The 72,089-nt window shown below is 32.2% G+C and overlaps 2 protein-coding genes across 2 annotated transcripts; one reads left to right on the plus strand and one right to left on the minus strand.

Annotated features, from left to right (window-relative positions):
• Nucleotides 1–757: 757 nt before the first annotated feature.
• Nucleotides 758–37,750, plus strand: Clk (circadian locomoter output cycles kaput protein Clock). Its single transcript, XM_065503678.1, has 7 exons — nucleotides 758–949; nucleotides 29,357–29,687; nucleotides 29,784–30,003; nucleotides 30,100–30,435; nucleotides 30,499–31,133; nucleotides 34,810–35,256; nucleotides 35,339–37,750. Exons 1-7 carry the CDS (start codon nucleotides 912–914, stop codon nucleotides 36,482–36,484), a joined length of 3,153 nt encoding a protein of 1,050 aa, XP_065359750.1. The 5' UTR covers nucleotides 758–911; the 3' UTR covers nucleotides 36,485–37,750.
• A 7,810-nt stretch (nucleotides 37,751–45,560) lies between these two features.
• On the minus strand, nucleotides 45,561–58,849 carry Hn (phenylalanine-4-hydroxylase). Its single transcript, XM_065503108.1, has 6 exons — nucleotides 58,658–58,849; nucleotides 51,124–51,557; nucleotides 50,821–51,053; nucleotides 46,245–46,507; nucleotides 45,947–46,176; nucleotides 45,561–45,868 (listed from the first exon to the last, which is right to left on the minus strand). Exons 1-6 carry the CDS (start codon nucleotides 58,688–58,690, stop codon nucleotides 45,706–45,708), a joined length of 1,356 nt encoding a protein of 451 aa, XP_065359180.1. The 5' UTR covers nucleotides 58,691–58,849; the 3' UTR covers nucleotides 45,561–45,705.
• Nucleotides 58,850–72,089: the final 13,240 nt, after the last annotated feature.

The raw sequence follows: 72,089 nt of genomic DNA on the forward strand, positions 1-72,089 counted from the left end.
TGGTACCAATTTCCCTGCTTTTTGAGGAAGCATGCTGCACGAAAACGTTTTGAAATTGCTGCTTGATTAGCTCCCAATGATTTTGCAAGCTCTTGTGGAGTTTTATAAAAATCTTAATGGAGTAACGCCTCTAATTCTTGCTCTTTAAACATTTTTGCCTGGTCGCGTCAAAATCTTCACTTCTGAACCTAGGGTGCATCGAAAATCGGAAAAGTGCTAAATAAGAGCCACCCTAATGCAACACTTTTTAGCAAAAAAAGAAAACACACACACTGACAGGATATTTGGTTGTATTTGTGTGCTTGCAGCAGTATTAGTAGTGGTGACTAACTGATTCATATTGAAATTATTGAATCCTTTATTAGAATCTTTGTTACACTTGTTGCATACAGACGCGTTCGATAAAAACCTAAATAATATTTGAAAGAAACAAAAATGTATTAAGAAATAATAATTGAAATAAAATTATAATTACAATAAAAGTTAAAAATAAATTACAATACAATACAATACAATACAATACAATACAATACAACAGATATAAATAATTATTTAATATTGTTCTAAAAATATCATACAAGTGTTTAATTTTGTTTTAGATATTTATCTAAATCATTGATTATTGCCTTCAAAAGTAACTAAAAATAAAATCATGATATTTGGCAATTGTGATTTGCAAAGATTTTTCAAAGTCAACATTACCTAATAAGGAAAAAATTATTAAAAAAATAAAATAAAAAAAATTACATGAAAATAATTTAAAAAAATTTAAAAAAAAGTGAAATTAAATTAAAAAATAAAATAAAATAAAATTATTTACCAAAACAAAAGGCCTAACTAAACAGCTGTTAATTGGATATCTGCTGCTTAACTGCAAATTGGATTTTAGCAATTTAAATATTTTTGAGAAAATGGAGGATGAAAATGACGATAGAGATGATACCAAAAGGTGAGTTATTAATTTAATTCAATTTCAAATAACTAAATAAATATGTTAAGCAATTTCCAACTAAAAATATTACACAATTATTATAACATCAGCTATCGTATACATACGTACACCATTTCCAATGGAATTTAAAATTTTGCAAGACTTTTAACTAATCGTATTACAGATTATCAATAATGTTAGCTTTATAATCAATAAAGTTAATTACTAGCAGTATGAACCGATTTAAAATCTATCAATTCTTAACATATATTTCTTGCATACAAATTCTTATTTACATAATCTTTTGGAAAATAAATAAATACTAAATTACCAAGTGGATTTTAAATTTAAAGTTTAAGAAGATACTATAAGATGTATTAAATTAAATTCGGAAGTGATGATGAACAAATTCCTTAATTGTTTGGGAAACATTAACCCACAAATTAACACTTTTAACTTAATACCTTTTAGCAGACTCCGTATTTTTATTGTGAGTGGTAAAATTTTTTTTGTGGTGCATTCTATTAGTGCCAAGTAAATCATTGTGGAGTCATGGTTGAAAAACTGGCGAATAAAGGTAAATGAGCTGAAAAGTAAACATGTTACGTTCGCTCTAAGGAGAGGAAATTGCCCACCTGTCACACTCAACAACGTTAATATACCGCAGTCTGATTATGTCACCTACCTTGGTATTCATCTAGATAGACGGCTTACTTGGCGCCGACACATAAAAACCAAGAGACTTCACATGAAGTTAAAAGCCTCTAGCTTTCATTGGTTAATCAGTGACCAATCAAAATTAAGCCTTGAATATAAAGTCATCCTGTATAAGACCGTTTTAAAACCAATTTGGACATATCGAATTCAATTATGGGTAATGGCTAGCAACACCAGTATTGATCTTATACAGAGGGCCCAATCTAAAATTCTTGGGACCATGACGGGCGCACCATGGTGACAACATCCACAGAGACTTAGAAGTGACATTGGTAAAGGAAGAGTTTAAGAAAGTCCATGAGAAATATATTGTAAAGCTGCGAAACCATCCCAATTCGCATGCAAGACAACTTGTGCAGATCCAAACCCGATCCAGGCTCCGTAGAGCAGATCTACCACCCCGCTAAGATGAGTGCCAGTTAACCTGAAGGCGCTCTTGTTGAAGAGAAAATAGTTTTAATTATAAGATTTAAATACTTATTGTAAGGTCGATAACAGACAGATTCATTTAATAAATAAATCGTTAAAAAAAAGTAAAGCATATTATCCATAAATTTGCCTATAGTAAAATCAGATTTCAAATATATTCAGCAGTTTTTACTCTATAGAAAATGTTGCTCATAATCAGTGGTTTCAGCAGAAATATTATTGGGAATTTCAAATATAAAATGATAAAAACTGTTTAAAGAGTTTAACATAATATATATAAGATATACATATTTGTTCTGAAATAACTATTCGTTATCATACACTCGTTCTACAGTGTATTCTGCTTACGTTATAGGCCAATGAAAAAATATTTCAGAAAATTCTTCATATCCAACCAGTAGTGTTTTAGGTCTTGTAGATCATTTATTTTTTTCGCATTTATTGAGATCTACAAATTTATGAAAAAATTGCCTAGTATTACAGTCAAGCGCTGTCACTTGACTTCTTTCTGCACTAAACACGGATCTTTCGGCTTTGCTTTACCATAGTAGAGTGCAGTATTTCATTTAATTAAACGATACATTTACCTTTATAAGTTAATAATCGACCAATAACTCCATTCTTGATTTTTTGTTGCTTGGATGGTTTTTGAAATAAACGATTGAATTATTTTGGGACAATTATTAATGTTCAATTAATTTTTTGAGGGGAACTAGGGACAAATGTTGCCCAATTTTTGGACATACTTCACAGTATAATTTCAAAGTACTCAGAACTAATTTGTGCAAAACGTTATAAGGATTGCCGCATCATTAAAATACTGTTCAAACAGTATTCTGTTCGGACATTTATATGGGGCTACTTGAAATCATGGACAGATATTGCCCATTTTCAATACCAAACAAACCTTATCTACAGAGAGTAGTTATGGACAATTTCAGTCATCTAGCTCCTATCATTTGGACCCTATCGCGTTTTCAACAGACAGACGGACGTACGAACAGACAAAATCAGTACAGCCCCCATCATTTATGATGGTGGTACAAAATCCTTTTAAAATCTCACAGAATCAAAGTGATTAAACGAAGCCTAATAAATACAAATACTTTAAATATTGTTTGTATAAAATTTCCTCAAAATCGGACACCGGAATCGGGGTCAAGTGTTTACGTAAAAATTATGCATTACCTAAGATAATAATGCATTTTCATTGTAGAACAAAATTTTAAAATATTGATTTTGAGCCATCAAGAGCATTTTCACTTGATGACTTGTTAATTGCAAAATTTAATCATTTGTCATTTAGACTCTAAACTTTAGAGAACCAACATGTGATTGTTGGAAAACTAATGCAAAAACAGTCACTGTTTAGTGCGTATTTTGAGCTGGAGTTATCAATGGGCTATACTTATCCAAAAATGAGGCTGACCAAGCCGTAGGTGTTCAATTATTGCATGGAACATTTCCTGGTAAATTCAGAATTATGGAATTCAGGAAGTTATTTACAAAATTTTAACTTTGTGGAGGACCTGCAAGGAACCGAAGAAAAACTTTGGATATCATTTGTCAGATTTGCTATTAATAACTTCTATGCTTTGAAGGGTATCTCTCATTTATTTTGACTTAGTTATTAACCATTATAGTCAAAAATGTCGCCATATGCGGGAAGTTTTTCTTTACTTCTTTAATTTGATATACAGTTCACTCGCGATAATATGAACATCCCAAAATATGAACACTTTTTAATTCCATAGGGTACTCTTAAATATGAACTTAGTGAACTAGCTGTTCATATTTCAAAGCTTTTTAAAATATGAACAGCTTATTTTTTTAACGTTTTTTAACGTATTTTATCAATCTACACAGAGTTGTAATCTAAATCAACAGGATAGTGGCTAAATTGTAATTCAACTGCTTAATAATTTTTGGACTTCCCTAGCTGTAAACAAAATTAGATGCCATTCGCAAATATGAACAATCTTGCAAAACTGAACTGGCCTGGTTTTAATTAGTTCATATTATCGCGGGTGCACTGTAAATGCAGCTGAGCACACCAATTGTTCACTGAAGCCTATGGTGAATGTGTTTCATCGGTTTCAATGTGCGAGAGATGGTTTGTGCGGTTCAGAAGTGGTAGCTTTGACACGGAAGTCAAAAATCACCCAGGACAGCCATAAAAAATTTAAAGACCAAGAATTGTAGGAATTACTCTATGAAGATTGTTGTTCAACGCAACAAGAGCTTGCAAAATCATTGGGAGCTACTCAATAAGCAATTTCAAAATGTTTGCAAGCGGCAAGATTCAATCAAAAGCTGGTAAATTGGGTACTATAAGAATTGAAGCTGAGATACCCTGCAAGAGCGATCGATGCCGAATGCTCTCTCTGGAAAACGCTTCTCTTCAGAACTGAGTATCAGAAATTGGCTTGATTCGTTCTTATCCTCAAAAGATGAGCAGTTCATTGCTGTTGAAATGTTCATATCCCAAGTGGAAATTGTGTTATAACAACAGTGCAACAAGTGATATTTTTTTATGAAAAAGTTATCTGAGTATGACACTATGACATTTTAGCACTTTTTTCTGCAACTCAGTAGCTTTCAGACTAACATGTCTTAATTGCTTTGAAAGCTTTTCGCTATGACGGACTAAAGTTTAAGCTTATACTGAAATATAGATAATTGTAGAAGAGATGTTAGTGAATGGATAAGAACCAACTCGTATTAAATTTAAAAAAATAAGTTTTTCCTTTAAGTTTTATTAGATAATCCATGTAGTCACAACCTAGGTTGTATGGTTGTTTCCATGTATTGTTGTATAAGACAAAACAGGTTTGCCTTACAACAATATAACAATACAACGTAGATTTTGAATTTTTAAGTTTTTTTAAGAATTATTAAGTGTTTTACTAAGGTTTGTTTGGTATTGAAAATGGACAATAGCATTTCATATAGCCCCCATACATATAGCCCCCATACAAATGCCCCCAGGAATGCTGTTTGAGTCGTCATAAATATGTTGGTTATGCGGCAATCCTGATAAAATATTGCACAAATTAGTTCTGAGTACTTTGAAATTATACTATAAAGTATGCCGAATATAAGGAAACATCGGTGCCTAGTCCCCATACAAGGAACTCCTCAGAAAATGACTTGAACACTCATAATTGTCTTATAATTATTAATATACTGATGAAAATGGTCATAAACAAGTTTCATATGAATCAATATCTTTCTACAATTTTCAGTGAGGATCTGGATTTTATTGTCAATAAATAAATTATATATAATGATATTATCATAAATTTCGACATAAGTAGTTTAAAGTTTTAAGAAATTAATCACGCTATCATATTGTTACGAAATTGTACTTGAATTCAAATATAACGATTTTAAGGGCTGATTTAAAAGTATTATAATGCTTTCAAATAACAGTGCTGTAATAGCAAACTGTATCATATCTGTGGGATGCGACCGTTAAAGAACATTGTAGAAAGTACACCACAGATGGCGTATGTATTAGTAAGATCTAGAATATTCGAATTTTGACAGTTAAAGAACAATCTAGAGTGCAGATGGCAGTGTTATAAATAGTGGCAGAGGTTGCAGTCGTGAGTGAGTTTATCAGAGACGCTTTTAGAATAAACATCAACTGAGTGTGCTGTGTTTTTCAAGTGAATTTGTGTACATTATAAAGTGTGTCTGTATTTCTGAGAATTTATAAACGTGTATAAAAAACATTGAGTGACTATTTAATTCTGTTGTTGTACAGTTTTAAATAAATAAAGAGTTGTTACAATTTTTAAACTACTAAACGGCTTTTATTTGCAATCAAAAGTATCCGGTTTATTTAAAGGAAATAAAACAACGTTTTGAAAAGGTTAAAACTTAACAATATTATGTAGAATTCGGACCATAACTGATTCCAAAAATACATATTTATGGATGATATATATTGGCTATATGACTTAAAGATGAGGGACTGTATATTTTTTTTTTAGCAAAAATCTTATCATTTGAAGAATGTCTTAAATTTAACAGTCAATGTGTATTTATTGTTAGATAAAGTCTTCGACAAATTACCAGGCATGTGGTGGTTAAATGTGAATGTTGGCATTGCATTACGTTTTTACGAGTGTTAATTCATTGACACTATAATTAATATTGATATTGATTTATTCTATGATATAATAAATTTTGCGTTAAAAACAATATGTACTTAAGTATTTGGTTTACTTTACGATTATAAAGAAATTTCGATAAATATATCAATTACAAATTAGTTTTGTGTAACCTGAGGATGTGCATTATAGATGTAAGAAGATTGAATGGATTTTTGATAATTTTGTTCCCAAAGATAGTCATAATATTGATAAAAATAAATGTAGGCTTTTAATTATATTTTTTCAATAAGATAAATGTAGTTTAATGTTAATGAAATTATTAACTGCAAATATATTTTATATATTAAAAATATAACATACATACATACAATATATATAGATATTACCGGATATGAATGCAAGTAGAGCTTACATTTATAATTAAAAGTTTCTAAAAATTTATGAAACAAAGTTTTAAAATTAGTACCAAGAATTAAAATATTTTGCAAATAAATCTGCAATCTGATCCGATATATATAAATAAAAAAATCATATGAGAAAAGCAATAATCGATTTGAAAATTCAGAAGATTTTGAATATTCTTATTTTTTTGGAGCATAAAAAAAATTATAAGTTTCTAACCTTGGATCTTCTGGTCCTGGCCATATTCAGTTAACACATATATTTTGTAGTCCATTGGCCATTTTAATTTCTATTCCTTTAAATATTCGTATCTTATGAAGCTGATGTTAGATTTGATTGATTTAAGATCCATTTGAATGCTAATTATTTCCTCTTTAGACTACATAATTTAAAAAAAAATATTTGTTTTTCTAAAAATTAATTCATGATGCAATTTTTAGATGAACTGTTCTCCCCATAAAATTTAATTTTTATTCAAATAATCTTAAAAAGTGTTAAATTGTTGAAGCTCCAAATTAAAATTTCTTGAGATGGGAAGTCAAAAAAATCCGACTCAGCTTCATAAGATATGATTATTTGATGAGACATAATACATCATTTTTTTTTTAATTTTTTACCAAATTTATAAAGTTATTTCGCAATTTTGAAGATATTTCGATCAAAGATGACACATCGCCTGAAGGACGAGCATATAGAAGCTGTTGACATATTGGGTGTATAACTTAAAAATGCATATCTTTTGAACGCGGTTTTTATTTATAAGAACTAATATGTCACTTTGATGGGTACATATCTGTCATTTATTCTCACTTAGTTATTGAACATTAGAGTGTAAACAACATAGTCTTTTTTGGCTTTGAAAATGTCGAATTTTGTACAAAGAATGCTGGAAGTTTTGCTTTACTTATTTAATTTGAAAAAAAGTTCAGCTGAAGCACACCGCACATTGGTATGAGAAAAAAAGAGGGAAATAAATCTGTAACTTCTAAACCGTTCGTCCGATTTAAATGAAATTTCACATGCGCAAAGGGGAAGTGTTTTCGAGTTTAAGCCAGAGGTCCGCAAAGTAGGACACCTCGGTTATGGTCAATTTTAAAAATGATCCAATTTCTTCGTTTGTGTTCCGATTTCAAAAAAATTACATATATACAATCTTCTCATCGAGCACTACATAACCCCGCCCCTGGTATGGATATTATAGCAAAAAAAAAACGAAAATATCCCATTTTTGGAATTTTTCAATACTTTTTTGGGAATTGCGGGATTCCTGATTACAAATTTCAAAATTTGTTTTTATTTTTCTATTTTCAATAAAATATTCATAAATACAAATTTTATTTTAATTTTAAAAATTTTTATCTATACAAAAACTCAATAAAAAGCATTTTTTGTCATATTTTTCACAAAAGTATTCCATGCATTTTTTAATTGTCAAAAGTTATATACATTATTGAAAAGTAGACAAAATCCTCTATCCGTTGATGTATAACATGTCTACATTATGTTTTTTACGAGGCAAATTAATTAGGGAAAACTTAACAACTCGCAGAGAATATACCTAACATAGAAATTCATAAAAGAGCATGTTGCCTACATAATAACATTTTTATGAATGTAAATAACAGTGCTAGGTAAATATATCAACGGATAGAGGATTTTGTCTACTTTTCAATAATATATATAACTTTTGACAATTAAAAAATGCATGGAATACTTTTCTGAAAAATATGACAAAAAATGCTTTTTATTGAGTTTTTGCATAGATACATATTTTTCACTAAGGGTTTAGAAGTTACAGATTTATTTCGCTCTTTTTTTTCTCATACCACTGTGCACCGATTGCACACCAAAGTTTATGGTGAATGTTTTCCATCGCTTTCAACGTGCAAGAGATGGTTTGAGCTGTTCAGAAGTGGTGATTTTGACACGGAAGACAAATATCGCCCAGACCAGCCAAAAAAATGGATACATTACGATAACCCGAAGCGTTAAAGATCGTACGTGAAGCTTGGAAAACTAGTAGAATTGACACCAAAGCCAAATATCCATTGTGCATAGGTAATTTTCTGTACCTGGTGGGACTAAAAGGGTCATATCTATTATTAGCTGCTGAACTCTGACTATTGGCAGAAAAACGCTTAAAATATGCGGTCAGACATGAATCCGTAATATTCATGACAACGCCCGGCCACATGGTAATTATTGCCTCACCCGCTTTTTAGTCCAGACCGTGCACAGTCCGACTACTATTTGTTTCGATCGATTGAAAACACTCCCTCTGTGATACACTTCACTTTGGAATAGAGTATCCTATATTGGCTGGATACATTCAGTTCTTTTGGTTCGAAAACCATATGTTGCCAGAAAGATGGGAAAAAATCTTGCTAACAATGTCCAATAATTTGAATAAATTTGTATTGTAAAAGCTAAAAAATTTAATAAATCTCATTCTAATTCAGAGCTTGATGAACTTTCATATTTAATTTTTTGCTTGGGCCAGCACTCAGGGGATGACCCCTACTCATGCTGTGAATTGTGTTGGATTTTTTATTATCTACTAAAAAAAAACATAAAAATAAAAGTAAATTTTTTCTGAAATTTGGGCGCCTCGAAAAAGATTTTTTTTGCCACGAAAATGTTTACAAGAAAATTTCAGGGTCAACAAAGCTAAAAAAGTTGTAGATAAAGCTATTATCTCCAAATGTTGTTATAATATCTTTAAACGTTAAAATTGTACATTAATTCAAATTTTATATTTTCGATCATGGAAAATCCCTATATTATAATTTTTAATTTCCGAAAAAATCATAAAATTATTTCATTTCACTTAACTGTCCTAAAAAAATAAATAAACCTTAATATCTCTTGAACTAAAAGAGATAACTTAAATATGTATGCATGATCTTCTAAATGGCTATTTATGTTCCAAATTTCAGCTTATTCGGATCATATTTGGATTTTTAGCGATTTTTTTAAAAAATGTAGCTAATTAAGCGAAAATATAATGTTTTCCAACTTTGATATCTTTGGTGACCCTAAATTCTAATTCTTAAATACCCTTTTTAAAAGGATTTTTTTTGATTTTCTTGAAAAAAGGGTAAAATTGAATTGATAGAGGGTTAAGATCTTCCACAAAATTTATCCTTATAAAATTAGACAATATAACTCTGATAATAAGGATTCTCCCAGACATTAAGTTACAACATCATCAAAATATTAAAACTTTGACCCAATCATGAAAAAACATGTAAGAGTACTATATTTGGCCGTGCCGAATCTTAAATACCCTCCACCTAAATATGATGGTATAACAACTGAAATAATATAGCAATTGTTAGAAAGACTAGTTTAGGTAGAAGAAATTTAATTTGAAATGTACAAAAAATTGTATCTAATTCAGCAACTTATAATTGAAATTCCTATTAAAACGTATGAAAATTAACAATTAGTTAATACGTTTGGATCAACAATTTTCCCTTTTAACCTCAAGTGAAGAAACAGAGTATAAAAAAGGGTATACAAATATATTAAGACAAATTTCAAAATATTTGGTTGTGGGACTTATTATGATGCGATGTGGCCAATTATGGACCAATATTCACAAAATTGCGTATTATGATTTTTGAATACAAATTACTGATTTGTGTACTATTTTGGTTTAATATATGGATGTTATAACTAGAGATGCTAATCGGGACTGATTTTTAAAAATCCCGGGGTTCGGGATTTGGTAAAGAATTCCGAAATCCCGACCCGGGGTTTCCGGATTTTCGGGAAATCTAAAATCCCGACAATTATAAGAAAGAAACGTACATAATTATGTCTTTACAATTGAAAGTAAATTTTTTATTTAGCAATTAATTTTTATTAGACACTAAAAAGCATAAAATACTCGCATAAGTACATTATATAAGAAGAAATAACAATAAAATATGTACATTAGGTCGGGTCGATTTGTATGGACGAACAAAACTTAAAAAATCGTATAGCAGAAACGCAATCTACGCAAAATTCTAAGAAATTATCCCCATGAAACCACATGTCTAAAATCAAATACTATCTTCCGCATTTCGTCTTTTATCCAATAAAAAAACTATTAAAAAATATATACTGAAATATCATTGGATAAAAGACGAAATGCGATAGGATTTGATTTGATTTTAGACCTATGGTTTCTTCTTAGAATTTTCCGTAGAATGCGTTTCTGCTATACGATTTTTCGTAAACTGGTGAAAAACCGTACTTTAGTATAAAAAAGTGTTTATTTTAAATAGCTTCTTAAGAATACTATTGCATCTATGGTTTCATCTGCCATTCTGGAACGAATTTTGTTTTCGACATACGCTGCTGCCGAAAAACATCTTTCACATTCCATCTTTCACAATGGTAAACCCGTTTGCAAATTGTTGGCATCACTGTTTTTATAAATGTCATAGCAAAAGGAAAAGGAATTTTTAAAACAAGAACTCATAAGAGCTTTACCGGTGAAACAATTAAGAAGTTATAATTTATAGTATTGCGTATTTAATAAGTAAATTTGAATTAATTAAATAAATAAATATACATATTTGAATTGATTTCTTATGTTGTTTCATTAAAACACAACATAATTGTGGCGACGAGGATTCCAATTGTAATTTTTCCCCGCGTTCTATTAAATAGTTTCACCGTCTCTTTTCAATTGAAATAAAAATCTGCGACAAATATTCAAGATGACGGACAAATGCCTTGAAACATTAACAAAGCTTTTGCAAAATCACGATACAATACTTCAACAGCTTTTGCAGAAAAACGAGGATAGAAACATAACCTCAAATACGGCATTTGATCTCTCAACGCAAATCACAGAATTTTGTTACGATGCAGATTCGGGAGTTTATTTTGAATCATGGTACAATAGATATGAGCAGCTTTTTAAAGAAGATGGCAAAAATCTTGATGACCCTACGAAAGTGAGACTTCTCCTGCGTAAAATTCATACGTCAAATTATGAAAAGTACTCCAACATAATTCTGCCAAAAATGACAAATGATTTTAGTTTTGAAGAAACTGTTAAAAAACTAACTGACCTATTTGGGCCAAAAAAATCATTGTTTCATCGCCGTTACGATTGTCTTCAGCTGGAGAAAAGCGACGCAGAAGATTTTACTACTTATGGAAGCAAAGTAAACAAACTTTGTGAAGGTTTTGAATTGTCTAAAATATCAACGGATGAGTTCAAAAGCTTAATTTTTATCCTTGGATTGAGGTCATCACGCGATAAAGAAATTCGCACACGTCTTTTGTCAAAACTAAACGACGGCACACTCAACGGAATTGACAAACTTATAGCCGAGTGTCAAATGCTCATAAATCTTAAGTCAGATGCTAATTTAGTTGAGAAAGCCAGCACATCAAAGGCCGCTGTAAATTCTGTAAAACAGTCTCGTGTCAAAAATCATCCAATAAGCTCACATCAAGAACAAGCTGGAAGTGGTAAATCTCCTAGCAAATCATCAAGCACTCCACGTACACCATGTTGGGCATGTGGCGGAATGCATTATATGAAAAATTGTCAATACAAAAATCACAAGTGTAGGCAATGCGCACGAGTTGGACACAAGGAAGGTTATTGTGGCTGTTTCCCCAACAAGCAGCCAAATAAGATAAGTACTTTTTCTAAATTCAATCGTGATAAAGCTTCTGTCAATGAAATTTTTGTTAATAGCGTAGGTGATATGCAAACAAAGCGCAAATTCATTACATTACGCTTAAATGGTGTTGATGTAACTCTGCAGATCGACTGCGGCTCAGATATTACAATCATATCGAAATCGATTTGGGAGCATATTGGCAAGCCTAATTTAACAAAGCCCACATCCACAGCACATAACGCTGACAGGCGTCGTCTTAACATATACGGACAATTTATGTGTGATATTTGTTTTCAAAATGTCGTTAAAACCGGAATATGTTATGTCGCTGATGACATAAATCTTCTCGGAATAGATTTCATGGAAAAATTTAATCTGTGGGACGTTCCTCTTCGAGAAGTTTGCAATCACATAACAGAAGATCACATATCAAAAAACTCAGTAGTTTCACAGTTCCAGAAACTATTTGATGGAAGTTTAGGACTTTGTACCAAAACAAAAGTTAAGCTTCATCTCAAGCAAAATGTTAAACCCGTTTTCAGGCCAAAACGACCAGTCGCTTATGCAGTTTTGCCCCTAGTAGACGAAGAGTTGCAGAGACTGCAAAGTTTAGGAATTATTTCCCCCGTTGAATATTCTGACTGGGCGGCACCTATTGTCGTTATAAAAAAGAAGGAGGGCAACGTCAGAATCTGTGCAGATTACTCAACAGGTTTAAATGATGCACTCCAACCAAACCAATTCCCACTCCCACTGCCTGAAGACATATTTGCAAAAATCGGAAATGGTAAAATTTTCAGTCATATAGACCTTTCCGACGCATTTTTACAAGTCGGAGTTGAAGAAGATTCATGTAAGATGCTCACTATCAACACGCATCGTGGTCTTTTTACCTTCAACAGACTACCACCTGGTATAAAATCAGCTCCGGGAGCATTTCAACAAATAATGTCATCCATGGTCGATGATCTTGACGGAGTTGCTGCATACATGGACGACATAATTGTGTCAGGCACTAACGAAGCATGTCACAATGCAAATTTAACTCGTGTTCTAGAAAGAATAACAGATTTTGGGTTTACACTTAAAATAGAAAAATGTAAATTTGGCATGCAGTCTGTACGATATCTTGGACAAGTCATAGACAAGGACGGACTTCGTCCTGATCCTGGCAAAGTTGAAGCCATAACCAACATGCCACCACCATCTAATCTGTCAACTCTACAATCATATCTGGGTGCTATAAATTATTATGGCAAATATGTCGGAAAAATGCACGAGCTGCGCCGACCTCTAGATGCACTTCTCCATAAAAACGCTGTATGGAACTGGACATCCGAGTGCCAGCGATCGTTTGACAAATTCAAGGAAATTTTGAAGTCTGATCTTCTCCTCACACATTTTGACCCAGGGTTGGAAATAGTTGTTGCCGCAGACGCATCATATACAGGCGTTGGTGCATGTATATACCATAGGTATGATGACAAGTCTATTAAAGCTATTAGTCATGCATCGAGATCGTTGACGAAAGCCGAGCAGGGCTATAGTCAAATAGAAAAAGAAGCGCTTGCTTTAGTATTCGCTGTTACCAAGTTTCACAGATACATTTTTGGTCGTAGATTCACCCTTCAAACCGACCACAAGCCCTTGTTGTCTATATTTGGCTCGAAGAAAGGTATCCCAATATATACAGCAAATCGATTGCAAAGGTGGGCGCTCACGCTTAAAACGTATGATTTCAATATTGAATATATATCAACAACAAACTTTGGCTATGCAGATGTTCTTTCTCGTCTGATTAATGAGTACGTTAAACCAGATGAAGAATATGTAATTGCTTCAATACAAGTAGAGAATGATATAGATCGTGTTCAAGACGACATACTTCAAAAGCTGCCAGTAACTCACACAATGGTTCAAAGAGCTACACAACAATCACATCTGTTGCAAAAAGTTATACAAAACGTTCAGAACGGCTGGCCCGCAGCTGCTAAAATCGATGATTCTGACGTCCGCAACTTTTATAAACACAAAGATGCTCTTTACGTTTCCAACGACTGCCTAATGTATGGAGAACGCATTGTCATACCACGCAAGTACAGAACCCGTATCTTGCAACAGCTCCATAAAGGGCATCAAGGAATGCAAAGAATGAAAACAATTGCAAGAGCCTATGTTTTTTGGCCAGGTATGGATGTGCAAATTGAGGATTTGGTAAAAAACTGCAATAAATGTGCCGAGGTCGCGAAATCTCCCACTAAGACGCTTCTTCAGTCGTGGAAAACACCGAATGGTCCATGGGAACGCATACACATAGACTACGCTGGTCCAATGGAAGGTACATATTTCCTTGTAGTTATAGACGCTTATTCAAAATGGCCAGAAATTCTTGCAACAACCTCAACAACAACTAACAAAACCATTCAATTGTTAGAACCCGTGTTCGCTAGATTTGGTATTCCACAAACCTTAGTTTCGGATAACGGTACCCAATTCGTTTCAGCACAATTCGAGATGTTTTGTCAACAAAATGGTATCGAACACATTCGGACAGCACCGTACCACCCGCAGTCAAATGGGCAGGCTGAAAGGTTTGTCGATACGTTGAAAAGATCTCTTCAGAAAAATCAAGGGGAAGGAGGCTTACAGGACGCTCTTCAAGTGTTCCTATCTACCTACCGTAGTACACCAAATCCCAACGCACCTATGCAAAAATCTCCAGCAGAGATTATGCTAGGATGGAAAATAAAGACGCCACTAGACTTGCTTAAGCCAAAAGTTCAACACAGCAACGAGTATGACGAACGCCAACAAATCCAAAATAAACAATTCAACGAGTACCATAAAGCAAAGCATCGTCAATTTCTAGTCGGAGACACCGTTGATGTAAAGGTTTATCACAACAACAAGTTTAGATGGTCAACAGGTTCAGTTAAAGAACAAATAGGAAAAGTAATGTACAATGTTCAACTACAAAATTCAAATAGGACTATCAGACGTCATGCAAATCAAATGCGATTGCGTTCAAAGCAATTGCCTCTTGAAGAAGCTGATATGGAATTACCATTGGATATCATTTGCCACGAACCGAAACAACAACCACCTAGGCAACTGACGATACCCTTGCCAGTTCATAATGACCAAGACAGTGAAGGAAATACGCCAATTCGCAGATCCGCTAGAGAGCGAAGACAACCCCAGCGGTTCAGGGACTTTCATTTTTAACGAGGAAGGTGTTGGCATCACTGTTTTTATAAATGTCATAGCAAAAGGAAAAGGAATTTTTAAAACAAGAACTCATAAGAGCTTTACCGGTGAAACAATTAAGAAGTTATAATTTATAGTATTGCGTATTTAATAAGTAAATTTGAATTAATTAAATAAATAAATATACATATTTGAATTGATTTCTTATGTTGTTTCATTAAAACACAACACAAATACTTATAACAAATCTGCAAGTATTTGCCTCTTGTTCCTTCAGAAATAAAATGATCTATTTCTTTTGCAAGTTGAAAATCTACATTATAATTTGGTTTCGTAATTGTTATTTGGGGTTTTTACATTTATTAATAATATCTTTTAGTCTTTTAGTAATCGAAATATTTTCATTTTGTTCGAGCTCCTCATCTGAGATAAAATAAATTTAATTTGAAGAGGATTTAAATTGAGTTTTGTTAGATAACTTACAAAAAAAGTTGAAGAATTAATTTTCTAGAGCCCCACTCAAGGAAAACCAAAAATACCGTTTTCCTAGCAGGAGTTGAGCTTAACAACTTTGCTGAACATCGCTTTACGATATTCGGGCATGTAGAATGTCAAAATTAATGAAAAAGTCATACAAAAATGACTATTTATTTGTGAAAAACGGGATTTGGAAAATCCCGAAAGCCCCGGGATTTAAAATTAAAAAATCCCGGGCTTCGGGATTTAGAAAATCCCAAAAACCGTATTTTTGTAGAGGGCTATTTTTGTAGAATTTCATATATACAACGCTATTAACAAGAGTGGACATTATATGGGAGCTATGCCGAATTATGGACCAATATTTAAAAAATCTTGTAGTACGTTTCATGGATACAAATTACTGATCGGTGTAAGATTTTTGTTCAGTATAGATTTGTTTGGATATTTCTGCAGGTTAATGTGTTTTCCTGAAGTGGTTCTTATATGGAGGCTATGACCAATTATGGGCCTATCATCAAAAAATTTCGTACATCGCTTTTTGTATATGTTGAATAAATTTGTTTGGAATTTCAACCTGATAACTATATTTGTAAGAAATTTATGAGGATTTTAGTGAATATCGGTTAAATATGGACCGATATTCACAAAATCCAGAAGTATGATTACTGGATACAAATTACTAATCTGTGCGTAATTTCATTTTGATATCGATATGTTTTAAATATTTTTTAAGGTTAATATCTTTTTCGGAAATGGGCCTTAATGGGGACCTATGACCAATTATCGGTCAATCTGCATAAAATTTGTTACAGTAATATCTATGTATATGAGAATTATTTTTGTCGAATTTTAGCATGCTAAAGGTATTTATAAGATATGGGAGCTATGGTCAAATATGGACCGATATTCACAAAAACCTGTAGTATGATTTCTAAATATAAATTACGGGTCTGTGTGAAATTTTGTTTTGATATTCATATTTTTTAGATATTTATGTAGGTTATTGTGTTTTTCGGAAGTGGTCCATATATGGGAGCTATAGCCAATTATCGGCCGATCTTCATAGAATTAGGTACAGCGATTTTGGTATATATGGGGATTATTTGTTTCCAATTTCAACTTGATAGCGACATTTATAAGACATTTATGCTTATTTAAGAGATTTTCGGAAGTGTACTTTATATGAAGGCTATGGTCAAATATGGGCCGATCCACGAAAAATTTTGTAATATAAATTTTTTTTACCACAAGACTTATTTTTCCTGAATTTTCTATGGATATTGCTATTCTGTAGGCATTTATAGACCATAGAACCATATTTCGAGTAGAAATTTGTATGGGGGCTAGGAGAAATCATGGACCGATTCTTATAATTTTCACCAGAGTTTCTCCTTTTATCATAAAAGTAACGAGTGCAAAATTTTATGATATTAACTGCAATATATTTACAAAAATGACCAAAAATATGTGAAAACAAGTAAGAAAGTATGGTCGGTCAAGCCCGACCATATAATACCCTACACTAAGTAAAAGAGCAAAAAAAATTTTCTTTTAAAATTTAAATAATTTATATTTTTTAGTGATTTTCGGAAGTGGGCCTTATATGGGGGCTATGACCAATTATGGACCGATCACCATGAAATTAGGTCGTGTGATTTATGTCTATATTAAAGTTAACTATGTTGAATTTTGTGTGTTTACCAACATTTTTAAGCGATTTATGCACGTTAAAGTGATTTTCGGATGCGGGTCTATATGGGAGCTATGACTAATTATGGACCGATCGTAACAAAATTTGGTGACATGAATTTTGTGTATATAAAACTTATTTGGAGCGGAATTTGTGGAGATACATATATAAATTAAACATTTATGACCGATAAAGTCCAATTTCGGGAGGACATTTGTATGGGGGCTAGGTGAAATAATGGACCGATTTCAGCCAGTTTCAATAGGATTGGTGCTTGAGCCGAAAAAATAATATATATCAAATTTCATCGAAATATCTTCAAAATTGCGACCTGTACTCTGCGCACAAGGTTTACATGGACAGCCAGCCAGCCAACCAGACGGACGGACGGGCGGACATCGCTTAATCGACTCAGAAAGTGATTCTAAGTCGATCGGTATACTTTAAGGTGGGTGTTAGACTAATATTTTTGGGCGTTACAAACATCTGCACAAACGCATAATACCCTCCCCACTATGGTGGTGTAGGGTATCATTATCAATTTTTTTTGAGGTTGTCCCACATTTTAATTCATAACTTTGGTTCCACTGTACCGATTTCGCTGATTTTCAATACCAAACTGCTTAGGACAATAATAAAGATTTTTCTTGTAACTCTACTAAGTTTGTTTGCGTATTTTGGACGTGGGCGTGTTTTACACATACGGACAGACAGACGGGCATGGCTCAATCGACTTAGAATTTCTTAAGGATCAATAATATATATACTTTGTTGTGTCTCAGATGAATATTCCTCAATGTTACACACGGAATGACAAACTTATATATACCCTCATTCACCACTTATGGTGGTGGAGGGTATAAAAAAACTAAGACCAGTTGGACTACAAGTTTATTCTACATGATCTACTCAACATTCCCTTTCAGAATTATAGGGTCGCTATTCTGTTACAATCAAAAAGTCTCAATTTGTTGGACAGCGTTATTTATAAAATTAAAACTTTGACCCAGGATGAAATTGAAGTTATCATTAAAAAGCAGTTACTGAAATAAACAAAATTAGTGTTACCGTTACCTATTAACTGTTTAGCACCGGTAGCCAATATAGGTTTACATTAATTTTTGGTTTTATTTTCTGTTCTAACATGAACTAACTAATATTTAGGGTATATAAAATACCACATTACCGATTACAGCACACTTACTTGCTAACTTTAAAGACAAGTGTCAGTTCTATGCTCCTGGAGTTTGACAGTTGTATTTCACTCCAAATCAAAACAGAGTTTTATTATGCTTGATGAAGTTCTTATTCGAGTAGGAAAGAAAACAAATAAATAAATAAATATTTATTATGTTTGTTTCCCATATGCAAGCCAGTCAGTCATTCATTCATTCTTTCTATTTATATGTTTTATTTTTTTAACAAAGAATATTTTTACGATGAAAAATGGTCACATCAAAATCAAATAATCTGTCAAATGCATTCGCATATAGTACATTTAATTGTTTATTGTTGCGAATAACTTGTTTTTTTTTTCTTTCTTAAATTTTATATTTATATAATTTTAATCGATAGTCGTAGTGGTATTTGATAATGTTTTCAATACAAATGAGTAATGTAACGAGTAATGTGATGCATTGAAAAGAAAATTGATGTTGTAAAATGGGGCGCACACACGAAAGCTCTGTTGAAATGTTAAATAATATTGTTTCAACTTTCATAACTTTTTGCTTCAAATTTCTACTGGGTCTTGTATTAAGCGATTCGTATCTTTAAATCTAAATAAAACAAAGTGTGGGTGAGATAACATCTTTTATGTTTATTTTTTTAATTCTTGTTGTGTAATATTATATTTATATTATGAGAAATATTTTCATCTTTTAAATGAATATCTCCTTAATATTTCAAACCTACATACATATGTTTCTAGTCTATGCAAACAATGAAACATATCATCGTAATCATGAATATCATAAACATACGTTTAAATTTAGTTTTTAAAATAGAAGGGTTGTTTTTATTTAGAAATTCATGCTTTTGTATTATTTGTTTCTATTCTTATTATCCACATAACAAATTGTAACAGTGATGTAAGGGTTCAGGTGTAAAATATACCAAATATATTTTACATATGTACATGTATTGAAATTTTGATAAAATGAATCACTACTAATATTTGAATAAATAAATAAAACATAACTGCAATTACACAAAAGTATTACGAAATCATTGAGTACTGTGTGAGCTGCCAACTTTAATATAGATTGTGGGGTTTAAGAATTAGCTAAAGCGCTTTGAAAAGCATTTTTTGCTTTCTATGGTTATTACATGAGCTTTAGCTTCTCAAGAATAAGCTTTATTTCAATTGTGTAGCTGCGAGTCCAACTGAAATATAACGGCATCTGTCCAATGCACAGTGGTTTAAAAACTTTTTTTTTTGGAAATAATTTGGTATCTTGGGATCTATTGGAGATATTGTTACGAAATTTCACATGGTTTGAGCTGAGGTGTTTCCGAGTTGATTTGTGTTTGTTCAGCTTCCTAGCGCTAATCGGGGCAAGTATGTGGCCACTCAAATTTGGTCACCTCGGGTCTCAATTTTTTTAAAAAAATCGCCAAAAATCCATTTATGATCCGAATGAGCTGAAATTTTGAATATAAATAGCAGGGACCGTAACGGTTATAAGGTATATCAAAAAAGTTATTTTATAACCGTTATTTTGTGACTTTAAAAATAAAAATCCATCTAAAACTATTATTTTTCAACGTAAAAATAAAAGTTCCGATGAAACTGTTAAAAAAGAGTTTTAAATATCCGTCATAAATAAAAGTCTTTTGATGACTTTTATTTTTTCCGTCAGAAAAGAACTCATTTGAGGACTTTTATTTTTTCCTTAAAAAAAACTCTTTTGAGGACTTTTATTTTTTCCGTCAGAAAATAAAACTTGAAATTGCTTGTCGTTGGTCAGATCATTGCTATTTGTAATCACCTTGCATTGCAATTTAATAAATAATAAAGAGATACGAAAAAACAAAAACAATTTAATAATAGGAATCAATCAATAACAAATTAAAAACACACATGTTTTTATTTTAATGACGATTTATTAAATTGCAATGCAAGGTGCTTACAAATAGTAATGATCTGACCAACGACAAGCAATTTACATAAAATGAGTTTTATTTTCTGACGGAAAAAATAAAAGTCCTCAAATGAGTTTTTTTTCTGACGGAAAAAATAAAAGTCCTCAAAGGAGTTTTTTTTCTGACGGGAAAAATAAAACTCCTCAAAAGACTTCTATTTATGGCGGATATTTAAAACTCTTTTTTTAACAGTTTCATGGGAACTTTTATTTTTACGCTGAAAAATAACTGTTAACTTTGGAGTTGGGATCATTTTTTTAATATCACCATAGATTCTGAAAGATCACGTCAATACGAATCTATTGGTATATAAGAGTATATGTCTCCGTTGACTCTAACATAGTGATTTTTTGATTTCAAATTTTCTGGAAATTTACGGTCTCTGAAAATACGCTTACGCTTAAATTACGCTTAAAAGGTTTGTGGAACTTCTGAGGAGTAAATAAAGGCTTTTAATATAAGTATTTGATATTGTTGAAAACATTATGACCTGAGGATTGATATTTTAGTAAAACTAAATAATTTTATAAAATTTTGGGACTTATTTAACTTAAAAACTAAAAAAAAATTTATATGGTGATTTTCCACGAATAAAAATATAAAATTTTAAGTAATGTAAACATTTAACAATTAAAGATATTATAACAAAATTTGGAACCAATATAGACTAAACTATTTTCTAGACTATTTTCAAATACTGAAATTCCTAAAACGGGGAAAATGTGTTCTAAAAACTGAGTTTTTTCAGAAAAGTGCATACTGTGATGTTATTTAATATGTGATAGTAAAAACACTTAGTAAGTATTGAAGAAACATATACCCCATATATACAAATATGAAGCTTTTTCGTGGATCGGTGCTTTGCCTTTTTAGACTTTTTTACTCAAACCGAAATTTTTCTTTTAAAATTGGTCAAGTTTGGATAGGACTGGTGGGTGGCGTGAGCCAAATTTTTCTTTACACGCTTTTGAATTAAGTTATCTTTCCGGATAATATAAAAATTCTATATAGTCCCGAAGAAATTTTTTTTCTACAAAAGAAAAAATATATGGGCTTTTTTGGGAAAAAACGTAAAAAATACGACCCTTTTTACAAGTTCCAACTTTGGATGCGTATAACTTTTTATAGGGAAAAGATAACTGTTAGCAAGTTATTTTTATTTTATTTAAAATTTTATAGCATAAAAAGATCGAGCAAAATTAAAAAAAATAAATCAATAAACCTGAATATCTCTTCAACTAATAGAAATAACCTACACTTGTAAGCGTAATTTTTGTAGATCATCTCAAGGACCATTTACATTCAAAATCTCATCTCATTCGGTTCCCACTCGTAGTTTTAATCGGTCGAAATTCAATAATGACTATAATTTTATTAAAATATTTAAGATAATTCGTTTTGATAGTATTCCTTTTCAAATCAGAAATATTAGGCACCTTTACAATTTCTCAAAGAACTAAAAATGCCAATTTGTTTAGGTAGTGATAACCGAATTTATTGCAAGTCGAATTATTTAGTATCTTCGGACCTTTTTTATATTTGATATATTCGTATGATATGCCAACTAACAATCGCACTCATACATCAACATTTGCTGATGATACTGCTATTCCAAGCATTCATGAAAACCCTCAAGAAGCGTCTCGTTACTTACAAACCCACATATTTGAATTAGAAAAATGGTTAAAACAATGGAAAATTAAAGTCAACGAGCGTAGAGAATCATGCCCCCTATTCATATCAATAACCAAAAAATAATTCAACAATCGGAAGTGAAATACCTCGGAATACATCTCGATCGTCGGCTTGTATGGAAAAGTCATATATGTAGATGTAAAGTTGAGTCAAATGAAATTGAAATCAATTCAAATTAATTGGCTTATTGGCAGAAACTCTACGATTAGTTTAGATTGTAAACTTCTAATTTATAACATGATCATAAAACCGATATGGTGTTATGGCATACAGTTATGGGGCACGGCCTCAGCGTCAAATGTAGAAAAGATCCAAAGACGCCAAAACAAGTTTCTGAGAATGATCACAGTTGCCCCCTTGGTATATAAAAAATGCGAATATACACAAAGATCTAAACGTGCCCCTGAGATCACGAAGAATGCAGAAAAATATATAAAAAAGCTTGAAATTCACCCAAACCCATTGGGCCGCAACATATTAGTTAACCGTGGCCACACTCGATTAAGAATGAGGGACACAACAGACCTAATCTAGAAGGAAGAATGCCAATTTAACCAAAACAACCATGAATACAAAATTTTTCGTCCGGCACACTGTGGAAATCAACAATTTAGTGGCGCAAAAAAAAAAAAAAAACTTTCGCATATGTGATTTATTGTTATGTAGTTTCAATCTATAGTTGTTGCTGTACTTAAAAATATTTAAGATTTATTAATAACTTCAGTGGTTTGGTATTGACAACTATTTAAATGTAAAAAAATTTTCAGAAATTATTTTTATGAAGAATTGTTTTCAAATTAAGCAGGATAGTACAAGGTTTTCTTTAAGTTGTATTTTTACTTTTTTTTATGTAGATGGAATATGTGGCTTGGTAAATCAGAAAAATAAAAATAAATTTTCCGCTATTTGTGATAACCAATGGCCATATTCTTATAGATTTTTTTTATTTTTTTACTTTTTGAATTTTCGGAAGGTTGCCAGTTACTAATTCTGTGAGATGCAGTCCTAATTTTTTTTACCAATATCAAGGCTATATTATAGACTACATATGGTGAAAAATTTAGCTGCGAAAAAGTGCGAGGTGAATTTATATAATTTCGTCGTTGGGACGTTGTAAAATCTCGTACTAAATTTGTTCCTTATTTTTTTTTTAAGATTGTATATAAGAAGTGTTATTGGTAATTATATTATATAAAAATGAAATTTATGTAATTCAAACTACTTACAAGTTGCAAAAAGCAAATGCCCATATACCAAATTTGACATAAAATTGTGAGTCCTTTTAAATATGGTAGTGCTTTATTTAGATTGAAAATAAAACATTTGCAAAGCGTTTTATGTCTATATTAATATATTTGTTTTAACGCTGTGTTATATCCACATTGTCCAGAACTTCATCTGCAAGTTATAAAAAAAGGGAACCGTTTTCGAATGATGTTAGGCAACTTTTGTTGGATCCATTACGTCCTAGTGATTCATCAGACTCTGAAGACGACTAATTTAAATAAATTTTAAAAATCTCATAATAAAAATTCACAAAATTTCAACAAGTGTTAGTTAGCTTAATTACACTTTATTTCATTGTTTAATTATAACTAATAAAATTATTTCATAACTAATTATTGTTATTCGTTTTTAAAAATAAAACTAAAAAAAATTTAATTTTATATGAATATTTCGACCTATGCCGGCAATAGGGTAAATGTCCAAAATCTATAGATTTAAATAGTTACTTTCTATAAATAAAATTACTTAAAAAATTTAAATTTTTTGAAAGATATATTAAAATAATTTCTTACAATTGAAAAAAGTATAGAATTTCTTCCGAGGTATTGTAGTTTAGCAGCCTCTCCCGCTCATTCTACTGAAGTAGCAGTACCCATTTTGCATTACTTTATTAGCTTACCTCCTTGCCTGCAATATTTCCATATAAATGAAATTAATATGACCAAGCGTTTAGAAGATACGAATTTAATTCCACTAAATTAGGGTGTTCTCCCACTGTACGGCACTTGCTGGATTTATTAAATCATAATATTAATAGGCAAGTTGATTTCTTTAGACCCCTTTTACGCTCACATTATACATTCAATTTAGGCAAGAAATATATCATTTTAAAGGGTTTTGAAATCGGTTCAGTTTTTTAGGAGTTATAAGCGTTTATGTTACTAACACATATGCGAAAACGTGTACATATGAACCTTAAGCTAAAAAGTAAACAAAGCAAGGCGTGTTTGTCCAATTTGTTGTTGTAAATAAATAAGAGAAACAATTAAACAGTATTGATTTCGCTCTGTTTTATGTGACTGTTGTTATAGAAAACAAAGAAGAAGATTTTAGTAATTTAAAGTCACAAAAATATATGTATTTTGAAGGTGTTTTTATACCCTACACCACCATAGTGGGGAGGGTATTATGCGTTTGTGCAGATGTTTGTAACGCCCAAAAATATTAGTCTAACACCCACCTTAAAGTATACCGATCGACTTAGAATCACTTTCTGAGTCGATTAAGCGATGTCCGTCCGTCCGTATGGTCGGCTGGCTGGCTGGCTGGAAGATATTTCGATCAAATTTGGTACATATTATTTTTTCGGCCCAAGGCTGAAATCGGTCCATTATTTCACATAGCCCCCATACAAATGTCCTCCCGAAATTGGACTTTATCGGTCATAAATGTTTAATTTATATATGTATCTCCACAAATTCCGCTCCAAATAAGTTTTATATACACAAAATTCATGTCACCAAATTTTGTTACGATCGGTCCATAATTAGTCATAGCTCCCATATAGACCCGCTTCCGAAAATCACTTTAACGTGCATAAATCGCTTAAAAATGTTGGTAAACACACAAAATTCAACATAGTTAACTTTAATATAGACATAAATCACACGACCTAATTTCATGGTGATCGGTCCATAATTGGTCATAGCCCCCATATAACCCCACTTCCGAAAATCACTCAAAAATATAAATTATTGAAATTTTAAAAGAAACATTTTTTTGCTCTTTTACTTTGTGTAGGGTATTATATGGTCGGGCTTGACCGACCATACTTTCTTACTTGTTAAATTTATCAAAGGTTTATAAAACTAAATTTCCATTCAAAATTTGTTTTATAAACCTTTGACAAATTTAAAAACTGTTTATGCATATGGGGGTAATTGTACATAAGTAAATAGTTATTTTATAATATGTGCTGAACAATAATTGTGACGATTTTCAAACTTCATACGAATCAATTACTTATCACTGCATGAAGTTTAATCAAAAATTTACAAAGTAAATTGTTATTTCTAAATATTTTGTGAACTATAATTGCAAGATTCTTCAAACTTAGTCTAAATGGTTCTTTTATAATTTTGCATAGTTTCGCAGGAATTGTTCGGGATTGGAATAGTGGGCGTGGCACACACTATACAAATAAATTTCGAATATCTGTAGAACTATAATTTAAAAGTGTTTAAACTTATAGAAAAATAATTACTTATTACTGTGCGGAGTTTAGCTGAATATAGACGGAATTAGATTAGAGTGCATTGCACACAAAAATTAGGTGAGTCACCACCCATACAAAGTAATAATTGCAAGGTTCTTCAAACTTTGTCCGCATAGCTCTCTTACCATTTTACACAGATTGGCTGAAAATGGTCGGGATTGCATTAGTGGTTGTGGCACAAACTAAATAAGTCATTTTGAATATCTGGAGATCTATAATTCTAAAAGAATTTAAACTCTGTATCAATCAATTTATTACCATTTTATGGAGGTTAGATAAAAACGAATTTATTTCTGTTCCTTGTTCGAAGTTTAGCTAAGCATGATCGGCTTAGTAGGAATGACCCCTCCCTTATAAAGGAAAGTTGATATTTACATAAAAGTTTAAAAAATGGGTGGGATCAGAGCAGTAGTGTGGTATCTCCCATACAAAATTTGTTAGTTATTTTCGAATATCAAGTGAACTGTAATTGAGAGATTCTCAAATTTTGTATGTGTCATTTTCGTATTTCCATTCATATTTTTTTTTAATTTTACTAGGGTAGGGGTAGCGAAGTACACCGGGTTATGCTAGTAATAATTATTACATATAAGATTTGTACCACTTATTGTTAGTTCATTAAATAATGAAGGCACAATAAATAAATGAAAATGAAAAAAAAAAATACAAGCTAATTGGGAGCCTAGTTATCGCCGCAATTTTAGCCTAAAACATACCTAAAACATTAAAAAATTAAATATAATCAGTTTAAACTATTATTTTTGTCTTTAAAATGTTGTAATATGATCTAAACACTTTCACATAGTAACATTTTATTATTTTCTTCTATTCAAATCATCTTGAAAAAAAGTTTCAAGGGTTTTTGTGTTTTCAGTCGTGGTATCGATTCTTGTGGAATTGCCCATATGGGCAACCACAATGCCCTTTCATCGTGTATATTTAAAAAATCTAAAATACTTTTTTTATTTTGATTATGAATTGTATTAATTTTTGATGCACAATCGACTGGTGAAATCAGATTTGCAATATATTCAACCGTTTTTGCTCTACAGAAAAATGTGCTCAAAATGCAAATCTTTAGGTGCGTTGAACGACCACAAGGAGTGAAAATTTTTTTTATTTGCGCAAAAACTTTCAGCAAAATGACGATACCCGAAAAACAAATGACGTGACTTGGTCGCAAACGAACTCTAATGTATATGTAGTACCCTCTGAATGGAACATAAACATCAAATTATTTTTCAGATACTCTTATTATTGCAAAAAATGTCACGTACGATGACATGGAATCGCCCATATGTAATTAATGCTCTAACTAACCTCCTCTAATAAAGTCTATACTTGTTATCTGGTCATGTATGTCCGACTCTGATTTCTTATCTAATTCTGTTAATATATGAACCATAATTAATTAAATTTCTTAACAACTAAACAATTTAAAAAACGGTTTTTTATTTCGCAAGCATTTTTAGCAAGGTTGGCTACCCCTGGACTACCGTTACCGATATTCTATAAATAATTTAAATTATAAAAATGCTTGTACATGTGTGAATCTTTATCCAAATCAAGTCAAAATTATTGTTAGAATTGTAGTCCAATATTTTTAGAGAACCATCGAATTGTCTAGCAATTTTGGAATTATAAGTTTTTTCCAAGAGAGCTGCATTTAGAACAGTGCTGTTCATCCCATACAACAATTGTTTAAAAAATTTAAACACATTTGTTACGCTCTTTTAAAGAGCGTAATAAATGTCTCATTTTTTCAAAAATTCAATAAGCATTGTTGTTGGTTGGTTTTTGGATGAAGCATAGCAAACACACGCGTTTCAATTACAATTGAACACAAAAAAACAAAGTTAAAAATAAATAAAAAATTTGAGAGTATTTCGGCCGTATAATGTATATTCTTTCATTTCCTTAAAATTTAAATTATATTCATTTAATAAATTGGTTTTATTTGACAAAAATTCTAAATTTAAACTTTCTTCATTTTGAATTTATTTTAAGTGTTTGACATTATGTTTGCTGGGTAGCTCTCTCACCAAATATCTTCATTTTTATTTTTGAACATCACTGACAGCGTTGCCGCTTTGGTCCAATTGGACCAAAATTGGTAGTTTGAAGTTAACAAATTGACTTTTGGTAGTTTGGTTGGTTTGTTCCGATATTTGTCGTATTTTGGTAGGCTACGATATTTCTGAATACAGAAGTAATTTTAAGAACAAAATAATTAAAATAATAACGAAAAAACTACTTATGTTATGCCAAAATAATAAAACTACATATTTGCAAAATATGAAGATAGCATTTTCTAAAATATTTAGTTTAGTCAGGTAAATGTGTATTTATTTAGTAGTGTTGAGTTCAAAAAATGCCAAAGGGCTCTCAAAACTTTTATTTTCTAATAATATGTGTTAAACTCTGCTTCAATATCATTCTTCCTCTGGATAATTTTATAGCAACAATAATATAATTTTAAGTTAACTATTAATTTTGAAACGCATTCATATAGCATTTCTAAAATATTTTAAATTTGGTAGGTTTTGGTAGGCTTTGGTAGTTTTTAATTTGAAATTTGGTAGGAAAAATATTTTATGAGTGGCAACGCTGATCACTGATTTAGAACAGTGATGTTCACGCCATACAACAATTGTTTGAAAAATTTACACACATTTGTTATGCTCTTTTAAAAACTGTTGTTCATTCATCGCTGAGAATGCGAAGAAACAACATGTGACGGATTATCGCAATTTTTTTCAGAAATTTATTAAACATTGTTGTTGGTAGTTTTTGTTTGAAGCATAGCAAACACACGCGTTTCAATTACAATTGAACACAATAAAAGAAAGTCAAAAATAAATAGAAAATTTAAGAGAATTTCGGACTTACAATGTATATTCTTTCATTTCCTTAAAATTTAAATTATATTCATTTAATAAATTGGTTTTATTTGACAAAAATTCTAAATCTAAACTTTCTTCATTTTGTTATTATTTTAAGTGTTTGACATTATGTTTGCTGGGTAGCTCTCTCACCAATACATCTTCATTTTTATTTTTGAACATCACTGATTTAGAACTCAAACTATAACATTTATCATATACATGGCAATAGCTTCCGATATTCATAATGCCTAAGTTGTTTCCATAGAGATTTTTTACATATTAAAGCTACATGATTAAGCTGAATTATGTGACAATAAAATAGTTTTCTAATATAGGGGTTTTATGGACGTAGGGTCAATTATGGACCGATCCTCATAAAAATTATTAGAAAGATCTAGGTTCATATAAAACATTTTTATGTCAAACTTTTTTATTTAGAAAATGTAAACCGATTTTCTTGTTTCTAACGTTTCATTTCCATTATGGTTGATATTTATTTTGTATATTTTTGTATTTTTAGAAGATCTCGAAATCTTAGCGAAAAGAAACGTCGAGATCAATTCAATTCACTGGTCAATGACTTGAGTGCATTAATCTCAACCTCAAATCGTAAAATGGACAAATCAACTGTACTGAAATCAACAATTGCATTTCTGAAACATCACAATGAGGCTACCGATCGTTCGAAAGTATTTGAAATACAACAGGACTGGAAGCCATCATTTCTGAGCAATGATGAGTTTACGCAATTGATGTTGGAGTCATTGGATGGTTTTATTATAGTATTTGGAAGTCGTGGTCCTATATTTTACACATCAGATAGTATAACAGCTCAATTAGGATATTTACCGGTGAGTAGCAGCTAATAACTGAAAGTTATTTTACAAATTTCTCATATAATTATATTTTTAATATTTAAAATTAATTTTTTCTAAATTTCTTTATAGTGTGATCTCATGAAGAGAACAATTTTCGATTTAGCATACGAAATGGATCATGAAAGTCTGCTAAATGTTTTCCTAAATCACAAACCCGTCATTGAACCCATGCAGACCGACATCAGTTCCCGGAATCAAATCACATTCTTTGTGCATCTGAAACGTGGCGGCATCGATGATCGTAGTAGTGGCAATACACATGAATTAGTAAAATTTGTAGGTTATTTTAGTATGTATTCCGTAAAGTATATGAGATTAGAATTTCTGTTGGGAATTAAAAACATATTAATTTCGTTTTCTCTTTATTCCCAACCAAACCCTTTAGGAAATGATGCTAATGTGGAGGCGGGAAGTATACAAAATACTCAATCATCATTACCACGTATTTTACAACTGAATGCTGCGAATGAGATTGATAAGAAGTTGATATTTGTGGGCACGGGACGTTTACAAATGCCCCAGTTGATACGTGAAATAACAGTGACTGATCCTACGCGCAACGAATTCACCTCAAAGCATAGTATGGAATGGAAATTTTTATTTCTGGATCATAGAGCACCACCCATTATTGGTTATATGCCGTTTGAAGTATTGGGTACCTCAGGCTATGATTACTATCATTTCGATGATATAGATGATATTGTGAACTGCCATGAGGGGTGTAAGTATTTAGACATTTTGATATTTTGACTAATGTGTTAAATTAATTTCTTTAATATTTCAGTAATGCAGTCTGGCAAAGGAAAATCTGGCTACTATCGTTTTCTGACCAAAGGCCAACAATGGATTTGGTTACAAACCGATTTCTATATTTCATACAATCAATTCAATGCCAAACCCGATTATGTGGTCTGCACCCATAAAGTTGTTAACTATGCCGATGTGCTTAAGAACCAGAAAAAAGACAAACAAAGTATTTTGACAAACACCATATCTGCGGACAAAATCAAATCTCCCGTCTCGGTCGTACGCGATTTAGAACCCACTAATAGTCATGTAGAATCATCAACAACAACGCCCGCCACCACATCCAGCATAACGACTGGCAACAGTAGTGGATTGTGTAGTAATAGTGTTAATTTGCTGGGCGATATTATTAGCAATGAAAACTCTCCCAGCATGGATGCTTTGTGGACGAATGCATCGACACCAACGGGGGCTGGCACTAGTCATATTAATCCATTGAAATCGACATCACGACCAGCTTCCAGTTACGGTAATATAAGTTCAACTGGTGTTTCGCCAAATGTCAAAAGAAAACGTTATCCGTATCATTATAGAGGCAATGAATCGGACTCAACATCCATGTCGGCCGATTCCGGTACGAGTAGGCATTCGCTAATGACACACATGAGTTCGGTAAGTAAGACATGAAAATCTAGTGATAGATATTGAATTTAAAATAATAGATACGATACGATCTCATATCCAATTATTCTGCACCAGTCAAAGGCAAAAGAAGGGCGCCGCGCCTTTTAATTTACTCTTCATTTTCATTTACTATTCTTATACAGGCATTGTAGAGATATAAACAATTGTAATCCGTCTAGCTGAGACGAAAGCTTACTGGTATCACCGATTCGTGGTGAAAGCGGAGATAGTACATAACTAATACAATCGTAAAATATAATAGTATAGGTTGCCTTTCCCTCTTCTACACACACCTCCATATGCTCTCTTCGTATTCACAAAGGTCCTTCCTGAAATACATCGGGCAATCGTCTGGGAAGTAGCCAACAAGTTTTCTTTATCCCTATCTCTAATGATGCAGAACATCGCTTAGAGAACTTATTTTTACTACCAAAGGACACCAGTCTGTAGGTCACAGTGACAAAAACATCTGATTCATTTTGCACTATAAGTTCATTAAAATAATATGTCAAAATAAACTACATCACCGTAATACCAGACAGGGAAGAATGGGATGAAGTAGCGAGTGTAAGGAATTACCAAGCAAACAGTTCAAAAATAAATCAAACTTTAGGTTAATACTTTCGTCTAGTAGATCATAAAACTGCTTTCCAGGCCGTGGTCATGTCGATTACGGAGGGTATTAAGTGGTTAAAGAGTATTGATAACAAGAATCAAACTCGTGTTTTACGAATAGTCAAACCCCTAATGAGCGGAAATGTTAAATTTCGAAATGTTAAAAAGTTTTTAGCGAATCTCAATATAAACAAGTCTACTGGACCGGATGGTATACCAGCACTGTTTTGAAGCAATGTTCTGCGACGCTATAGCTAGCCCTTCTGTTAGCAAACCTTTTCAGCATATTATACCGTAACGTTGAATTTCCTATATGTTGGAAGGTTGCTAATGTAACGCCAATTCCAAAAGAGGGAGAGGCTAACAACACTGAAAATTATCGCAGAACAAATGCACTTTCCAACGTTATGGAGAGAATCGTTAACCACCATCTTGTGAAATATCCAGAGTCAAACAATGTACTTAGCGACCGGCAGTACGGCTTTAGTAAATATCGCTCTACGGGGGACTTGCTTGCCTTCCTATCGGAAAAATTAACCGTTTTGGCGAAAGTAAAGTGGTGGCTCTAGATATTTCTAAGGCGTTCGATAGGGTGCGCTCTTATCAAAATGTATTGCAAGATTAATTCAGGGGGTACCGAAAGGCTCCGTTCTTTCTCCTGATCTAGTCCCTATTTTTCTAAATGACCTTCTAAGTCAAACATCTAACCCTACCTATTATTTTGCAGATGACAGCAACATTTGCCAATCATATTCATTCATCTTTAGCCAAGTTTTTCGGATATTGGTGCAATGAGGCAAAACGATACACTTATGCAAGATCGCGTGACAATCTCTGAATATGGTTGTGCGAACAGAGTCGATTTTAATGCACGTAAGACTCAATGTTTCATACAAACGTATGACAGTTCAAGTTGCTTCATTTGTTTCTATGGGTGGTGTGAATATTAAGGAATCAGAAGCTCTCGATATTCTAGGCATGAGAATTCAGTGGACAAAACACATTTTTCAATTGTCGAACGAAGCATTAAGTGCCTCGGTTTTCTAAGACGGTGCAAGAAATACTTCACTTCATCTGATCTCCTTTTGATTTACACCACTTATATTAAACTCAAAATGGCATACAACTCTCATGATGCACCAGTGTTTCAAAGTCTATTTTGGAGTTACTCTACTGCGTACAAAAGAGGGGGAATATGCAAATCGGTGACAGTGTAGGTTGTGTATCACTGTTCTATCGATATTACAATGGAATGTGTTCTGTTGAAATTAGGGAACTTTTTCCCGATACCCGTTGTTTCTTACGAAATACCCGGTATCAGCGGAGTCTTAACCATTTGTGGTCGACACAACACACTACAGGAAAAATTCGTTCTTTAGCCGCACCGTCCGTATGTGGAATAAGCCTTCATGTTCCTTTCAATGTAGTAAAATTCAAATCAAATGTCCACAAACACTACTCCGTCTATCCTCTTTCCCGTAACCTATTTTGCTAGTTCCAAAATAACACAATGCATTGCGTGATAAAGATAAAATATCAGTGACTGAAAGAATTCTAAAGTCGTCAGGACATCTAGCATATTTTCGGGATCTTAGGGCAACATTATTTGAAAAGAACACTCCACTTTGGAGAATGGTTGGTACATCTTGGTGAAAAGTCACACCTTGATGTTATGCTCCGAAGGTAAATATGGGGTGATAACGTGACCTGGATGTTCACGGACCTCATTCCTGGATAGAGGTTTTTAATTAAATTCAGTGCTGACTAGAGTCTTCATCTAGTGCCACAGGTGATTTATTGATCCACAGGACTTGTCCTGTCACGTCACGGTGAGCACGTAGTGGCTGTGGTTCAAACCCCAAAGCAGGTCAAGGATTGGTTTAATGGCTAATGGTTCACCTTTATGGCAAATTTCGGACAACCAACTCCTACTAAATGAATGAACACAGCATAATAAGGTTGGTTGGCTTGGTTTGGGAAATGTGCTGGATTGGATGGCGTGCGTGGTACATGGTCTAGAGCTTGGCTCCCGGTTGTTATTAACGGTGTGTTAAGGGGGTACACCTTAACAATAACGGTTTGGGAGTGATTGGTCGTGTGCTCGATGGTCTTAACCAGAGCATCAACTCTGACTATTTTCCTATATTGTTGACTAGCTGAACTATGAGATGACATGGATTAGATAGCCTGAGCTTGCAAATTGTGTTAATCTTTAACACACTTGAAAAGAACACGTTATACGCTTACCAAACTACACAAAGAAAATTAAAAGGTAGAATAAAGGCATATTTTATACCAAAAAAAAAAAACGCCAATTGTTGAAGGCTCTTCTGGGTCGTATCGGGCTATCTGATAATACGATCTGCCGAACATGTGTGGTGGATGACGCAACATTGGAATATTAGCATTGCTTCTGTCCTGATATTAGTCGAACTAGAAACGATGATTTTTATATGGGTACCTATACTAGCTAACCACGGCTTTTAGGCTACTAAAAAAAGTCGGAGAAGAACAATTACTCAAGAGCGCTTACCATACTGAGATGGTCATGTTTGTATAGCCGTAATGGAGATGGGCCATCAAAAGACTCCTCTACTCAACGTTTCCTGAATTCATTACAATCTTCCCAATAATAGAAATATGGGTTAATCATTTCATTGGCTTATTACAAACAAAGATTATTAGTAAAATTACAACTTTAGAAATGACACATCAAAACGCCGACTCACCCAAACTTTTGATTATACTTCGAAAACTTTTCTTCAATCAAGCAAATCTTTAAAAAAAATATGTTTATCAAACATTTTGATAAATAAACAATAAATAAATTAATTTCAAAGTATTTTCCTTGTAATATAATCCAAAATAGACTCTACGACCCAAAATTAAGTTTATATGAATTGGCGTTTTGGTGTGTCAATTTCACGTAATTATAGTGTTATTGTAAAATACGTTTTTATTACCTAAATATCCGTTTATACAGAACATTACTGATGTATAAATATTGTCCAATTTAAATAATTACAATCCACATTCTTTTACTCAACAGGGCCGACAAAGACTGTCATCCAGTATACATCAGCAAAATCTAAACTCAACAGGAAATCAACATCAGCATCATACACATCACCTACAACAACAACACTCCATGCCAATTGCCACTCACAATCAACTTTCTCAAGTGTTAAACCACCAGCAGCAACATCAACATCAGCATACACACAATCATCAGCCAATGCCTCAGCAAATGTCCATGCATTTGAATACAAGCAACGGCCAACAGGGACATCAGAAAATGCTGCAAATGCTGCCGCAACATTCAACGGCAACTATGGCAGGAAGTAACTCATGTCAATTTTCTCAGACGCCATTTCCACTGCGTAATCATCAAATCGTGACGCCCACATTTCTAGAACCACCACAATATTTAACCGCGATACCAGTGCAACCAGTGATAGGACCGTTCCCAGTGGCTCCGGTTATATCGCCTCTACCGGTAAGATTTTTTTCCATTAACAGATAATGTATTGGGTACATGTATAGGGTAATTTTCATCTTCATCCTCTTGCTTCTTAAAGAATCAAACGGATATGCTAGCGGGACCTGTGATAATGACACCCACCCAGAGTCAATTGCAAGAACAGTTGCAGCGCAAACATGATGAATTGCAAAAATTGATCATGCAGCAACAAGATGAATTGCGAATAGTGTCCGAACAGTTGCTTTTGGCACGCTACACTCTGCTGCAGCCGATGATGCCCGTGAACTACAATACGCCGGTGACGGTGGGGAATAATACTCGAAACTATAATTACAATGGCAATACCGTGCAGCCTCAGTTCAATCAGTATGGTTTTGCCATGAATGCAGTCGAAATACAAAATCAACAAGATCAGCAAATGATGATGCAACAGCAACATAATCTGCAACAACAAATGCATCAAAATCACGCCCAACAGCAGCAGTCGGCCCAACAGTTACAACAAACCATGATGCAAGCCCAGACGAACCATCACGAACAGCACGTGTTGCCTCAAACGGAGCCGTTAATAATGAATCGTGCTGTACCCGATTTGGATCAATTCGCCCAAGAAGAATTCGATGCTTTCCTTAATCTATCGCCTTTACACAGTATGGAGGGTTCTCAAAGTAACATGCTTCCGCTGAGTAGTGTCAACAACAATAGCAATCAGTTATCAAATCAAAATGTTAACAACACCACGAATACTAACAATCCCAGTGCCAACAACACCAATCACCTACAAACGACATCTTTCAACACCAACCCCAACAACAGTGAAGACTCTTTGCTTTCCTACATGCAAATGGCTGCTGAATCGAGTCCTGCCCTTAATTTCCCCATGGGCATAAGCGACGATGGTTCCGAGAGCCAGCAAGAAGACACCAAACTTTTGCAAAGTACCAACGCACCACATCATATGCCAGGTGGAGCGGGGCCAACACAGTCCACAGTGGCGCCAGCACAACAACGTTCACCCTCATTCTTTCCGCCTCAGAATTTTCAAAGTCTCACCGTTGCCCCGCAAAATGCTAATGTAAATAATTCATCCAATAATACTTCCACAACGACAAATCCTAGTAATAATGCTGCAGATTCCTTACCCTCAGATCTGGATGCAATTTTGCCATATCCAATCGCGCCAGAACAATCTCAAAATCTATTCAATACCAGCAGTACACATGCGGCTGGTAATAATCAATAATATTAGGTGAAATTGTAGTGATTAAGGTGATTTGAAAATTCCAGGATAATGGAACAATGATAAATGTTATTATCACCTAAGTATTGTAGCCTACATTTTTCTTAAAATAATTCCAGTCTCATTTCTTATCTGAAAAAAGTGTAAGAGAAACTCAACTGAAGCGACTAATGATAGGAACATCGATATTTTGCATAAGGATTGATTTGATCAATACAAACTTCTCAAAAGATCTTGATGTGGGTTTCGGAATTTTGTGTCATTTCGTATAAAGCTGCAACACTAAAGAGTTGAAAATTTAATTTTTTTCCAGTTTTTGTAAGAAAAAAAACATTTATTCAATATTAATTTTCGCATTTATTTATAACGAAATATTAATATTTAATAGAAATAATTTCAATACAGGAATAAATCACGCTAAAATCATGGTGATTGTGGTACCCAAAAACAATTCAATGTAAATAAGTTTCATATAGACATAAATTGTTCCACCTAATTTAATGACAAACGTTCCGTTTCCGAAAATAAATTATTGAAATTTTAAAAGAAAACCGTTTTGGTCCGGCTTGACCGACCGACCAACGAAATATGCAGGCAATTCTGTTATATTGGAGTCCATTGCGTTCAGAAATATTTATAGTTTTTCTCGATCACGTTTAGTAGTTTTTTCATTCGGAAGAGGATCGCAGAAATCGAAACTATATACCAAACACAAAATCTTCTCCCTTTGAAAGGCAGCTAAGAATATTAAGCCAACAGTAGAGGGTCAAAGTCCGATGAGAAAATCTGATGGTACCTGGACACGTAGTGCAAATGACAAGGCCATAGTTTTCGCTAAACATTTAAGTACTGTATTCCAACTAAACTCCCCAACAAATAAGTTTGTATTAAGGGAGTTACCTGTTCGCATTGAAACAGACTCCGAACTAATCAATGTTAGTCTAGAAAATCATTAAAGACAATCTTAAACTAAAACAAATTAGAACGGTATAATCGGCTTTGCCGAATCTTAAATACCCTCCACCTGCATTAATATTTTTAATGTTGATATATATGAGAGCTATAACCAATTATAGGCTGATTATCATAGAATTATTATTATTATTTCCTTTAGTTCCTATAAGGAACATAGGGCCTCAACAAGAGATTTCCAATCGTTTCTGTTTGATGTTAGGTTCTTGATTTCATTCCAACTTTTTCCTGCTAGCGAAGCCTCTATGTCTAACTGTCTTCTCCAAGTGTGGGCAGGCCGTCCTCTCCTTCTACTACCTTGCGGATTCCAGTCAATGGCATTGCGGGTTACATATCCGAGTGGTCTTCGTAATGCGTGGCCTATCCATCGCCATTTCCTTCTCAAAACTTCGGAATGTAATTGCCTTTGATTTGTGACTGTCCAAAGGTGTGTGGTTGATATTCTGTTGGGCATAAAATTAGGTATAGCGATTTTGGTATATATGGGGATTATTTATGACGAATTTCAACTTAATAGCGATATTTATAAGACTTTTATGCTTATTTAAGAGATTTTTGAAAGTGAACTTTATATGGGGGCTATGGTCAAATATGGGCCGATCCAGGACAACTATTTTTTGCAAGTCTACCAATTTTGTTTGCGTATTTTGGACGTGAACGTGTTTTACACAGACACACAGACGGACAGACAGACTATCTTGGCACTAGGAGTTTTTCCGAATGATTGGAAAATCTCCCAAATTATAATGATACACAAGCGAGAAAAGGCTTTGAGATTGGCATCATCCTACAGACTGATTTGTTTATTGCCTTGTTTGCCTAACTATTTGAGGAACTAATCCAAGGAAAAATTTTCATCTTATATTAACCGCCTAACTGGAGAGATACGAAAATCTTTGCCTTCTAGTACACACCTATTAGATCGCTTGTTTAGGATAAAGTGCGGCGATTATATGACAAGCGAATATGCGATCAATGCTGGTGTACCTCTGTGTAGTGTTCTAGGACTAACCCTGTACATATTATATACCTTTGATTTGCCCGAGTCCGAAGAATTAACCTGGTGACACTCTAATTCATAGTTCTCATGTGGACTTAAATGTAGCATCTAGAAGCCTAGATAATTATTTCAGACTCGTGGAGACGTGGAGAGGAAGTTGTCCACCAGTGACACCTAAGAGCCTGAACATCCCACGTTTGATCACGTTACATACCTTAACATTCGTTTAGATATATGCCTTAGTTGGTGTCGGCACATAGAAGCCAAGCAGTTCTACATGAAACTAAAAACTTCTAATTTACACTGGCTAATTCATCATCAATCAAAATTAAGCCTTAACGGCAAAAGACCTCATACAGTTTAAAAGATCTTTATAGTTCTAATCACTAGTGATGAAATTTTTAACCTTTTTCGAAAACACTTCCATTAAGTTTTTTATAGTGCTTTCTGTTACTCTGTTTGGACACCTTTTTTGTGCTCTTCAATTCTATTTTAACAAGAGCCCAATCATAGAGAAACATAGAGCGGAAACTTGAAAAAAACTCAAACAAAAAAATTACTCAAAATAATCACACATACGAGTGTTGTTTTTGTTTTCACATAGTTTTTTCTACTAATACATTCTCACCACTTAGGTTTATGACAACTGAGTTAGTTCTTTGACAGGAGAGTTTCCGCTCTATGTCTATTATCTATGAGTCCAATATCTCTCCACTGGCATTAGCTCCGGGCAGTTTGGAGGATTTGTCTCTCTTGGTACAAATACAACATTATTGTTCTTGTATTACTCAAGACCTTGCTTTGTGACAGGATGCCAAATCATGCCAAAAACAAGTGGACACATTAAGAAGTCGTATGAATGGAAGCATCCTCTTTTGTAAACATTCCTTGAAGTAAATTTCGTTATTTATAGAGCCCTTTGTAACAAATTTTTGGCTTCTTTTGCCGCAACTGTATATTGCTTGCCATGCCAAGAACTTTTTTTTGGAAAATTTTCTGCATTTGAGTCCTACACTTTTCTACAAATTTTCCAGATCATCATTCATTATGCAGCAGGTATATTTTTTTGTATAAATTTTGACTTCAATTTCCGTTCTCTGTCTTTGGCCTCTAAATTTTTAGCAGCGTTCCTGTCAGGAACTTTTTAAGACTTGCATTGGCTTTAACATTTCGTACCAAACCGGACTGCTTTCCTACCGGATGAGTTGGAAGATCTTTTAAAAATGTTTTCTATTTATTGGCTTTAGAAACATCATGTGGACCATTCCTTCTATCCGAACCAGATTTTCTAACAACGGACAAGTTCTCCCGGTACTATTTAATAACATTTGAAACAGTTTGACGGCAGATCTTTGATTGTTTGGCCAACTTTTTGTAGGACCAAGTGAGAAGGGAGTATATGAGTTTGTAATTTCTACATTTTTAATTTCCGACCCTATAAAGTATATATATTCTGGATCCTTATAGATAGCGGAGTCTATTAAGTCATGTCCGTCTGTCTGTCTGTTGAAATCAATTTTCTGAAGACCCCAGATATCTTCGGGATAAAAAAACTATTATTTTTATTGCAAAATAAATTTTTAATCATAAAGCAGACCCTTTTCATACTTAAAATTCTTCTAAAATGTAACACAACACTTTAATCCAATTATTTGGACTTATGTAAGTTGTTTGCAATATTCCCTCAAATACATTTATAGTTAATAATGATCTGTATATACAAAAATTGTACACTCAAACTTTAGTGCAAATATTCGTAATGCTAAGAAAATCAAAATTATGTAAAATATTTAATTTAATAATTTGATGCGTTGTAATTTTTTTATAAATACACTTAAGAATTGTAAATAATAATATTCGCAAATGTTATTTATTATTAAGTTTGTTTAATTTGTACATATATTTACTTATACTCTTTCTTAAATTAATTTAATTTTAACTTAATTTAGTTTCGTATTTAAATATAAAAAAACAAAGCCCATTGCAATACTGGTGATATTAAGTAGAAAATATTAAATTTTAGAAACAAAACTCAAATAAATAATACCCAACGATAAGTTTATTTAAAATCCATTGATAATAAATGCAGTTTGAAATATTTTAGTTTTTAATAAGATAAATAAGTGATTAACTGACTTGTCGTTGACTTGTATAACAATGACCCAGAATTTTAGAACTTTTTAGTGTAGGCAGACTTATTGGAATAAAATACATATATTTATTTTCTTATATTCATACCCATCATAAAAAACGATGGGCAAAAATTTTGTGATTTTTTGTAATGTCAACTAGTTACCACATACATTATTTTGTAATGAATGGTGGTTACCCAGCACATTATTTTATTTAGTAGAGTATAGGTACTTCTTATACCATATATATATTTCACCAAGAGTGGCAAGGTTATATATAAGTTTGTCATTCCGTTTGTATATACTCTGGATCGTTATAGATAGCGAAGTCGATAAAGCCATGTGTGCGTCTGTCGATCTGTCCGTCAGTATGTTGAAATCAACTTTCCGTAGCCCCCAAATATCTTACATACATGATTCATGGGTCAATATATCGGGAATTCTTCCGGTCCAGTTTAAAATCGGCCCACAAATGGCTGAGTAATACGGAAAAAACTGGGACAACCTCGTTTTTTGGCCTATTTTTGATCTATATCTGGATTACTAAGTCAATAATATAGACAATATTTATATCTAATGATCGATATTTCATAGTCCATTGCAGCGATGTATGTATAAGGCTACAATGGGTCAAAATCAGGAAAAATATTTTTTAACCCGAAGTTTTTTTTATCAATAAATTCTGTGTCATAAATTCTTTTTCCAAAAAAAAAAAAAATTTAATTAAAAAAACTTTTTTAAAAGAAATTTACGTAATTGTCGTTCTAATGAGACAAAAAAAATATATTGGTCAAAAATGTTGAAGTTATTAAAAATTCTCCAGGCCCTTAACATGGCTCAGGCCACTAGAACAAAAAATTTAGGAACAAAATTAACATATTTTGAGACTTATAAAAATAACAGCTCATTTTTACTTAAAATATATCCATAATTACTTGTATATGAGTTTTTGGATACCTATTCGCAGGTTTGACCCAAAAAATTAAATTTTTTAAACGGCTGTTTCAAAACTCCATTTTAAAATTTTTCAAAATTTTGTTAAACAAATTTCAGAATTTTTTGATCATAACATAGATATAATATAATAAGGAATAAAAATATAAAAAAATTGTGAAAATATCTCCTATTTTTCCGTACCTGCGATTTAAATTTTGCAATTTTGGAGAAAAACAAATTATTTGGCCATATTTCCTTACAGTTATCAATTTTAAGTAGAACCTATTCAGAATATAATTCTAAATATACTCTGAAAGTTTTACTAAAATTGAAAGACGTTAAACCTTAAATCGTGCAGCTCAATGGTAAAAATTTTCAATATTTGGAATTTGTAATGGATAGATAACGAAATGTTATATATTTTTGAACCGATTTTCATGAAACTTCAGAAAATTATAGCAAATTTTCTAGTATTTATAATAAACTAGTATTTATAATAAACTAGTTGATCGCCCCGGCTTCGCCCGGTAGCATTTACTAATGTTAGTTCTTCAAGTTTCTCCAACCCACGCACACCAACCTGTTCTTATTTATTTGCAAATAAAATATCTAAATTTGTACTGCATACTTTAGGGAACTATTTGACTGGACTCACAAAAAAAAAGAATTTCAGAGTTTTACCCGGAATTTTTTAATTTTTTTTTCTTTACAAACCATCCTGAAAATTTCGAATCGAATAAAAAAAATCAGCCAAATCGCTCCAGCCGTTCTCATGTGATGCCATTACAGACATGGACCATTTAATTTTTATATACATATAGATGCACAAAAAAGGAAATTAACCCTTAATGGCACTTGGGGTTAAAATGACCCCAAACTTTTAAAATCATAAAAAACCTTGTCAATTTCAATAGTGCTGATCAAATCTTGATTTTTAAAAGAAGCAAACTTAAAAATATTGTAGTGTGTTGTGATGCAGTTTTTGTTTCCAGCCGGGGTATGCTTAGTCTGTCCAGGTTCTTCAAAGGTCTGCTTCCTTTGAAATCTTTACCACAGAGCTGTCTTGGATCTTTGGAATATGTTTGTTAATGGGTGAAACTTCTAATAGAGAATCCGACGAGATACATACTTCGGCTCTCAGTCGGATAATGACTAATTATTCAGCTCTCGTCGGCTAACTACAACTTATTGACTATGACAAGCTAATGAGTACAATCCGACGAGATAAATGCTTCGGCTCTCGATCGGCTAACGACCAATTATTCGTAAATACAGCTTATGGATGCAATCCGAGGAGATAAATTCTTCAGCTCTCATCGGCTAACTACAACTTATTGGCTATGACTAGCTAATGAGTACAATCCTACGAGATAAATGCTTCGGCTCCCGGTCGGCTAACTACGGATTTTAACTACGGTATTAATACGAAGTAAGAATTTAGATCTCGTCTAATTATGCTTTGTTACCCGCGCGCAAAGTATAAGTAGATCGGAACTTCAATTCTAGCTTCCCTTGTTCCTGTTTTCTTAGATGTCTTATATTAGAATTCACATATACTGTTTGGGAATTATTGACAACAAATTAGAATTCATATAAACTGTTTAGGAATTATTGACAATAATATACTAATACATATTGTATTAGTATTAATTATGTTATGTTGATGTATTGACTTTTGTAACTGCACGTTACAGTGTATTTAATTTTTTTTTCACAATTTTGAGCAATTTTATAACTTATTTTTGCATTAATAACGAATTTTTGAATAATAAATTTGATTTTAACCCTTTAGTGTACTTTTTATTTATTAAATTTAAAGAATATCTGGAATGATTCAGTTTATTTAATTACTAGCATAACCCGGTGCACTTCGCTACCCCTACCCTAGTAAAATTAAAAAAATATGAATGGAAATACGAAAATAACACATACAAAATTTGAGAATCTCTCAATTACAGTTCACTTGATAGTCGAAAATAACTAACTAATTTTGTATGAGAGATACCACTCCACTCCTCTGATCCCACCCATTTTTAAACCTTTTATGTAAATATCAAGCTTTACTTTAACTTTCCTTTATAAGGGAGGGGTCATTCCTACTAAGCCGATCATGCTTAGCTAAACTTCGAACAGGGATCAGGAATAAATTCGTTTTTAGCTAACCCCCTTAGAATGGTAATAAATTGATTGATACAGAGTTTAAATTCTTTTAGAATTATAGTTCTCCAGATATTCAAAATTAATTATTTACTTTGCGCCATAACCACTAATGCAATCCCGACCATTTTCAGCCATTCTGTGTAAAATGGTAAGAGAGCTATGCGGACAAAGTTTGAAGAACCTTGCAATTATTACTTTGAATTACTCACATCCTTTTCCGACCTCTCCCATTTTGGGTGATATGCCCTCTAATCTAATTCCGTCTATATTCAGCTAAACTCCGCACAGTAATAAGAAATTAATTCGCTAAAAGTTTAAACACTTTTACAATTATAGTTCTACAGATATTCGAAATTAATTATATACTTTGTATAGGGTGTGCCACGCCCACTATTCCAATCCCGAACAATTTCAGCGAAACTATGAAAATTTATAAAAGAGCCATTTAGACTAAGTTTGAAGAATCTTGCAATTATAGTTCACAAAATATTTAGAAATAACTATTTACTTTGTATGGGAGGCGACTCACCATTTTTTCCGACCCGTCCCATTTTTCATTAAACTTCATGCAGTGATAAACCGTTCAAAATCGTCACAATTATAAAATAACTATTTACTTATCTACAAATTTTGTTTTATAAACCTTTGATAAATTTAAAAATTGTTTATGCATATGGGAGTTAGAAAATAAAAAAAAAACACATTCAAAATATATTTATTAAAGCGAATTTAAATTACTAAATTCTTCTTCTTTGTTTTCTATAACAACTCTCACTTAAAACAGAGCGAAATCAATACTGTTTAATTGTTTCTCCTATTAATTTACAACAACAAATTGAACAAACACGCAATGCTTTGTTTACTTTTTAGCTTAAGGTTCACATGTACACGTTTTTGCATATGGATTAGTAACATCTTTAAACGCTTATAACTCCAAAAAAACTGAACCGATTTCAATAAAATATATATTCTGCACTTCTGTGAATAAATCCCCTTAAAATGGTATATTTCTTGCCCAAATTAAATGTATAATGTGAGAGTAAAAGGGGTCTAAAGAAATCGACTTGCCTATTAATATTATGATAAAAAAACATTAAAATTATCACCATACATATTGACTGTATTTTTCGTGATTTTAAAATTTGAGTGTCATTTTAACACCAAGTTAAGGGTTAATTTCCATTTTTGAGTCATCTAGCTCCTATCTTTTCGGCCCTATCATGTTTTCAGCTGACAGACGGACGGACATAGCTAGATCGTCTTAAAATCGTATGAGTACCCAGGATATACGTATTTTTAAGTTCTACAACCAATATTTCGATAGCTGATATAACAATTCTTCGATTTTTCCTCCGAAATTGGAACCAGTGATTTTAATCTTGTTAATACTATGCTTTTTGTTGATATTTATTGGGAAATTTTGAATTAACCCTATATTGCCAAAACTAAATTTAACAAATATTTCAAACTGCATATAAAATAGTATAATAGTATTCAAATTATACATATATATTTTGTGATTTTATTTTAAGCTTTAATGTTATTTAATTGTAAATTCACATCAATATTAAACATAATTGTTTAGTTTAAACTTTAGTTTTAACTCATTAAAATTAATCATAATGTAAATATTATATTTATTAGAGTATGTAACTGAACATCAACTAATTTCTTTAGGTGTACATACTTTATTTTTAAATAACATTAAGAAAAGACAAATATAAATTATTACAATTTAAACAATTTAAATTTAAAATAAAACATATTTAAGTATAGATTTTTATAAACAATCAAATCAATTAAGATGACTCTAGTAAAATTATTCAAAAACTAATTAAGAAAACAGACGATGGAAAATAAAGTAAAACAAATGATACAATTTTATGGAGACTTTTTTTATTGATTTTTTAAAAAAAATATAAACAAAATTAACTTAAATTAAAAGATAAATTCAGTAATTAAAATGAATTTCTAAACTAAGTAATATAAATGCGTAAGTATGAACTTATTAAAGATTATTCTAATTAGATTTTTAATTTTTGCACAGCATTTTGCAAAATCTGGAATTCAGAATTGATGTTTTCCATCAAATTTGAAAGCTGATGTTTGGAGTCCAAAACTTCAATGCTCTGGGTGTAGGCATTGTAGCGTACGCCAAAGGGACGGGGTATGGAGTTGGCAAATTTACTAAAATTATAAAGAAAATATGTAAATATTTAATAATGTTTATTTTTGCTTTGATTTTTATGAAATCCTTTTACTTACATTGTTTTTTCCTTGGCACTTTCAAAACTATCAGCCACATAGTAGACTTCTTGGAACTGTGTTATGGGATATTTGGTTACTCCAGTTACCTCGGGATCGAAATCCTTGTGTTGGGGTTTATCACTCAAACAATATTGCAGTTCACCAAAGGAGGAGAGCAGACCAGCACCATAAGCTTTCAATTCACCTTCTTGGCGGCACAAACCAAACTCCACGGTAAACCAAAAGATCTGTTAAACAAAATATTGTAATATTAATAAATATAAAAATTTCTAATTTAAACTCATTTTAAACTTACGGTAGCCAATTTTTCAATATAATCATCGGGAGCACCCAAGGAAGCCAAACCAATTTCTTGACAGAATTGAGCAAAATCGGGATCTGCGAATAGTGGCACATGACCCATTAATTCGTGGCAGACATCGGGCTCAGGTGTGTACATAGGTTTACTGGGATGTCTAATGTATTGGGTGGAGTGGAAGACACGGAAGGCTAAACCGGCCAAAAAGTCACGAGATGACAAGAGTCCGGCAACAGGGCGCAAAGTGAAACCGGTACAATCTGTAGTAAATATAAAGAAAAAAGTTTATTTAGTTTTGACTATATTATAAATAACAAGTAAGAGTGCTATATTCGGCTATGCCGAATCTTATATACCCTTCACCTTTGTTGTGGATGCATTATTATTTTTTATAATTAGTATATAGGTATGTATGTACATTGCCCACTTTCAGCGTACAGCATCCTAAATTTATCAAGAACACAAAAAACAACAACAACGCCAAACGAAACAAAACACCAAAAGAAAAAACAAAAACAAAATACGCAAGGCAATGAAACCAACACACATCCAAACATACATTTAATTGTATAAAAAACAACAACAACGCCAAAAGAAACAAAATACGCAAAGCATGCACATTCAAACATACGATTTGTTTTTTTTTTGTCAAAAAAACCAACACACAACCAAACTAAACTTTAGTTGTATAAAAAACAACAACAACGCCAAAAGAAACAAAACACAAAAAAAAACAAAATACACAAAGCTTGCACATCCAAGCATACGTTTTGTTGTTGTTTTGTCAAAGCATGCAATACATTGTGTTTTTTGATTAAATTTTCAGAGGTTGTCTCGGATTTTTGCTCATATCTCCGTTATTTATGGACGGATTTTGCTGATTTTAAATAGCAAAATTCTCGAAAGTATGTCCGACAGAATTGTTGAAGACAGACAGACAGACAGACAGACAGACAGACAGACAGACAGACAGACAGACAGACAGACAGACAGACAGACAGACAGACAGACAGACAGACAGACAGACAGACAGACAGACAGACAGACAGACAGACAGACAGACAGACAGACAGACAGACAGACAGACAGACAGACAGACAGACAGACAGACAGACAGACAGACAGACAGACAGACAGACAGACAGACAGACAGACAGACAGACAGACAGACAGACAGACAGACAGACAGACAGACAGACAGACAGACAGACAGACAGACAGACAGACAGACAGACAGACAGACAGACAGACAGACAGACAGACAGACAGACAGACAGACAGACAGACAGACAGACAGACAGACAGACAGACAGACAGACAGACAGACAGACAGACAGACAGACAGACAGACAGACAGACAGACAGACAGACAGACAGACAGACAGACAGACAGACAGACAGACAGACAGACAGACAGACAGACAGACAGACAGACAGACAGACAGACAGACAGACAGACAGACAGACAGACAGACAGACAGACGGACATGGCTTAATCGACTCCGCTATCTATAAGGATCCAGAATATATATACTTTATAGGGTCGGAAATGAAAAATGTAGAAATTACAAACGGAATGACAAACTTATATATACCCTTCTCACGAAGGTGAAGGGTATAAAAATAGATCTATAAAAGTATACATATTGTTACGAAATTGTATTTGAATTCAAATATAACAGTTTCTAAAGGCTGGTTTTCCGAAACAATTGTGGACAATGGACTGTGGATATTATTAACAACATTGAATAAAAGCTTTGGGTTGATCATTATAGAAATAGAACGTTCATGAAGCTACTGGAAGGAAGATGGCGCCGTATATAAATAGTGGCAGAGGTTGCAGTCGGAAGTTAGTTTATCATAGGCGCATTTAGAGTTAACATCAACTGCATTATTGTGCATTATAAAGTGTAATTTCAGTTTGTGTATTATTGTGAATGATAAGCGTTGCTGTGTAAATTTGAATAAATAATGAGTTGTTACAATTTTTCAACTATTAAACTGCTTATGTTTGCAATCAAAAGTGTCCGGTTTATTTTAAGAAAATAAACCATCGTTTTTAAAAGGTAAAAACGTAACAATATATTATTTGGTAAAATTTTGCCCAATTTGTACGTTGTAATTGATTGTAATATGAAATTGTAGACAACAAATAAAAGAAGACCTCTCAATACCGCCCTGATCTAAATAATGCCACCCCAAGTAATAAATGATTTCATTCAAAGTGAATTCAAATATTATTTTCTTTTTTTAATTACACAAGCCAACAAATATTTACCACAGAGAGTATACTAAAGGTTTGATCTGCGCTTAATCCGAATATGACTTCCGAATTTGTCCGTCATATCAGGTTTTTGAGATATCTTAAACTAAAGTGTAAAAAAGTCCTCATATTTGCAAAGTACATGATATTTTTGATATGAATGCATTTGGATTGTTGGCTGATTCTTTTAAATTGAAGGAAAATTGAATCATTCAATAAATTGTATTAAGCTACATATTTTGTAATAGATTTGAATTACAGAAAATTTGAATGATTCAATAAGGAATTAATTCTATGAAGAATGAATTGTTAAAGTAATGAACTTAATCACCCCTATCGCGAATCAATATTTCACATGAAATATGTTCCCTTTTCCCATTTTTCGTTCATGAACTGTGTTCACGTGAAAAAATTCCCCGTGTTGTGAAATTTTTAGATGGTATTTGGTAAACAATAAACAGCTGTTACGAACAAAATCAACTATTGTGAATGAAAAGTTCATGGGAATATCACGATAGCAATTTACCCTTCGAGGGAAATGGATATTTTATGGGAACATAAATTTCACATGTATTTCACGATAGGGGTGAATACTTTTGGTTGTATCTAATTAAGATTAAAATTTAGTATCCACATCCACCATCATTTGTATATATTGTTAAAGCTGGTAACATTAACATTAAGTGCTGCTGAAGGCTCTATAAATAGAATATTCTAGATCCGTTAGTTAATCCATGAAAATTCTACAAGATAGCACTGTGTATATAAATATATCTCATTTTGTTCCTATTACATGTGGTTTTGCGATAAAGCAATAAATCTAAACAATTTCTGCCGTTTTAAATTTTTCATGATTTCTTTAAAACAAACAAATTTGATATTTTCACATAAAAAATATATATTTTGGTTCAATTTGTCATTTAACTCCGAAACTACTGAGCCGATTAAAACGTAATATATTAACAGATTAAACGTTATGTATATTTGAAATTATATATGTTTACTTCAATAATATCGGACTAACAATTTTTGAGTTATCATAAATTAGGTATAGAAAAGTCTAAAAAAATTCACAATTTTAAAAAAAAAACTTCTCCATATAATTTAAAATTTAAACCATATTTGTACTACTGGAACCACAAAACATCAAAATTGTGTAGTGGTTTAAAAAGCCTCTAAAATTTTTTTCGATTTTGTTGCCCTGTGTTATTTTTTTAACTCCGACTGAATCATAGTAAAACGGTAAGTAATTTTCATATATTTGAGATTTAAATATGTCATTTTAAATTCAGGCCACGACATTTGAATGTTAATACTACTGTTGTCACTGTCTTGGCTATGTTTCCAACATCCTTTCGGTCGACACACGTCTACATACTTACAGATTCAACACTTCTTATTTTCCGATTTTCAGGTAAAACCGATCGGATTTATTTCTAGTTTCTGATATAAAATTCTATCTAATTCTGGCTTATCTGAGAAATAACTGTCAAGCTAGGTTTACAAGAGGTTTACATGTCATCAACATGCTGGGACTAGGATGGAGTATTTCTAGTTACTTTTAATCTCATTATTTTTCGCATGGCTATAGAAAAGGAATAGCTGGATTTATTTTTGTTATTTTAACCTTATAAGTTAAAGACAGGCGGGGTCACAAGGCTCCCAACAGAGCACCTTGGTTTTTTTAACCAATACTAAATTGTAATTCATTTGTTTTTTCGCTAATCATATGCAACTTGTGTCATAGTGTCATCTTATTTTTGTACAGTCATGTTCGACATGGAAAGACTCATACCGCAACAACGTCTTCAAATTATTCAATTGTATTACGAAAGTCAGTGTTCTGTGAGTAATGTTGTTCATGCACTTCGAGCAACACATAATTTGCATCATCGACCATCCGAGACCTGACACGTCAAGTGGCCGCCTAGTCAGTGTGATATCACACTTCGGATTTTTTTTCTTTGAGGTTATGTGAAGCCAAAAGTCTTCGTCGTTTAGCCAGCTATGATTCAAGACTTGAAAGCCGATATTTCCCGCGTAATTCGCGAAAAAACGAAAGCAATGTTGGACAGAGTGATCGTTGTTAGGCTAGCTACGATTCAAGACTCGGAAGCCAATATTAATTGCGAAATTAGGAATGCAGTGCTAGACAGAGTGATCGAAAATTAGTTAGAGATTGTTCATTCGGGTCATTATAAAAATCCCGACATCCAATTCTATTTTAAATGTTTTATTTAGAATAAGAAAAACCTCTAAATGAATAACACTTTATATATTAGATCTGAAAACAATTTTTTTTTCCCTTACCTTTCAAGAAATTGGAAACATCTTCCAGTTGAGGAATGTTATCCTCGCGGAAGCCACAATTATCAACCAACAAGGGGAAAACATGATTGTATTCCTTGCAAGCATGAGTTTCATATAATTTGGTTAAATGTCTGAACATAATGCCCCATGTTTCAGTTTCCTCTTTGGTATATTCCACATGAGGCAAGGGTTGGCCATGTTTGTAGTTGTAAGCAATATCAGCAAAATATTTTCTAAAACGATAACAAAAATTAAAGCAAATTAAAATAAAATATATCACTTGTAAACGTTTCAAATACATACCTTCTTTCTCTATAGGTAGAATCGGTAAAACCAGGATGATCTGAATCCAATTCCGAGCCATAGCTTAAAATTTGATTGGCGAAACGATCCAAATCACGTATTCTTCTGGGGAACCAAGGCACTGCCGACACATTGTCTTTGTAATCACGAGAGATTACATTGAAGTAACAGCAAAATTCACGCAATTCCTCAATGGCCTTGCCCAATTCTCCCGACTTGGTGTCACATTCCACAAAGAATTCATAGCCGGGTACACGCAACGATGAACGTGATTCAATGTGCAAGAGATTTACATTGTTCTTGGTGAAGATTTTCAAGGAGTTTGCCAATGAACCGGAATTTTGATCTTTGGTTGAGAATAGCAAACATGTGCTGCGATCTTCTTGGTTCTCAATGCCTTCGGCTATATAAGAAGAGCCCTCAATGCGTGTGGGCTATAAAAACAATATAGAAAACAACATTTTTAATTAAGTACTTAATTTTTTCTTTTATTGTTGTGCTTATCTGTTTATTTTGATTATTGTTAATAAAATCTTAAGTTGACTTTTTTATGATTTAAATAAATTATTATGTTTATGATCTATCTCCTACTGGTACAAGTATGTTTTTATAAAGCTTCTTAATCTGAAGTTTTCCTTATCAGTGGTTTTTGTAGACACGCCTATTATTTTGTGTGGGTTTTTTTGTTAAATCATTGTTTATTAAGGAAATGTTTTAATTGTTTCTATTTTTAGTTAGGGCTCGTCACAGGGTCAATATGTTTACTTGAACCTTATCAGACACGGTAATCAACAGTGCGTAAAATTTGCTGTTCCGGTCATTTTAAAAGTTTTGTATGACGTATGAAATAGTATTTCCTGTAATCCATTAAGTTTGTTTGTTTTTAAGACATAATTTAATATGATAAATTAATGAATTAGCGGCTAATCAAAAATGCTTTCTCTTTGCTTAATATTTGCAAACTTTTATTATATAGATTTCATATTGTAACGAAATTGTACTTGAATTCAAATATAACGATTTTAACGGCTGATTTAAAAGTAGCAGAATGCTTTCAAATAACAGTGATGTAATAGCAAACTGTAACATATCTGTGGGCTTTATTAACATTGAATAAAAGCTTTCAGTTGACCATTGATCGTCAGTTGGCAACGCTGTTTGCTGCGACCGTATATTCGAATTCGAATATTCAGTTAAAGAGCATTGTAGAAAGTATACCACAGATGGCGTATGTATAGAAACTTCTAGACAGTTAAAGAGAAATCTAGAATGCAGATGACAGTGTTATAAATAGTGGCAGAGGTTGCAGTCGTTAGTGAGTTTATCAGAGACGCTTTTCGAACAAACATCAACTGAGTGCTGTGTTTTTCAAGTGAATTCGTGTACATTATAAAGTGTGCCTGTATTTCTGCGAATTTATAAACGTGTATAAAAAACATTGAGTGACTATTTAATTCTGTTGTTGTACATTTTAAATAAATAAAGAGTTCTTACAATTTGTAAACTACTAAACGGCTTTTATTTGCAATCAAAAGTATCTGGTTTATTTAAAGGAAATAAATCAACGTTTTGAAAAGGTTAAAACGTAACCATATTGTATTGAGTTGAGATTTTAAAAATATTAATCTTTATAATTCAAGAGCAAAGATCCTCCAACAAAATCTACGTTGGACAAGATCGTTAAGTTCTTCCTTATGATCACTTTATTCAATTTCAATATTAATAATGTTAGATCAGCAATAATAATATCCTGCTCATATTCTAAAATAAACATGTAGGAAAATCTAATTAATAGTGATCATGAAAAAACAAACAAACAATTAAATTTTAATTTAATTTGTTCATAAATGTAATTATTTTTTTAAATTGCATGTGCATTCTTTACAATAATTTGTTTTCCATGGAATTACATATTAAGCTTCTGTGTTTAATTTTCTAGCACGTGATCAAGATAAAGCATGATGGCAAAGAGAGGTGAAGTGTAAATAAACTTTTCCTTTAATACAATCACGATGTCAACATGTGATGAACTTAAATAATGGAGCAATTAAGTTGTACGAGTAGAAATTGTTTTGTTTGTTTTGACAGCTGTCAATTAAATTTATTGTAATTATTCGTTGAAAATATTCAAATGAGCATAGACATTTACCAAATGTAAACATATAAATTAACAGACAATGTATCAACATGTTGGAATCGCTTTTTTTTAATGAGAAAAAAATTTTTATGCAGATTTAGTTGTAATTTCATGTTTTGAAAATAGAAAATATTTAAATTCTTATTGATTGACAAGTAAACAATGTTATTAAATACTAAATTAGCGGTCATAGATCTGTCTTTCAATGAAATTTTCAATACTTATATTGAAGAAGCGATAAGAATCGTGAGACAAACCTTTGAACAATATTTTATGGAACACTAATTAGTAAATTTCTGAGATTATACACAGTTCGATTTGTAGCAATATTTATTTAAATAATTTATTACTTTTGTGAATAATGTTTATTTAAATACTTCCAAGTATTGTACTGCCTAAATGAATGAAATTATGCGTCTTAAAGGTGCAATGATTGAAAAGAACATATGGGATCTTTATATTTTCAACGAACTTCACTCTTTGCGATTTAGTGGTCACTTATCTAACCACCTTTTCTATAGTCTTTAAAATATAATTTACTGGCATCTATTGGCATTTTGCTAAACAATTAAAGCTGTTGAAGTCATCGATTATGTTTTTTTGCAAAATTTGCCATCAAGCAGCTCTGGTTAGATTAATACATTAATTTGAAAATATTGTAAACTGCAGTTTTTCTAAGAGTCTTTCAGCATTCAATAAAATATGCGCAGAGAGTTCATTGTTCATCGAATTCAGTGATATTTCATTTGTTTTGGTCAGACAATTTAGTCAAACTAATTTATACGCTACGAAAATTTGTATCATAATTATTTTGGCATTAAAAATAAATATTATACAATTTTTCCGCCATAGTGGTTAATAAACTAACCACCCCATTCCAAGGTTTTTATGATTTTTTTATTTTATTAAATTAAAAATGCAGTTGTTCAGATTTTAAACTTATACACATAAGACCGTGGCTGAAATAGTTAAAAATGACGACAAGATGATCAACATTGTTTTGAATATGGTCTTCTGTCAATTTATACCCGAACTTTTCATTGTTATTGAGTAAACAACAAACTGAACGATATTCTTGATATTTGTTTGAAAAAGTCGTTGAAGATTTGTTTTGGCTGTCGCACAGTGGTATGAGAAAAAAAAAGAGGGAAATAAATCTGTAACTTCTAAACCCTTAGTCCGATTTGAATGAAATGCGCAAAGAGGAAGTGTAGTCGAGTTTTAGTTTTGAATTTGGACATCATGAGTCCACCAGGAGCGGGACCAGGGGTCCCTAAAGTAGGACACCTCGGGTATGTTCAATTTTAAAAATAATCCTATTTCTTCGTTTGTGTTCCGATTATATAGAATCTCCTCATCAAGCACTACATAAAACCTCGTCTTAGCTATCAATTATCTCTTAAAGCTTAGGAGATATTCGCATTTGAAAATTGAAATCGGGAAATATTTGGAACCGGGGTCATCAAAAAATTGGAGTAGGGTGGGTAAAAATGGTGAAAATTTAATTTTCAAATGCGAATATCTCCTAAGATTTAAGAGATAATTGATAGCTACGACGATGTATGTAGTGCTTGACGAGAAGATTCTACATTCTAATTTGTGGACCCCTGGTCCCGCTCCTGGTGAACTCATGATGCCCAAATTCAAAATTTAAACTCGACTACACTTCCTCTTTACGCGTCTGAAATTTCATTAAAATCAGGCTAATTTCCCTCTTTTTTTCTTATACCACGGTGTGTCGAATAAACATTGTCGTGATGGTTATTGTGGTACTTAGTACCAAAAAAGGAAGGATTTCAGACCAATCACTCTGTCATCATTTTTAGTGAAAATACTGTTTGAAGTCCATATCAGGAGTATCCTCTCACCGAGTAACTTCTGCATGTAAAGCACAACACGGTTACTTGAAGTAAAATTAAGTTGAAACACCCGTCTTGAATGAATATAAGTATGATGGATGGCATCATTTCTGTTTAAAAATCCTCAACACCCGATATTCAAGTTTAGGTTTTGTATTACAAGGAAGTTTTTGGCACCTATTGCCACTCTTGTGAAACATTGTTGTAATTAATGCCATAAGAATATTGAGGGATAATCGAAAAGATCCTACGGACTTCTGCACAGATGATTACAGGTGCACTACGAAGTACTCCCTTGATTTGTTTGTTATGAAGCAATGGCTACCGGTTGATATCAGGGCCAAACAAGTGGCCCTAAACTCAGCTGTCAGGCTCAGTGCTATAGGGTCATGGATGTCTGCGAACACCAAGCATGTGAGAAATCTGGAAGGCGTATCCAACATCCCTAGGAATATAGGCTGTTGCAAACCTATCCCCTTCTTTGATAGACGGGTTTCTCCAAACGTAGACACTTTCGTGATATACACAGGTGGTTCCAAGATTTTGACTGCGGTGGGTGGAGGCTTTTATGTCCCCTGTTTTTAAAAAGCGGTATGTTTCAGGCCGCAGGGCCATAAAGAGGGCGGTACACTGTTTGAGGTGCCTACGCAGTATTTAATTTGGTTGGCCGGATATCTCTAAACGAAATGACGAGACATTATATCCTGGAGTTATTCTGTGTTCTGATGTACTTGGCAATGACACTTCATCAGTCTGCTTAGACCAGATGGTGTAACTTTTTTTTTTTTGCTTGGATCAGCAATACATTGTATTGGAACTAGGAAAATAGGTTATGGGAGGAAGGATAGAGAGAGTAGTGTTTGTGGACTTTTAATTTGAATTTTCCTATATTGAAAGTGATAGAAAAGACTTCAGCAGGAAGCTTATTCCACAAACGGGCAGTACGGCTAAAGAGCGAATTTTCCCTGAATTTTCACTGTCCAGCCAAAGAATGTGTATTGCGTAAAAACTACGGGTTTCGAGAAAAAGTTCCCTAATTTCTGCAGAGCACATTCCATTGTAGTATCGGTAGAACAGTGAAACACAACCCACCTTGCAACGATGTTCCAATGAGTCAATAGATCTGGATACCCTACTGGACCGATAAGCACCTTCGTCCTCTCCGGTACACGGTCGAATAATTCCAAAATAGACTTCGGCCCATACATGAGAGTTGTATTCCATTTTAGGTCGGATAAAAGATGGAGTATTTCCTACACAGTTTTAGAAAACCAAGACACTTGAATGCTTCCTTCGACAGTTGAAAAATGTTTTTTGTCCATTGGACATAGCACTGAATATTTGAGCTTCTGGTTCTTCAATAATTACACCACCCATAAAAACCGATGAAGCAACATGATCTGCCGTGCGCTTGTGTGTTAACATACAACATTGAGTCTTGCTTGCATTAAAGTCGACTCTGTTCGCACAACCCCATTCAGAGATTGAAACACGATCTTGCATAAGTGTATCATTCACGTTTTTCCTTATTGACCCAATATCGGACAGACTTGGTCTATAATTGAATGAATGTCAAATTTTGATGTCTTCTGCAAAAGAATAGATAGGGTTGGAAGTTTCAAGTCGAAGGTCTTTAAGAAGTATAAGAAATAGAGTATGAGAAAGGATGGATCCTTGCGGTACCCCTGAATTAATCTTGAACTCGTTTGATGAGTTCCCATTTACAACAACTCGTATAGTGCGATATCTGAGAAAGCTCGGGATAAATCGAGAGAAGTTATTACGGACACCAAAAGCAATGAGCGTTTCTTCTACATGCTCGTAATCGAAGCTTACATGGCCCGTATATGATTACCATAGGTCCTCGTCTATAATAGGGATAGCACGAGAAAATAGGTTTAGTGATAGCTGTATTGACAGGTTTCTGTTTGATAGGTGTGAATGCTAGAGGTAGTCACGATGAAGATGAAGGGGAGAGTGTAGAACATTGCCTCTATCCTGCTCTGTCGGGGATTATAACTGTGACTTTTTTGTGCGACTTAACGGTAAGGGTTCAATCTATGGACCCATGAAAATCATTATAGTCCGACTTAAATCTTTTTTTTCAGAACCGAATCTATTATTCTGCCCAATGTCCAACAAACCGAAACTTTTAAATTGTAATCAATGGATCGATTTTAGGAATTTCATTATCTTAACCCATTTCGTTCCGAGAAACAATTTTTATTTATTTAAAAAAAAAAAAAAACTTTTTGCAAATATCTGGTTAAAAAAAATTTCCGATTTTTCGTTTTCCCAGAAAAGCCAGATCAAAATTTCGAACAGTTAAGTTTACACATATGTGATGTCCCGCATTTGCAAGTAAATCATGGTTTTTATGTTTTATGAAACAGTTACATATGTTGGCAATAATTCCCCATGTTTATTATATTAATTTATTTTTTTTTTACTATTTTTAAAAATTAATTTAAAAAATTTCTATTTTTAGCCACTTTTTTTCATTTAATGGAATTGCAGAAACCCCTAGCAATGATGGGGATGGTCACGTCGGGATGTAGTTTTTTTATTAGCTAAAAGATTAGTCTTAACATTCATACCAACATTTTTCATAAATTCCACCTTTTTCATATATAAACATTTTTTTGAAAAATTTTATTTTTACTGTTCGAAAAATAGAACAGCGGATCGAAATGGATTAAAGAAAATCAAATAATTTGTGGTGTTTACTCACTTTTGAAACTCTCTATAGCTTTATTCATAAACAATTTTTAAATTGGTAAAAGGTTTAACAACCAAGTTTCCATCAACAAATTTGAAGCAATTTTTATATTTATTAAGGTTTCACCCAGAATTATTGGTTGAACATTTAGAAAGTTTTATACATTCCTGTGCAAACAATTAAAGATTATTTTTAAGTGTTATGGACATTTGAATACAAAAAAAAAAACTTTCATTGGATCAACATTGAAAAACAAATAATGATTGCCGAGAAGTTAAAAAATCTGGGAAATCCGAAACCCTAGTTTGGATAAACTAACGGTGTACTTTCACTTCATTTAATAATTATTTGGTTTGTTATACTAATCAAAATCTGCAAAATTTTTAATGTGAGATATATGAATTTATAGAGATGGAATTTAATGGAATATCAGAAATTTATTTGAGGAATAAAGTTTATACTTATGTAATACATAGTCTGATTTGCATCATCCTATATCAGTAAGAAAAATTTAAATTGTTTTCTTTCAGGCAATTTAAAAAAATGCTTGTTAACTGTATTTATTTTTAAGATTAAAATAATTGGTATAATTTTTGTACTAGCATTAGGAGAAATATTTAAGCAAATAGTAAAACTAGAAAACGAATTATGTGAAAAATATTAATTTATAAAAGTTTCCATTCTATAGCCAGCCACTCACTCAAAAGAATCTAAAGTTTCACTTTGTTGAATGCCCACATACAATATGTAGGTAATTATTATATAATATTATTTCTTAATTAACATTAAAAAAACAAAAAATAATTCATTTCTACCAACCTTATCAAAGGAGGTTTGACGTTGATACATCATTTTAATTTTATATAATTTTCATACACTATTTGTAATTTATTGTTCAACAAAAAAAATATTTTGTATTATTTTCCCAGAAAAAACTTTGTCACTTTTTAAATCACTTAACGAAAATCTAAGACGTGCCGTCGTGGTTTATACGAAACTAAAATCACCATACAATAATTCACTTGCTTAAATAGATTATAAAAAGTGTCGAAGAAAATCAAACTGAGTGATTAAAATATGAATTAAATAACATGGACCAAGTATAAAATGGAAGTACTAAGACTCACAGCTATACGCACTCATACACTCTTATGAATCTGTACCAAAATTGATAATTGTTGCTTTTGTTTTTGTTTTTCTTTTAAAAGGTTATCATGTAGTTACTCACAGATACAATACTAACACTTACTGTGAATCACATACACACGCACATATACAGTAGTACCAAATGGTTTTAATTGCAACAGATAATTGTTTAATTTTTTTATTGAAAAATGAAAGCATGTTTTTGGTTTTAGCTAATTAAATTTATAATACGAGAGTGGATTTATAATATTTTTGGTTAATTAATTGTTGAAATTTAGAGATATTTTTAAGGCAGGATTGTACTGGCAATTTGGTTTTCTTTGAGCTGTATGTATGGAATATTATACATTCATTTCAGTTGAACAACTTAAGCCAATGCTCAACCTCATTTTTCTAGCAATAGTTAGTAAATTACACTTTCTAGTTACTTAAGAATTCACCCACGTTTTACGTGCCATACATTTTGATTCAAAACAATAACAATTCAGATTTGGAAATTAATAATAATATAATGATTAATATTTTTCCATAATAGTATTTATTTAGAGAGAGAAAACAAAAATATTTTTGTTTATACCTTCTTTCACAGAAAAATCGTAAAGAAATTGGTACGTAAATATCACATATAGAATAAATACTTAAGTCGAATTTGAAGTACTGTTTTTTTGTAAAAAAAAATTGTTGTATTCAAACAAATAGAAGCAATCACCCTACTTCAGTGAAAAGTCAGAATTTGCGCGCCATTTGTGCATTAAAGTTTTGTCAAACAAAAAGTAAGAATACAGAACTGTTGGTTACACATTTAGAAAGTTTTGTACATTTTTATATAACCAATCAAAATTAGGTTTAAGTTTTATTTATGGACACTTGAATACAAAAAAAAAACTTTCATTGGATCAACATTGAAAAATGTTTTTTTTCGGTTTTGCCGAATACCCACCATTATTATGTGACAATAAAATATTTTTCTGATACAGGGGTTATATAGGGTCAGGGGTTATTTAGCATAGTTGGGGGTAGTGCACTAAATGTTGATTGAAATCAGCATTGCACTATCACTCACTAAAATTGCAACAAATTTAGTTTGCACTATTTTTTATCAGCTTTAGTGATAATGCTTATTTCTTAACTAGCACTAAAAAAAAATAGTGATAGTGATAATTTTTTAACTATCACTAAACGAAGATTTAGTGCAAAAATCTGCACTACAATTAATTAGTGCAAAATTTTAACCTGCAATCAAAAAAAGGCTGCATTAAACATACTGGCCCATAATCATAGTCAAACACTAAAGTCGGTTCTTTTTAAAAACAACTTTAAAATAAAAACCTGCTTTTTTTAATTTGCAACCATAGTCAAAATTAAAGTATGTTTTAAATTGAACCGACTTTAACTGGGTGCCACCTCAAATGTAGAAAATGTTTTCATACAATATACAACGAAATACAGACAAGTGGCACCGCTGAACAGCTGACATAGAAAATTAAAACAAAAACCAAAAAAGGTAAACAATAAAAGTAACCGGGACAACTAAAGAAAAAAAGTTTTTTGTGGTGGAAAAATGGAAAAGATAAGATTAGTATCATATTTAGAATATTTTGGTACTAATTTTATTGATAACTGTTCAATAATTGCAAAATCTCTACCAATATCTTGTAACTTAAACATTTTTTACTTTGTTACGAACTTTTTTTACTTGGTGAAGAACAGCTGATGCTGTTGTTAAACGTGTTAATAACAGCTTCAGCTAGTTTTATATTTAAAGTCGACTTCAGCGTCAGAAGTATACTTTAACTTGTCTATGATAGACCTAAAGTACACTCTAGAGTAAAATCGAGTTTAATTTTCTTAAAGTATTCTTTATTTCTGACTATGATTATGGGCCACTATCACTAAATTTTCAAAAATGAGTAGTCATGAAATTGTTGAATCCAAATTCGAAAAATAAAAATTTTAAATATTTTAAATATTATTTATTTTAATATTTAAGTTTTAAATTAGTGTACAGAAACAAACTTAAACCATTTTTAACTTAAAAATTTAGTGCACAATTTGAAGTTGCACTGAAATTAGTGCAGGTAAAAAAGTTGCAATAAACTGATGACTGCATTTTTTTAAATCAACTAATTTAATTTTGAGTGCAAACTCACTATTATTAATGTTTAGTGAGGCTGCTAATTTTCAACTCAGCACTAAATATGAACAAAATGATTACACTAATTTTACACTATCACTAAGTATTAGTGCAAACTGCAAAATTAGTGCACTACCCCCATCTATGTTATTTAGGTTCATATAAAACTGGTTTATGTCCAAAATCATCACGTTATTATATATTATTATAAGACAATTATGAATGTTCAAGTCATTTTCTTTATGGGGACTAGGGACAAATGTTGCCCTATTATCGCTATACTTTACAGTATAATTCAAGAGTACTTAGAACTAATTTGTGCAGAATTTGATGAGGATTGCTCAAACAGTATTCCGGGGTGACATTTTTATGGGGACTAGGTAAAAACATGGACCACTATTGTCCATTTTCAATACCAAACAATCCTTATCAACAGACAGTATTTTTGGATTCAGCTAGTTAGTTCTTTAGTGTTTTCAATAGACAGATGGATGAACATAGATTGGTCGTCTTAGAAAAGTGCCGGTGAAGCACACCAATTGCTCACCGAAGCTTATGGTGAAAGCGTTTCATCGGTTTCAACGCGCGAGAGATGGCTTGTATGGTCCAGAAATGGTGATTTTGACACAAGGCAAAGAGTCAAAAATGTTTGAAGACCAAAAATTGGATTCATTACTCCATGAAGATTGCTGTTAAACTCAACCAAAATCATATTCAAGCAGCAATTCCAAAAGCAGGGAAATTGGGTACCGCACTTAATGAAACTGAGAGACCTTGAAATAAGGTTTTGTATGTCTGCAGTGCTGCTTGAATGCAATAAAAGAAAATCATTACTTGAGACGAAAAATCGATCGTATGTGAAGCCCGATCAAATCGACACCAAAGCCAAATATCCATGGCGCTAAGGTAATGCTCTGTATTTGGTGGGAGCAAAAGGGTCCTATCTATTATGAGTACATGTAAACTGTACCGAACGCAACAGATTTGTTTGAAGCCAGCATTAGCCGAAAATCGCCCAGAATTTGCGGCCAGTCATAAAAATGTAATATTCCATCATGACAACAATCGGACACACTGAGGGAAAAACGACGTTGCAAAATCGACAACGGTTGGTGTCATTTTGACACCAACCGTTTGTAAACAAACGGTTACGAATCGACAACGCAATGTTTTTAAATTATTCGCATCAAAATGTGAGTTGCTCTGCTTTGTTTTTATAAGTGAGTTTTAATTTTATTTTTATTAAAAAAATTGTAATAAATATAATGATAAAAGATAGCGTAATTGTGTTTAATAGTGAATTTGTGTTGATGCAGATGAAGATCCAGGCAGTGAGATGATCACAAAATCCAGTGACGACACACAAATCCAAAAATTCCTGGAAACAGTAAATATGGCTTCAGTTTTTGTACATTTAAAAGGTAAGTAGAGCTATATGTATGTATATATAATTAATAGCGATGTAGAATATAATATGTATTTGTTTTATTTTTTAGAAAGAAGCTGTGCCAGCATTAGGGATGCTATTTATAATTTCACATACAGGAACTCTGACAATTGGCATCAATGTTTTGCCACATTTAAACATGGAATCTTTTATATGTACATATTTAATATTTAAGTATTGACAACTGAGTTAGGTCTTTGACAGAAGAGTTTCCGCTATATGTGTTTTCTCTATGGTATTTACTCTTATTGTAATTAAAAATAAATGTAAAAAATAAAGAAATTATTATTTATTTTAATTACCAAATCGTTCACGAACGGTATCAAATCGACAACGTATGGTGTCAAATTGACAACGGTTTGTTATAAAATCGTACACGAACGGTGTCAAATCGACAACGGATGGTGGCATTTTTTCGTTGACAAATTGACACCGTTCGTGTACAATTTGTACACATACGGTGTTGATTCACTATTGACACCGTATGGTGTCAAATCGTACACGGATGTGTTCCTTTTTTCGCTGGGTGCACATGTTTCAGTACCTGTTAATAGCAATATAGAAATAAGTGGTTGGGAAGTTTTGCCTCACCCGACTTATAGTCCAGATATTGCACCGCCCGACTACTACTTGTTTCGATCGATGCAGAACGCTCTCTCTGAAATATGCTTCAGGTACTTCAGAACAGAGCATCTGAATTTTGCTTGATTGGTTATTGGCCTCAAAAGATGAGCAGTTCTTTTGTCGTAGAATCCATAATAATTTAAAAAAAATCCCCATTTTTAAGTCATATACCCAATAATAAAAAAATCTTGTCATTTCGGTAATTTTTCAATAGTTTATTAAATCGAAAACTAAAAAAGTTTTTTGAATAAGCAGTTTTCATAGACTTTTGCAGGCATTCAAAAAGTAAAGGGTGTTTTTAAGCCCAATATAATTTAAAATTGTAAAAAAATAATACAAAAAAAGTAAATTTTAATAAAAACATTTTTTTTAATCGAAAGATCAATAAATACCGCTGCTGATCTTAACAAAGCGTATTCTGGACGTCTAATTTTGGGCCACTTTTTCGAGCTTGGCCTGGCCTCCAAGATCTCTTCTTACACACTTCGGTATTCACTCTAGTACGCACATTCTTTCGAGGTTTTGATGTTATTGCATCATTAAGAGGATGGCTTGCTCAGATAGACGATTATGTGCGCCATAAAAATCATGAAGTCGTCTAATAGTTGCGTCTATCGATGACTGATTTTCAAAGTAAATTTGGATAATTTAGTAGAGTTGTTCTAGCGTCAATCTGTTCATGATTATTTACCAGAGTATACTGATCATGTGCACAGTATGACAGTTAACCATTTCTATCTCCAGTTCTATCGCGCTTAAAAAAAACATTGGCACTAATGTTAATAATTAAATTGTGGGCCCTTCGTTTTGAGCAAAATGGTCCTACGATCGACGAAGCATATATTTACTTTGATGGTTTTGTTAATCGTTAAAATTACCGTATTTGGGGTTCAGATTGTCGAAAAACAAATGCATCCACAACTTTTCACTGTTTGGAGCTGATTTTGTACTTGAGAAAACATTGCGCCATACTTCTTCGAACATGAGTCTGACCAAGCAATAGCAGTTACTGATCGATATAGCGACATTATAAATGACAACCGCTTAAATTTAATGGCATTGAAGTGGACGATATATGGTTTCAACAAGACTTTAGAACATGCCAACTGCATGAGACATACGTTTATTTGGATATTGTAAGATATTTTATGGTCCAAAAAACATATTACGGATTTTGTAAAAAACGTTGCTATTTATACAATATATTTTTGAAATAAACCTTAATATTATCTTTCTAACATTACTACTGTAGGGTATTTACACAAAAAAGCACAACAAACAATTGCTGACGTAAATTCATTGACAATTGTACTAAGATTGATTAAAATTACCCAAACCTAATAGCATTCGCTCAATATTAAGAAAAACAGCTACTACTTGTAATAAACACATTAGAAATCAACTTTATGACCAATAATACAAGTAATTAGAATTTAGACTTGATTGAGTAAAATATAACACTTCAACAACATTTCTCAGTGTAGTTGAAGTTATCATTTGAAAATAAAGTTCAATAAACTTTTGTTGTTAGAGCATGTAGTTTAGACAGTCAAAGATTCAATTACTCATGGTGTAAATTTTACACATGTGCAGATAGACAAGGCAACGACGCTACGCTTTAAGTTGGAAGTAACAATTAGGGGAAGTATTACACACTTAATCTCTTGACATTTAATACTTCACTTAATATTCAGTTTTTAGTTGCTTGAAAAGAATGAATGTTTCAATGGAAATAAACTAATATTGGCCATAAATTACAATATATGTCAGTGTTGTTCCCAACTAACTCAGTATTTTTCCTTTATTTATTGAATTTTTGTTTTAAAAATGTTTAATTTTGAAATGCTGCTTTAGGCATTAATTTATAAAATGTGTCACTCAAATTGTTTACTAATAATGACCAACTAAACTTAACATGTTTTTGTATTTTTCTATTTTGAAATACTAAAAAATATATAAATTTCGCAATTTTTAAGAAAATCTTTGCAAAAGATAACGATCACGCGATATTCTGACGCATTTTAATAATTTGTGTGACTGGGTAAGAAATGTTTTTTACTCAAGAATATGAATTTGTTTAAGTTAAACTTCCTCTCAGAACATAGATACGTAAATTTGCAAATTATGTCCGTAATTTGTATTTTTATATCCACCAGCTAAAATATAGGGTTTTTCATTCCACTTGTAAGACGAAATATCTGTCAAAGCAAACTATATATTAATGCATAAGGACCCATGTATAGTTACATCCATAATTGATGATAGCTCCAATATAAGGAGCTCGTAGTAGTAACTGCTTGACCAGCCTCATTTTCGAATGGTCCACTTGTATCGAATTTGGCCATTAACTGTCAGCTCAAGAAGCAGGATTCCATGAACTATAAAACTGTCATTTATACGGTTGATGTAGCGGTAGCAATTTTAGGAATTCATCTGAACACGATAACGCAACGAATGTAGACGGCCAATGTGAGTTTTATGTTGTGGGAAACCAAAAACTTTTTCAAGAACATCAAGGGCTATGTCAGCAAGAAAGCCAGTGACAATCCTGATAATAGGAGCCCGGCGTACGACTCCGACGAAGTCGCTTTTTATGCTATTAACCTGGATCCCTTTGGACCTTATGGTCAGAAAGCTGGCATCGAATACAACATTTAAGCTTAATGCGTAATAGACATGGATACATTGATCGTTTGTCCATGTCAGCATTATTGGAAGTATACAGAATCTTCCCAATCACATTGATTACTGCACTCCTAGACCTTTATTCTCGAAGAACTTTAGTTACTCAATTAATGCGGGATTAGAGGAGAGTCTTTAAACAACACGACGGGTCTTTCGATTTACAGGGACGGCTAAAAAAAGGTATAGAGTTGACAGGAATTTGGGATACGAATATCTTTTAGAATCCCAAATGGGTGTATTCTTCAGGCTGAGGTATCAATTATTGCTTGAATATAACAGGATATGTGGTAGAGATATTCATAAACATACTGACAGCAAAGCTGCGATAAAATCCTTTACTGCAACATCAATTCTGTGATGACGGGCATCCTTGAAAGGGATGGTAAGATATTCGATAGTTGTACTCAGGGATATTTGTACATGGAAACACGGTGATATTGCAGTTAACTGTGTAGTTGATGACTTTGTGATAAGTGGTGAGATAGACTTCATATGTGGCATTCCATTATACCCTTAGTTCAACTGCCTGAACTTGCTCAGATAATGTGGGAGAGTGCAGTCTTTTCAAACTATCCGAAATGCATTTAGGATGCACCTATACCTGTATTAGGAAGACCAAACATGCAAATCCATCCTAAATATTCTCTTCGATCTTCTCTTTTCTGCAACTTTTCAAATAATTCATATAAAAATACATAAATTTACCCTCATCTCTCTTTATTTCTTCCTTTTTCAGCTAATATAAATGGACCAACCAAAATTTAACTACCATCAATATGTGACAATAATATATTTTGCTGTTATTGAGGTTGTATGGGGTGTATGATCAATTATGGACCGATCCTCACAAAAGTTTGTAGAAAGGCATAGGTTCATATAAAACTTTATGTCCTATTTCCCGGGGGGACATTTGTATGGATGCTAGGTGAAATCATGGACCGATATTGCCCAAAATTTATCAACAGAGAGTATTTGTGTACAATTTCAGCCATTCCGGACATGAATTTCATAATGACACAGAATATACTCGTATTTACTTTTGTGAGCCTGCGATGAATATTTCGATGTTTTATAAGCGGAATGACAAAATCAATATACCCCATATTGTTTGATGGTGGATATAAAAATTGATATTTACACAGGGTTAGTACCAAAGTATAACGTTTGTACTGCTAAATACATAAAATATAATTTTGTAAATTGTCATATAGACGCCTTTTATAAAGGTGTTATTTGGAAAAACTAACTTAAATATTGCAAGGATATTAAAGGATTACATTTTAATGATTAACTTAATGGACATTCTAGTAATTTTGTTGTGTTAATTTGAAAAATGCTTTATAATGAATTTTAAAACTGAAAATGTAGTTATGTTAGGGTACGTTCACATTGTTTAAATTTTTGACGAAATAAGCGTGACCACCATAAATTTTTTATTGTTTTTTTAAACGAATTTTTCAATGGTTTGATTTGTTCACTTATAAAATATGTGTGTAATCCAGTAAACAGCTGCTTAAGATATTGGTAAAGCCTATTTCGTGAAATATTTAAACAATATTAATGCACCTCTGCACTTTAATATTTGTTAAAAATGTTCGTGATTTTTTTGATAACATGTCTAATAATATGAAATATTGGGATGTTAAACTCCACATGGACATTACTAATATATACCCTTTTTAAACAAATAGAATGGAAACTTCGAAGAATATTAAAGGATTAATATTTTGAAGGACATTTTTTTATTCTGATAAATTAAAACAAGTTTTTCTCTAGAGATGTCAAGATAATCCTTCTTTCATTTGACATCCATATAGCCATATACATACATATAAATTAAAAAAGTAGAAATTAAAATTTATAGTAAAAACATTATAGTACTTTTAAAGCAAAAAAAAACAAGTAAGAGAGCTACATATTCGGCTGTGCCTTCACCAAATTACATACACATACTACAAAATACAAATTTTAAATATTTTTAGGTAAACAAAATTTATTTTCTTTCCAAAGTTGTTTTTCTCATTTTTATTTCAAATTTATTAAATTTAAAATTTTTTTTAAAATTATTTTTTTTGGTGAATTTTTTTGTGGTTAATTTTTTTCGATTTTGACCAATTGTAGGTCCAACTTACTATGGTCTTATATACGTCGTTGCTAAGGTCTTTGAAATATCTATCATTAGATATCCATATTGTCTATATAAATGACTTAGTAATCCAGATATAGGTCAAAAATCCAGGTTGTCCTGGTTTTTTTCTCATATCTCAGCCATTTGTGGACCGATTTTGCTGATTTTAAGCCATTCCCAGCCATTGTACCTGCTTGAGTACAAAAAAATGGCAAAATTCAAATACGCATACATTTTTTAACAAGATAAATATGACAACGTTTATTGTGCTTTTGCATTAACACACTGGGTTTTTAAACAACACACATAAAAATTTTAAAAAAATAATATCGTTAAGGTACATTTTGTCCTGTTTTTATAATGCTGTATCATATTTTTGAATATTAGCAAGGTTAGTAACAATTGAGCTGCGTAAAGCAAAACCCAATTTTATGAAAGCAAGAGTTTTTTTTATAATTTTGTGAAGTAGAGTGATTGTGTGTACATTTTATAAAAATGTATAAGAAAATTAATTTTTTTGGACAAAGTTAGGTGAGTAGGAAAATCGGTGTACCCAATTGGGTACAATGGCTTGATATGTATTCTTTTTTTAAAGATTTTTCTTACGCTAAAATAGAATTTCAGCCCATCAAAGCGTGAAGATTTTAATGCAAATGTTTTAAAAACTAGATTTTCTGGAAAATTCAGATCCGGATTATAATATGGATGAGGATAATGATATTGCTGAGGATATTGTTAGAGATCGCATGTACCAGGTGAAATATAAGTATTTTTTAATAGTGATAGCGACGATGATGTTCCACTTGAGCTGTTCTGACAGAAAATAATCCCCTCAAGATCAAGCAAAAAAAATCTATTTGGACAATAAGACCATGCAATGTTCACATGTCTCAAACTATATTTTTTTTGGACAATGAGCTCAATATTTCAGAATCAGACTTGAATGGGAAAAGGTTGTTAGTTTTACCATTTAGCAGACTTGAATTTATGCATCGCAAGCTAATAAGCACTATTTATCCTTCAATGCAGAAGATTTGAAAATATTCTTGAGTATTTTGCTTTACAGTGGATATCACTCTATGCCAAGAGAGGATATGTATTGGCAGCTCTGAGAGGATACTCACACTCCAATTGTTTCCGAAATTATGTCACGGAGCAGATTCAAAGAAATAAAACGTTTTATTAATTTGGCTAATAACACTAATTTAGATGCTACTGACAAAATGGCCAAACTACACAGGCTTCTGGTGTCGCAACTACTCCTAGAAACCCATTTTCTAAAAGCATAAAAATCCCCTACGATTCGGTGAATGTCAAACAGTATAATATGGTTGTCTGAATAATGGGATATTGCGTTATGTGTTTAAAAAGTAATGCTTTAAAAATTTTCACACACTATAAAAATAGCTTACACTTTACGCCATTGTACCCATTCGGGTACAGCCCTAAAAACATGTTTCCTAATTTTTTAAGTTTTCTATGTTCCTTGACCGTATTTTAGTTTAAATTAATAAATAAATTTAAAAATTTTTCATTTTAAATGGTGTTGGTTTTTAATGGGTTAATTAGGAAACTTCTTGTACGCATGTCTGACAGAATTATTGAAGATTTGGATCCCGAAGATATCTGGGGTCTTCAGAAAATTCGAAGATTTTTCGACTCCGCTATATATAAGCATCCAGAATATATATACTTTATAGGGTCGGAATATTATATTGTGGAAATTACAAACGGAATGACAAACTTATATATGTATACCCTTCTAACGAAGGTGAAGGGTAGATATAAAAATATCACGATATGAAAAACTGAAAATACAGTTTGTATATATGAAGTGTGCAGTATCAAAGTGGCTTGCTTTATCATGTGTTAAACAAATGTTTCGACTTTTGTTGTGCGATATTATCAATATGCAAAAATATGCCCTAACAAATCGATGCCATTTGACAGCCAAATTAGTGATTGAGATAGATTTTCATATACGAACATCTCACGAACTGCAAGAGATATCAAATTCGTACGAAAGTGAAAACAGTAACATATTTAGCTTCTATCAAATTGCTTGTAAATAAAAGAAAAATTACAAAATATTTCATGTATACTTTTAGGAGTGACAAATAAACATTTCTATCATAAGCATTGTGTTTTAAAAAAATTATAAGTTGCGCCTTAAGGTATGTGAAAGCTTTGCAGTAAACATTTTTTACGAAAACTTTCACTTTCTTACAACTACTTCGACAGTTGTAATCGAAATAAATTTCAATCACAATCATTTTCATTTTCTATCCATTTTATTCGATATCGAATAAGGGAATCCCAAAAATAAATAAAACTTGCACGTTCGAATAAGTATTCGATCGTGTTTGACTGCGGTAATTAGCCCATGAATATATGTATATCGTGTATAACAAGTGGAATTTTTGTTCCCATGATAGAAGAATGATATCGTGAATCTCCCGTGAAAATTGTTTCCCGCTATCACTTCTCAGTAGATGTAAAAAAGAAGGAAGATTATAAAAAAATTAAAAATCAAAGATATTTTTGTTCAAAATTTTTAAAATTTAGGAAAGTAAAATATAGTTAAAGTCGACTGTAAATATAAAACCAGCTGAAGCTGTTTTTAACTCATTTAACAACAGCATCAGCTGTTCTTCGCCAAGTAAAAATGTTCGACAAAATGTAAAAAATATTTAAGTTACAAGATATTGGTAGAGATTTTGCAATTATTGAACATTTATTATAAAAGCAGGTTTTTATTTTAAAGTTGTTTTTTTAAAAAGAACCGACTTTATTGTTTGACTATGATTATGGGCCAGTATTTGTAAACAAATTCGTCTGTTGATGATTTGATGAGAATATTATTGGTTTTATGAAAACAGGCTTCGAAATTGTTTCCAAAGCAAACACATCAGGCATATTCAGAAATCAATTTTTCATTTCTTCAATGGATTCGATTATGGTTGTAGCTATGTTCAATAACTAAAAGTTGTTACTAGTTAGTAACAATTGTTACTGGAAAAGCGTTCATTAACTCAAAAAACTTGCAAGTAGAGAAAAAATCAAGAGCTTATAAATTTTAGAGAGTGTTCTCTCGTTGCAAACTATTACAAGTTCTATTTTGAACTCGTAATAGTTAGCAGCTTATTTTTCATATGTTTTGTGTTATTGTTTATTTATTTAAAATTTTATTTTTGTGGTGAAAAATTTAAAAAAAAAAATAATTTTCAATAAAATTGAAAAATTGAAATTGAATTGATGTGAGTATTTATACATTTTAAAAGGAATAAAATAAAACAATTGTTACTGGAAAAGCGTTCATTTACTTTTTACTATTTTTGAGAATTTAAGAGAGTAATTTGGTAAATTTTGATTTTATTCTCTCGTTGCAAGTATTTACTGGGAAAGTAAATGAACATACCTTGTAAGTGCCCAGAAATTTGTTTAATTTATCCCCATGTTCTCAATCTCTGGTTATTTTTTATCGTGATATACTGACAGTTCTCATACAAAGATTCTATTAATTTGAAGTATATCGTTACGAAAAACGATAACCGGAGATTGAGAAAGTGGGGGTTAATTTTGAAAACTGTCAGTATAACTATTAGTTAACACATAACCAGACTTCGTGTTAATATGGGTAAGATGTGTAATATTTATGAACTTGTATTCAGTTATTTTTGGGTTTTAGCCATTTCTAGCCATTTTTAATTCAAAATCTAGCCATTTTCTGAGCTGAAGAGTTGGCAACCTTGGTGGTAGTTTCAAAATATATCCCGTGATTTAAATTCTACGGATTTCGGAAAAATTTTTAAGTGAAATACTTCAATTTTGTTTAGCGTTATGCATTTTAAAACCTATTCCGAATATTATAATCCAGGTAATAAAAAATATAATCCTAAAGTTTTATCGGACCTTTACGTTGTCCGATTTTGAAAAATTTGGTATGGCAAATCCTAAAAAGTTGTGATATTATAAAGTACAATATTTGTGTTATTTATAAAAGTTATACAGATTTATCTGATCGGATTATTAAATTACAATCTCTATATGATTTAATCTAAAAGATTTTGTCCGCTTTTTGGACAAT

Source organism: Calliphora vicina, chromosome 3 (genome assembly GCF_958450345.1).
Source record: "Calliphora vicina chromosome 3, idCalVici1.1, whole genome shotgun sequence".
In the NCBI taxonomy this organism is placed as follows: domain Eukaryota; kingdom Metazoa; phylum Arthropoda; class Insecta; order Diptera; family Calliphoridae; genus Calliphora; species Calliphora vicina.

Excerpts from the sequence above, each read along its gene's own strand:
- Clk (XM_065503678.1), top strand. The coding sequence starts at position 912 with ATGGAGGATGAAAATGACGATAGAGATGATACCAAAAG. Across the intron at positions 950-29,356 it reads GATAGAGATGATACCAAAAG|AAGATCTCGAAATCTTAGCG; the intron begins GTGAGTTATTAA and ends TTGTATTTTTAG. Across the intron at positions 35,257-35,338 it reads CGGTTATATCGCCTCTACCG|AATCAAACGGATATGCTAGC; the intron begins GTAAGATTTTTT and ends TGCTTCTTAAAG.
- Hn (XM_065503108.1), bottom strand. The coding sequence starts at position 58,690 with ATGATGTATCAACGTCAAACCTCCTTTGATAAG. Across the intron at positions 51,558-58,657 it reads GTCAAACCTCCTTTGATAAG|CCCACACGCATTGAGGGCTC; the intron begins GTTGGTAGAAAT and ends TTGTTTTTATAG. Across the intron at positions 45,869-45,946 it reads AGTGCCAAGGAAAAAACAAT|TAAATTTGCCAACTCCATAC; the intron begins GTAAGTAAAAGG and ends TTATAATTTTAG.